The following is a 72089-nucleotide window of genomic DNA, read 5'->3' as shown; positions in this document are numbered from 1 at the left end:
GCAATATTTATGTGACAGAAGGGGAAACTTTTAAAATATGTCTGAAGTAATCAAATTAAATGCAATTCAAGCATATCATTCAAAATGATTCCACTGTCAAGTACTACTGGGGCAGAAGGAGAAGGGGGAAGTACATTCTTATTATATATAAGTTAACCTGGCAATGAAATGTCCTTCTGAATCTAAATGCATGGGATTGAATTCCATGTAAAGTCCAGAGATGGGTATGGATTTTAAATGTTTGCTGTTCAGTTTTTTTAGTTAATGCTAGCAGGGATGATCAACTTTCTATTTCATGTTCATAATCTAGCTTGTCTTTTCCAAAATATTAAGTGTTGCCATTGCCTAATCATATCAAATTAATGAAGTCACCAAGATTCATTTAGAAAGTAATTGAGAATGTCTAATTTTAATTAAGAGTTTTGATTGCTGATGCTAATGGAATAATAAAAAATGTTTTCAGAGATATATTTTTTACTATCATAAAAATGTACTATCTAGATTTAGTTCACTTTATGCATGGCAAACAAAATAAAGACAAACATTGTAACTCTTCGATATTCAGGTATCCATTTTGCTTTTTGGTGTGCAATATGTTTTCACTTAATAAAAATGTAAATATTTAAGGTTAACATTTGACAAGAATAAATCCTATCCAGTTCCAAAGTAGTAACATGCAGAGGATTCATCACTAATGATTGATTTCTTATGTTGATCTCATAAATTTTCTTTTCATCCCATAATTTATATTTTCTTGGAATACGTGGTAACTAAATTCTACTCTGGTCACTAATGGGAAGTGCCAAGCAAAAAATATAATGAACAAATTAGATTTAGAAGAATAAAAACTTTTAAAGTTGGGGCAGTGTTATTGTTACTATTTATTAATTTCCTGTTGCTATCCAAACGCAACATTGATCTTGCTGTTCGTCACCGAAGACAAATTCCTTGTATATATTTTATATTTGGTCATTAAAGTATTTTGTATTGTATTTGTATTGTAAACTCTCACTTAGTTCACTATTTACTTATTTGCATTTCACAAACCAATCATTAATTTAACATTGTTTTCCTCTTTTTTACTTTAAAGCCCCCATGGAAGTAAGCTTCATATTACAAGAGAAGCATTGCCCTTCTTCCTTTAATAACTTAATTCCTACTTATCTTTAACAGATAGGAATTAGGGCAGCATCTAAATTTATCTGTGCTGTGCCCACATGACAAACAGCAACCTCTGAAATGCTCGCTTCTCCATCATTATTAAACATACTGCCCACTAGCTGTTGGTACATGCCACTCACTGTTCCTGCATACCAGAATGGAAGATGTCAAACTCCACCCACTACCAGCCCATTGCAAATACACCCTATATTTGTGGTTCTTCGTTTTGACCTAAGCCATCTTAAGCCATTCAGAGCAGATACCAGATGGCCTGCTGGGCTTCTTTCTGTTCTAGTGGCAGCCCCAAGCTCTGGCTGCAGTGCCTGGCATATCTCCTTTCCTCCAGTGGCTGGTCTCTGCCCTGCTTAAGCAAGCTCCCCCTGCTTTCTCACTCCCTGCCCAAAGTATTGCAAAACTTCCATTCCTTTCCTTTACATTTTAAAAACATCTTCAAGCTGCAGTGTAGTAACATTGTCCTTTTCTTTCTATGAAGCTGAACTATCTGTTCTTCCTTAGTACAAAGTTTCCATGGACCTACAGAGGAACAAAGAGTGAAAGAACAACCTGTTCCCTATTGCTTTGATTACTGTAAAGTCAAAGCCATGATGATACTATCAAGGGAAAAAAAAAAGAATGGAAAAAAGAATCAGTGTTAGCCTGGCAGGAGGCTGGGAGGGAGAGGCATCCATGTGTGCAAACATCTGAAAAAGCCAAGGAAAGGTACAGGGAATAGTGAGGAGGAACAATCCCTAAAAGGGAAAGGCCGACACAATAGAGGGTTGCCTTCTCTGTTTGATGGAAAGGACATGAAGGTGGAAAACAACCAGTTGGGTCTTGCAGTGGTCACACAGGTAGTCCTCACTGAACAACCACTTGTTCAGTGATCATTGATGGTGCTGAAAGAGGGGGACATACAACAGGTCTTTGTAATTGCTGCGGACACAGTGTCCCCATAGTTACATGATTTTCATTTGTGACCTTCACTACCAGCTTCCAACAAGCAAAGTCAGTGGGGAAGCTGGCAGGAGATTGCAAAAGGCGATGATCACATGATCACAGGACATTGTGTCCATGCGGGATTCACCTACCGAAGGTAACTGGGACTGCCACAATTGCCGTCATAAGTTGACATAGTCATGTTACGTCACTCTTTATGACCATGTTACTTAGAGATGGAGTTGCTGGTCCCAAATACCATCATTAAGCAAGGACCAGCTGTAGTCTGGACTGAGCACCAGCCTGGCTGTGTTGCCAACTCAGTGCCATCTGGACTGGAATTTCTGAAGGTGACTTAACAAACAAAGAGGGGTAGCATAGGAGACAAGCAACTGTGGAATCGCTCAGTTTTCATTTTTTTTCCTGCCCAATCCCTATTTCATGTTTTACAACTGTTCCTTTTATGTCTCTGATAGCCCTGAAGAAGGAAGGAAGGAAGGAAGGAAGGAAGGAAGGAAGGAAGGAAGGAAGGAAGGAAGGAAGGAAGGAAGGAAGGAAGGAAGATTGGCAGTTCTATGTTTTAAACTTACTGAGTTTACAGCTGTTTGATGTCTACAGGCACAATGTGAACTTTGCATCTGCTCCCTTGGTGCTAAATATATGCTTATGAATAACCCCATTTTGTTGTACAGAGTATGGAAGAAATAAGGCACTTTAAAAGTAATAACTGTAGTCAATGTATATGCTTTGTTGTCTTCCTACCTTCAGATGATGACATGTTTTTAAAAGTAACAAAAAACATTGAACCATATGTTTCTCTCCCCATTGCCTCTTGGTGTTATTTGGGGGCTCTGGACCTTGTCCCAGAAATCTAACCTTAATGGACCATGCCTTGGTTATTGGAATTTTAAGAGTTCTTTTGTCTTCTCACATAGATTTCTCCTGCTACTTGCTATAGTCAGCAAGCTGGAAAGCTCAGGGAAAGAAAGTGTGCAGACTGCTATCATCCATCATGGCCAGTGACGTAAGCCTCTGATTCTCTCTTCTCCTGTGAGACTTACTAAGTAGCTCTGTTCCATTTACCCTCCTGGCTCCATATACTGAACAACAAAAACATTATCTTACAAAACCTTTCTTAAAGTCAGTATCCAGTTTCTCATCTAGCATCTTGGAAAGATGGCTAATAATTATTCCCACTTCCTGCATTAATTTAAGGTTTTATGACTGCAAATTCTTCAACCATTGAAGCTCATTTTATTCTCTCATCCAAGGTTGAATTGAAATGTTATGCCCTTTTTGCTCACTCTTACGTTAATATATTCAAACAAATTTGGGTCCCTCCTTGTCTGTTCTGAATGACCTCTACTAAATTCTGCCTCACGTTCTTTGGGATTTGGAGTGAAAGATCAAGACAGACATTGTAGCCGGTGGCTAGCAGAATGGCTGCTTTTGCATCCCATATTAAGACAATTCTTCCGGGAAGAGGCTGATTTATGGTCACATGTATATGGCTAGTACCTGTGGGGAAAGAGAAGTCCTATTCCTACTTTTTAAAATCTCTTCAAAACCCTGGTAGAAAACAGAGTGAACAGGCATGTAAGCAAAACTGCTTTATGCCAGATTAGTGTTTTCAAATTTATGGCAATTGTGGAGCACTAAATAAACATTTGGAATGCAAGAATTACCCACTCCCAACATTTTCATCTTAAGAGCATGGGAGTTCGTGTTTTTGCGTGTGTGTAAATAAGGATAATTATTAAAGTTGCATATATGTATGTCTTCCTATCCCCTCCATTTTTGAAAGCCTTTTAAAGGTACATGTTGTACTAAAAAATAATCCAAAACTATTATTTATTTACCACTTGAGTTATTCCATGCACATCATGTCATATAACAGCAACACTTAGCAGAAACTTGTTGATCAAGAATGTTCTTCAACAGAAATTTCTGAGCACTAAGTTGCTAGGAGGGAGTGGATGTTCAGTCCAATGAAATCCCATTTTTAGACATACATTGCTTATTTTAGATTAACAGTTGGAGGAGGGGTTACCTGTGCAAAATCACAGTTCCATGTGATTATCCTGGCACATGTGAACTTACAGTCAGTGACAACATCCAAGACCTGTTCACTATTGTAAGTTTTCAGAATTGTGGTTACTCACATTACTATTTGTATTATCAATTGTGTGATTCAATAAACCAAGTTTCAGCCAGGGATTCATTTTCATAAACACTTAATGGCAACCCCTGGCTTTGGTCTGGCAGCTGACTGACAGTGCACATAAGGAAGTAGTGATGAGGCAGTGAGCAGCTTGGGTTTAGCCAGTTGATCAGCATGAATGTGAGGAGGCATGGACATGAGGTGGTGAGCAGGGTCTGGCTGGAAATGTGGGGGGACTATGATGAACTACCTGGTGGATCTCCACAGACCATTGGTGGCTTGCAGACCACAGATTGAGAATTCCTATGCTAGACAAAACTAAATCAACTCCAGTTTCTAACCAAGTATATGCATTCATAAAGTTCAGAAGGGTCAGATGTTTGCATATTGAGGGATATAATAACTAAGGTTTATCCATTAGAAACCTAAACCTAAGAATAACCCATCAAAGCAGATTGCAGGTAGGAGGACTCCACAGCATGGAAGCATTTAGCTCTAACGTTTTGCCAACCACTCAAAGAGAAAAGAAGATTTTGAAAAGAGAAAGTTATTTGGGGGACAGAACTCTCAGGAAGGGAACTAAGAATGGAAATTGATCAATAAATAATCTGGAGTGAATGATATTGATTATGCACCATTTGGCTGATTTTGAGATAATGCAACATGCTTCAACAGTTCTTCTGTTCAGAAAGGAGCTCCAGAAGAAAAAGAGAAAAGTTGATGGAAAGGTGTTGGGCATCACACCTAACTTTGCTGTGAAACACCTCATCTTCCCTTTTCTTCTGCAGATGGTTGGATGAGCAAGCCCACATAGGCACCACCAGCCATAGTGGTTCCTGGCAAACAGCAGGGGTTTGTTGTTCTTTTGTGGCCTCACAATAGGAGAGGATGGAGCAGTCTGTCATTTGGAAGTTTCATCTGCTGAAGAAAAAGACCCTGACATCTGAAAGGAGAAAGAAACACCAAGGTAAGTGTTTGGGAGAAGCTTGGAATGGGAACAATTTAGATGCAGGAGATACAGGCAAGAAATTGGCTAGGAGAATAAGCTAAGGAAGAGAAACTGAACATGCACCCATGTCAAGAGCAAAGAAAGGATTTCCAGGAGCTGAAGCTGGTAAAGACTCCAAGAGTGGGCAACCTACGAGACCAGGAACACAAAAGTTCTTCAACTCCTGTTTGGAAGAGCTCTCCTTCTCTGACCTGAAGCTCTCTATGCTTTGACTGATGAAAACTGACCACAGAATTTCCCTCAGTTTTGAAATAAGAAGAACTGTAGTTGTGGCATGGAAGGACAACAGGGAATCCCATCTCTCAGCCCCTCTAATTGTGCCAGGAGCAAGTTGATAGGCAGAAAAATGCTGAAATCCAAGGCACTGCAGTATTGATGGATAAGCTGCAATTGTCATCCAAACAGAGGGACAGGAGTGAGCAATGGGGACAGAATGGCTTGAGAGGGATGTCAGCCTTCACAAAATAGAGAGCCTTTTTGTTGATGAGGTGGGGAAGCCAACTCACCAGAAGAGCACCAGAAGACCATTCTGACTGAGCAAGAAAGAAGAAAGAAGCTTTATTTCAAAGCAGCAATTGGGGTTGTGGCTGAATTCATGTGGAAAGGCTGCTAACATAGACACTTCCCAGGCACACCCAAGTAGGATGTCAACGATTCTGGAACTGCTATTTAAGGACGTCTTCACTGGACCGAATATGAGGCCTTCTCCTCCTTATTTGGCTTTATTTCATCTAGTGACAGACTTGCATTGAATATGACTGCTGGAGTTTTCAGTCATTTACTTTATTTACCCCCATTGCCAGATTTCATTAAAGCACAGGAAGTAGAAATTTTTATTTTCCCTCCTCCAGGAAATGCCAGGGCTGACAAAGCATTTGGTCTCTTTGTGGGACAATGTAAAGGACTGTGAAAATAACCTTGATGAAGGAACGCAGGAGCTGTTACGGGAAGAGAAATGATCATCTAGTGTCAGCCCTCCCAGGTAAACCAGCCAGGAAACATGACTAGATGAGCTAATTCTAGTTTATCGTAAGGCTACATTAACAGAATCTTGCAAGTCTGAAAGTACAAATCTCCCACCCTCTCTATTTACCCCCAGCAGTTAGGGCGAGTCCTTCCTAAGTTTCTTTCTCTGGCCGTTCCTCTGTTGCGGACTCCTTTCTCTTTTATCTGAGCGTTCCCTAGGCGGCATCTCTTCCCCCCATCTTCCAAGGTCACCCTCACATTCCATCACATCTAGTCCTGGGAAAGGGGAAAGTGTGAGAAAGAGACTCAGAATAACCCTGTCACGATTCTCTTAGGTATAAGAGGGGGATAGAGGGAAACTCTGTCTGACTTTCAAGATGCTGTTATTATACCCTACAACAATAAAATAGAATCCCTGTAATCCTTGCAGTGCAGTTTCCTGACCTGGCCTAGTTCAAAGGACTGATAGACAAGGTTTTCCAGATCCTGGTACAAATAATTCCTGACTCCATTCTTGCAGCATCCCTGGTAATAAATAGTGTAAGCCTTAAAGCAGGTATATCACAGTTAAAAGAAAAAGAAAATTTCTGAATCTCATCCGCACCCACATGCGATATTATGATCCATCTTTTAGTTGCCTTCAGCCCCCTTAAGGGCAGCTCTTGGCCACCAAAAGCTGCTCGCTCTTGTGCTACACAAATCCAAGCATTGGTTCAAGACCCAGATAGAAAAAGGCTTTAAAATGACACTGATCAGCTTTCCTATGCAGGAAACAGGCCAGTCAAATTAATTGCAATCCTGAATAAATCCTGTTTTAACTTTACTCCCTGGTGAAGCTTTTTTTTTTTTTTAAGAACAAGCATAGATGTAAATGGCTTAGAAATACTCCTACAAGTAGAAAATGTCACCCAGGGTAATGCATGCATGAGGCAAATTAGGGGAAAGAATGAAGAAAAGACTGATTGTTAAGTAGTCAGGAATTCCATATTACTGAGGTTAAGAGACTGTCCCAGAAAAAGGAAGCCAGTTGGGACAATCACTTATATGCTGGACTAAAGGCTCGTAAGCCTTTTACTTCATCAGGTCTTCAATTTTTGACCACTTGGTTCCCAAAAAGCTGACTTGAATATGTCAGACAAAATTATTTGCATTTCCATGGTTTTGCACCATCTTTTATTACATTATTGCGTGTTCATTTCAAACAGAGCTCTTCCCTATAATATCGAGTCATAAACGATTTCTCTTTGTGTAAGATGTACATTAGCAAGCATATACTGCCCTTTGAAGTAGGTTAAGCAGATGAGTAATAACGAAGTTAACACCCATTTTGTTCAATGGATCGATTACAAATATGAGTAACTTTGCCTTTAATTCATTATGCGTATTGGACTTAACGTTCCACTACTGACAAAGTTATCCTCAGTGACCATTCAGAACTAAGGCACTGCTGTAAACAGGAATCTTTTTAGAAGAAGCTGTATAATGAGACTTTTCTAAATTAGCTGGAGGATACTAATTGTTTACCTTATAGCAAAATACTTCCAACTTAGTGCAACCAAATGTACTGGATAGGATGGGAACTGGCACAAACTTAACTGAAAGGTGCTGGGACGGAGAAGGCAGACATTTTTCTCTGCATTTTACTATCTGCCTACAAGAACTGCTTGGGGGTGTGGTAATGGCTTTCCCCAGTATTCTTCCTAGGCCATATCAGTGCTTTCTGCTTGCCCCATCACCAGTATGGGCCACCATTTCTTGAGTGCAGGAAAAGATGACATCATCCTCACATGCCCAGCACTTAGTCTACTGCAGTGTTTTTCAAACTTAGCCACTTTAAGATGTGTGGACTTCAACTTGCAGAATTCTGGGAGTTGAAGTCCACACATCTTAAAGTGGCTAAGTTTGAAAAACCCTGGCCTATTGCATTTCATCCCAGCCTAGCAACGTCCCCAGCTCTGATTGGCTACCGCTTCTGGCATATTCCCTTCCCTCTAGGGGCTGGTTGCTCTCCTATATGGTCCTATTATCCTGCGTCGTTGGGCTGCTATGTTCTCAGCTGTTCAGTGGCTTCCTTTCTTTTCTTTCCATTGATTCAACAATGGCCAAGAAGACCATGACATCCAGTAAAGTCTTCTGGCCACCATGTTGTCTCCACCCCTTTTGCTAAGACACTTCCCTTTAATCTTACATCTCCTTTGGTTTTTGCCTAGGCTGGGTGAAGTATGTTCTCCCTTCTTTCCCACCTTGTGGCCACTGTATTATAATGGTTCCCTTTTCTCTTTTTAAAAAATCATTAAGTGACGATGGAATCACATTGGAATGAAGCAACAGAGTTTCAATGAATGCTATTTTTCACTCTGTGAACCTGAGCAAAACATCAGTTCTCGGTTGCCCCAATTTTTTTCTGGAACTACACTGGGACAAAGGAATAACCTGTTCCCTTTCCTTTAATCATTGTAGCACTGAACAACAATGGCAAAATAAGGATCAGGGGAGAAAGGTTACATGTTGGTGTCTAAGGAGAGAATGGGGGAAGGGGGTGGGAAAGCATTCCTGTGTGCAAACATCTGGAAAGCAAAAGAAAAGAATGGGGACTGGCAAGAGGGGACAACCTCTAAAAATAGAAGGTAGGCGCTGGTAGACTGAAGCCAGCCAGTGAGGCTTACCTTGCCTACAGGAATGGGAAGAGCAAGAAACAAGGAATTGGTCTTATTGGCTTGCAATGGGCATACTCTGGATTGAGTACCACCTGACCCTGTTGCTAAAGCACTGCAATCCACACTGGAATTGTTAAAAGTCAGCTTCAGGAACAGCTGGGAGCAGCATAGCTTAGACTGCCATACAGAATTGACCCAACATCTTTTAAAGCTGAGATAAAGACTGTAATTTATATTTGTCCATAGCAGATGGCAGCCCCTAACTGACCTTGGCTGATTCCCCTCCCCCTCCAAAAAACGCTAAATAGGGTCAGATGTGGTTGGTACTTAGATGAGACCACAAGGCAATGGTCAGAGGATAAGAAAAAACAGTATCAAGTCTTTAGGTACTTTAAAGATACAGAGTTGGTAGTGATGCACAGGAAAGATTTGAAGACTGTTTTCCACCCAAATAAAAAATAAATATGAAATTGAATAGTCCTGGAAGCGTTAAAAGCAGTGGAAGAATTGTTTTTCATAAGAAGAAGAGGGAAGAAGGAGAGGTAAGGAGTTAGTGAAAACAGAATACAAATGGAATACATTTAAGAAAATCAAAATACTTTGGGAGAAGATTATTGCAAACTATGAAGAAGTTTAGATACACAAGAAGAAAAATGCTGAAGGGAGGGTTGGAGGGAAGAGAGAAAAGTCAGATAAGATTCAGATAACTAAATTGGCAGGAGTGAGAAGGGGGGAAAAAAAGACTATAATTCCATCTCCTTGAAAGTAAGGATGGTAAGAGGCCTACAATGAGGATGAAATGATGACTGAATGCTTAAATTAGTGTTATGTTGCTGCTGCTGCTGCTGCTGCTGCTGCTGCTGCTGCTGCTGCTGCTTACCCAGGAAAGGTATCTTAAGAGCACATTGGATAGTTTGATGGGCATATCAGCTCAGGATAGGGAAAATGGCCAGACTTGAAAAAGGCAAACTCCATGATAGGGTTGATTAGGAAAGTGATTTAAACTACAAGTGCAGTATCATAATGTCTTTATAGAATCAGTGGCATGGCAAACCCAGAATGCTGTGTATGTCTGAAATAAGCTTATGTCCAAGGTTGGAAGCTTGGAAAAGGTGCAGAAAAGGGCAACCACAGTTATCAAGAACTTCTTCCTTTTAAAGGAAAGCTAAAGTGTCTCCTTTATTTAAATCAGGAGAGTCCAAGAGAAGATTTGATAGGAGTTTGTGACAGTATGCAGTATAGAGGAAGCAGGGGAAGAATAATTTCTGTTCCTCTTTCAAGAGTGAAAACTAGAATTAATTGAGAGCCAGATTAGCTTCACAAATACTCCATCAACCTGTGGCCACCATAGAAAAACATGATTTGTTGAGGCTTTCTATGTATCTTGGATATCAGTCTGCAGGTTTAAGAATTATTTTATGATTTTCTGCTGACAATGTGTTGATACTTATTGTATAAACTCTGTTGAGTGCTTTTTGAGAATGAGACATACAAGCCCATCTGAGTTAGATGGACAAATGGATGGATGGAGGCGTATGTATGTATATATGTTTTTACTTTTAAGATTTGTAAGGCTGCCCAACTCAATCAGTGTAACTCTGGGCAGCATACAGCATAAAAACAAACAATAAATCAACAAAGGAAAAAAATAATAAACTATACAATACATAAATACAAAATATAGAATGGTGACCAAGCACATAACAATGTTGTGATGCTGTGACTACCCTCTCACAGTGCCTGGAGGCTGTAGGGGCTTGGATGGGGGCCAACAGGCTTCAATTGAACTCTGGTAAGACGGAGTGGCTGTGGGTATGGGGAGTCTCAAGATCCAGGAGTTTATCATCTTTGGTTCTTGATGGGATCGCACTACCCCAGACAGACCCAGTGCGTAATCTGGGGGTCCTCCTGAACTCATGACTCCTGTTCAAAGAGCAGATGGCAGTCGTGGCTAGCAGGGCCTTTGCGCAACTTCATGTTGTGCGGCAGTTATGCCCCTTCCTCGATCAGGAGGCCCTCCGCATGGTCACTCATGCTCTGGTCACCTCCCGGTTGGATTACTGTAATGTGCTGTACATGGTCACTCATGCTCTGGTCACCTCCCGGTTGGATTACTGTAATGTGCTCTACACCCTTGAAGAGTATCCGGAAGCTACAACTGGTGCAGAATGCGATGGCACAGAGAGTTTTGAATGCCCCTAGGAGGGCACATATAATACTGCTGTTATGTGAGCTGCATTGGTTGCCAGTCTGCTTCCAGGTCCAATTCAAGGTGTTGGTCATCACCTTTAAAGCCCTTCATGGCACAGGACCAGGTTGTCTGAGGAGCTGTCTCGCCCCGGTTACTCCAGCCCGCCCCACTCGGTCCAGCAGAAGGGGCATGTTGCAGACACCACTGGTCAAGGAATTTTGACTGGTGGGGTCTAGGCAGAGGGCCTTTTCTGCTGTGGCCCCCACCCTATGGAACAATCTACCTCCTGAGGTCCAGTGTGCCCCCACTCTCATGGCCTTCAGGAAAAGGGTGAAATCCTGGCTGTGCCAGAAGGCCTGGGGGCCAGATGGGGGCTCGCACCAGTGGAGGTGGCTTGTGGGGTGATTGACCTTGCCACCCCCATCATCTTGAATGTTTTTAGTATTTATGTACAGGGTTTGTTGTCTATATTTGATTTTTAATGGATTAATTTATTTTAACTATTTAAGGACCATTTTTAATTGTTGATAGGGTTTCTGATTTTAACTGTGAGCTGCCCAGAGTCACCCACTGGGGGGGAGATGGGCGGCATACAAATTTAATAATAAATATAAATAAATAAATAAATAACAAAACAACCACAAGAAGAGGGAGGGAGGGAGGGAGGGAGGGAGGGAGGGATAGATAGATAGATAGATAGATAGATAGATAGATAGATAGATAGATAGATAGATAGATAGATGATAGACAGCAGTGGGTTCACTACTATCAAAGCATAGCCACTCAAAGATAATACGTCTTTGCATAATTTACTTCACGAAATTGCTGCTATGAGATGATGGTAAAGGATTTCTATCACCAGAAAAAAAAAAAAAAAAGAAGATGGTGTGTAGTCTAATTAATATGTGAAGATGTAATTTTTAAATTAGGATTTAAATGGCAATGCAGTGAAACTCATCAAGTCTTTGACCTGGTGAGCTACATGTCCGCGGAGACTGCTGCCTGTAAGCTAAACATTACTGGGAACATGGTGTACTTTGTTTCGCTCTTAAATACATCCCAAACAGCCTTCATCAAGCCCTTCCCCATTCAGTCCTAATCAACAAGAAACCCCTCTAATAACTATCAGGAGTCACAACCTATGTTCATTTTTACTACAATTAAGCAACAATAATCTTAATAACATTATCATACAGTTCTGGCCCCCAAAAATTACCATTAATCTATCAGAAACCACAGCCTATGTTTTAACCATAATCAAATAGATTTACTTTATACCCTTTCTGTTTACTTTTAAGAGGTTCATCCTTTAATCCTAACAGACAGTACTTCATATATTGAGTCTTTATTTTATTTTTTATTTTCTCCTTATCTTCTTCTTTCAGGAGCAACTTCAGTACATTCTCTTTATCTTTTAGTAGTTTAAGACCTTCTTTTTGTAGATCCAAAATAGTGTTACCATTAAACTGATCCAAGTTCTGTTTACTTTTAGAGAGTTCATTCTTTAAACCTAGCAAACAGTGCCCTGCAAGTTGAATCTTTATTATTTTATCCTAGTCTTCCTCTTTCAGGAACTATTTCAATAAGTTCTGTTTGTCTCTCAGTGATTTCAAACATTCTTTTTGTAAATCCAGAACAATATCATCATTAGGCTGATCCAAAGTAACTGTAAGTCCAAAATAAGATTCTTTTTCTTTAAGATCCAGTAAGATATCCATCTCTCTTTCTTCTTCCATATCTTTATTATCCATATTATTCTCCAAAATGTCCAACTTGTGTTCAACTTGTGTCACATCAGTAACAGGCTCATTTAATTTAGCATCAAGTTTCTTGTTCAAATTATCAGATTTATTCTCCAGTGACTGAATTATTTTTTCTGCAAAGTTTTGAAACATAATCTTGAAACACTCATCCCTGCCGTTTGGTCTCTCTCTTAATGGCCCTGGTCAATAGCACTCTCTAGTTTCAAAATTACAAATTACATACTATCCAAAGTAAATAGTGAAAGGGAGAAAGTCTCTTTATCTTGTTTAAAATTCCTCTCCAATCAGGGCCAATTAAGTAAGAAAACAAAGCAGAGTTCACACAGTTCCCATATCAACATTCCAATATCAAAAACCCAAGCTCAGATTTGGCAAACAACAACAACAACAACAATAATCCTTTTCTCTTGTTTCTTAAACATTAATAAAAAGTCCAAGCCTTTGCCTTTTTTGCTGAATATACAAAACTATTTGAGCCCAGCTTTCGCGCAGCAGAGTGAGCTCCTGTTTCCTCGCCAGCTCCTGTCAACCCAATAGATCGAAAACTTATGTGAGTAGATAAATGGGTACTCTCACTCCGGTGGGAGGAAAAATGCTGGCGGCGCCTTGGAAAGGAGTCCGGAGCAGTTGCTGGTAGCGTGGAACCCACACATGCCCGAAAAAGGCGCGAAGCAACGGAAACCCCGCCTCCTGCACTTGCCAGCTGGGCTCTGCTCTAGGAAGGAAGCACTGGCAAACCACTTCCGAAAAAACACCTTGTCTTGAAAACTGCAAGGACTTGTCCAAGCAGTCACCGTAGAGTCGGTAACGACTGAGTACGGATTAAAAAAAAAAATTATCCTAATAAAAAAAAAAGATTGTAAATCTTTCCATGAAGCACCTATAGTGGCCAAAAGGAAAAAATACACTGTAACTAAAGAAAGCTTCTCTTTAACCCTATAGAAGTAAAAAAGAAAAGAAAAGAAAGAAAAACAAGAAAAGGTGATTTTGGAAATGAGAAAGCACAAGTGACCATTTTTTTTCCAGCTTCTTTGCAGCTTGAAACTTGCTAGCAACCCCGCCTCCCAGCTGATCACTCACCAGTTGATCCCAAAAGTCTCCATTTCGAGGTCTTCTGGCTGTGAAAGGCTGTCCGGAGGTCGTACGGGACAATTTCTAGGATTCTCCTTGGATCCAGAGAATTCTTCAGGCTCCAGGAGCCTGCCTGAGCCTAAAAAAGTCTATGAAGATGACTCTCTGCTTGAAAAAGAGAGCCTAGCGTGCAGCTATTACTCACCGGAAGTCATTTTTCTGACTTTGTCTTGAGGTTCCATCATAATCCAAGATGCCTAGGGTCAAATTATAATCCTGTTAGTTTTGACAGAGATATGGTTTGTGCCTCTGCAAAGGCAAACTTTTCCAGAGCTTTTCCAGAGCTTTGGCCTTGAATTATCCTGTCCCTGTCCCTAATTATTTTGTGCTACAAATATGAAAGGGGGACGCGGTGGCGCAGCGGCTTAATGATGCTGAAAGTTGCCGGCCAGAAATGGTCGATGCTTCAGCGGTTCGAGTCCAGCCTTCGTGTTAAACAGGGTGAGCTCCTGTTTCCTCCCCAGTTCCTGTCAACCCAACAGGTCAAAAATTCACGTGAGTAGATAAATGGGTACTCTCACTCAGGTGGGAGGAAGAATGCTGGCGGCGCCTTGCAAAAAGGAGTTGGGAGCACTTGCCGGTAAGCGCGAAAAACCGCGCGCACCCAAAAAGGGCGCGAAGCAACGGAAACCCCGCTTCCTGCGCTCGCCAGCTGGGCTCTGCCCTAGGAAGGAGGCTCTGGCAAACCACTTCCGAAAAACAATTGCCTTGAAAACTGCAAGGACTCGTCCAAGCAGTCACTGCAGGGTCAGCAATGACTGAGCGCAGACAAAAAAACCCAAAAAAACCAAATATGAAGCAACTAGTGGCTTGTATGTCTACGGTAGTGGGGAATGGGGAAGAAGGAGTGGGAACACTGGGAACAGAGAAAGTTGGAAAAGTAAAAGAAGAAACAGTCAATTGGAGGATCTTCATTTCAGTTAGGAGAGGAAGAGAGAGATTTCTTTCTTTCTTTAACCCACAACTTTATATATATACTAAATATATTCCCATCATTGAAAACATTTGCTCTTTCTCATCATTATTTTTTGTGTACTGAAGTAATCGAAAACAGAGACTAACAGCAAAGTAGAATATTGTTGCCTTTGTCAAGCACACTCTGGAGACATCAACCTGGAAGGAGAATCTAAATGCCCTGGTACCATAAGAGCCTAGAGATAGAAAGCCCCATGTTTTCTATCCTGGGACCAATTGTCTAGAATTGTCTCCTCCTACAAGTTATACGGTTGAGTTGGTGCAGCTGGTGAAGACTGAACTTTTCTGGAGGTCCTTAGGGGAATGATGGCCCACCATTGATCATTTTGTTATTTTTCGTTTCTGATTAATGTTGAACTGTATTTATGTTATCTGGGACTGTGGATTTAGTTTTCATCCTATTGGGGATTCTTTATGATACTTTCTATTGTTGTAAGCTGCTGTGTGGTATACAAATTAAGTAAACAACAACAACAGCAACAACAGGAATATAATAAGCTCATTTTCCCACCTGTATATATATTTAGGGTCATGGTCTAATGACCCAAAGCGCTGTCCAACAAATAAATTGTTAATATGATCACATACAACAATTACAAATATATTGTTTCTTGAATTAGTCATCTTCAGTTCCCTCTAGACAGAAAGGCTGAGTAAAAATCATATAAATATATTAACTGTACTATGAAGGACAATTTACTATAAAATTCAAACTCTTAGGTTTCCTACATTAATAAAAGACATGCTCTCTGTAGCTATAAGCCATCTCAAATACACAGACTGCATTGGACTTAAATTTTTACAGTTCTTCCCAAGCCAGCCTTTGATGTAAAGCAGAACCAGATGGTCTTGACTCATCTCTGCAGCACATAATTGAGAGAACTGGGAGCGTTGGAGAAGAGGCAGGTGCCTGTTCTTCCTTCTTGGTGATTCTGAGAAGCCAGCTGTCCATAGCCATGGGGTCACTTTTGCAAGCAATGCAGATGGACTAGGAAGTAGGTCATGAGTCCGGAGGATATTAGGGCAATCTTGAACAAACTAGGCCCTGATATTCTTCACTGGAATATTGTTCTTAAATGTCTGTAAGTCAACTATGCCTCCAGTTTTCTCTTAATAAGAATGGGTTTAAGAACAATATTCTTAAGTGAAATATATATATGGATAACCTTGGTTTATTGGACAACCACAGTTCACTGGGCTCACACAATACCTTAAGATCAAACCATTATTTATAAACCATAAAGGCTAGGTTCACAGATTGTTCAGTATGATTCTATAGATGGGCAGAATTTAGAGTGGTTGAGTGATGGGTGAGAAACATACTTATGATCACTAGCTCCTTAAAGCTGGATGTGAATAGATTTCAGGAAATGTAATCTCTTCTAGTGTAAACATCTATATTTATATGGCATAATGCAAAGTATTCTTATTTAAGCCCCATAAGATGATAGTTGAATAAGACTTCAGTTATATCTACAGTACATGTAAGTATTGCTTAGCTGTAAGAGTCTTCTGTGTGTAAATGTACTTCCAAATTCAATTTTCTTCTGGAATATTGGTAGCTTCTGCAAGTGATTTGGTTTTTCTGGGTTAGAATTAGGGTTAGATTTAAAGACAAAATATGATTCGGAGCCTGCATCTTTTCTTGTGGTTCTTTATAACCAGGGAGAGTCTAGAAAAAGACACTGTTGCTTTAAGGTGTTCCTGACATGCACCATATATGTGCCTACACAAGCTCTGAATCACACTGTGCCCTTCACATCCAGATCTCTGCACCACCCTGGATGAAAAACCTTTGTAAATTACGATATTCCTTTTTCCACTGAGCTTCTTTTTTCATAGCTCATTCAGAACTTGCAATTTTATCTTCGAATATCTTGTTATCACAGGAAGAAAGACATTAAAGAGTTTGTTATATACATTTTCTCTTTTACTTGAAATCTACAGCCAGCTGTACTACTCAGTACTTCTGAGTTTTCCCATTCTGCCAAACAGCTTATTATGACAATATTCACAGGAACTGTTTTATATTAACTAATGAGATGTCTAACTTTTACCTAAGATAGCCCAAACTAGATCACAATGATAGAGTAGAAAATTGATGTCATGCGATAATTAACATATGAATGACAAGTTCCTAATCAGCAGAGCTGATTCAGAAAGCATATTGGGCTTCTGCCAGAGCCTCAGCATCAGAAGAGATCTGATTCCTTTGACAGTGCTACCACTCTCATTTTGCACACATTACCAAAAGAGGAGCTGTGAGCCTGTGGTCCTCCAGCACTGATGAACTCTGTGGGCCCATCACTGTTCACAAATACAAGTTTTGTGTGACAAATGCAAACAACTTCCTCTCCCCCTTTGGATCCTCTTTGAAGAAGCATTTCTGATCTATTATTGTGCTCTTAAGCCTTGAGAATGTCTATGTTCCTTTTTCTGATCTTCTGGCCTTCTCTCTTTTGCATGCCAGAATGCAAATTTCATGAAGAAATCATTAATAAGATTACAAGTTCTGTTGGAAATCAAGGCATTGGCAGTCATGCTGATTCTTCAGCAGGAAATATTGGTATATTGTCTGCATTTTTCAAGTCTGATTCCTATTAATAATGAGAAAAAGACTAACCACCACTGGCATAAACAGGCGTCTACAAGTTTTTGATAGGGTCCTTTCAATTTCTGGCATATTGGCAGAGGCGATTCTCTAATTTATCTAACCATTATAACTGAGATGAAGGAAGACTGCTATTAAAAGAGCCAACCCTTGCACTGAAGTAAGCCATAATAAATAGTTCTCCAAAGTATCCCATTCTTTCTGTATAGGATCATGACCATGTTTATTTCCATTCATATCCTGCCTTTCTCCCCATGGGGAATTCAAGTAGCAAGAGAAGGATGTTTATCTTTATAAATATTACACTGAAAGATCATTAGGCCAAACTTCAATCTTCAATATGATTATAACGTGATAGCCTGAATAGAGAGATAGAAACTAAGAAGGCCAAGCTATTTATTGGCCTACCTTGACCTTTTGCTGAAGAAACATGTGGGTTGTTTCTCTTTAGCATCTTCAGCTCAGCCTCCACATGGGGTTGGGGTGGGACTAAAAAAACTCAAGATGGCAGCTATGACCATACTAATGATGCTGCACCCATTTTTATGTGCAAGTGTCCCTGCACAGCACTCAGATTTTCTGAAGCAAAATTATCTCCTTATAAAGTTATTTATTTTTTATTTAAATTTATTGTAGTTGCCCAACAGACTCTGGGCAGCTATAGGATTGCTTTGTTTAGTATCCCAAATTGTAACCTTCCATGATAGAAATTCAATCCTGCCTTTAGAATACATTTGGGGAGGGGGGGGGCAGAAGTAGTAGTCAAGGTATGAGGTAGTCCAGGCAAGAAGGTAGTCTTTGAGGTAGTCTTGACAAGAAGCACAACTATGAGTCCTAACTGCATCTTTATCATAAAGTGACATTAACAGAATCTTGCAAGAATGAAAGTATTTCTCCCCTCCTCTCCTTTATTTTCCAGAAAACTAGGGAGGGTCCCTTCAGAAATGCTTCCTGAGCTCCCCCCCCCCTTCCTGTGGACACATCTTTTACATGATAGTTTCCCATCTGTGGCTCTTCCTCCTGTCTCCCAAGGACATTCTTACGTACCATTACAAGTAGGAACTGGACTCCAGATTGTATGTTTGATTAAAGCTTTTGTTCCAAGATACTGATGGTCAGCCTGTTACATAAACCTTATTCCATTTATCTCCTTCACTTACACAAACTGCCCTGTTATCTTTTGAGGACCCCAGTAATGATAGGTAAGGCTTACAATAACCGTAGTCTTGGATTTCCTTGGAAAATGGAATTGTTGGGCCTATGAGGCACATTTTTCAGTTTTAAAAGCTTTGAAAGAAGCTGTACAATCTACTTCAAACACACACCTCATACTTCTGCTTTTCTGGAGAAATAAAAACCCAGGGTTGTTTTCAGTAATTAAGACAAGCTGTAATTTGCAAAACACTAATCTTTTTTGGCAATGATGATTGAGCAAACCAGCAATTAACTTCTTGTGTCATATTGTGTTAAGCGGCTGTAGTGATAACACAGTATGCCTGTCCACTGACTATTTCCCCACCCACTTCAGCAACAACCACAAAAAAACTCTCTTGTCAAAATTTGCCAGTCCCCTTTCTATGTGCTGCATAGAATGATGTTTATCAAATGGTATTACATGGACGGAGTAACAATTTAATCCCTTCCAGTGGAAATGCATTTTAATTGTCTCGGCTGGCAGGTATCTGTGGAGTTGCCACTTTTCCGTTAAGTTGTATTTAAAAATGGTGTGGGAGCAGCATGACTCATTTGGTGCTAATGGAAACCAGTTTGAGCGTCACTCTGTTGAAGATTGCACAGTACAATATATGCTCGGTTTAGATGGAGCATTGAGTGCTAGCTGTTCCAATATAAAGAATATTAAATGTCATAGTAGGATGTTCCAGCTGGGAGCAATTGGTGCCATACAAAATTGTATTATGCTAGGCTTACATTAAAGGCAATTTGCAAGCCCAGATTGGCTTGGATCTGTACCTGATTCACACTGAGATCATTATGCATTCTGGAAATAAGGATGGATGAATCTAGTATTCTTTTTTCCATGTTCAGTTATTCAAATCTTATGTTATTTTCATCATCATCACCACCACCACCACCCCATCTTCATCCCATTTTATTTTATTTTGGTAATGCAAAATTAGTTTTGCATTGATCCCTCTGCATCAACAACCATTTTCAAAAGACCCAGCAACTTTTAGCATGGAGTAAATCTTGACATGTTTGCCTGCCTTATGGCTGTTACAGATAAAGCATCTGCTTTGGGAAAGGCTGGGGAGGCAGAGTCTTCCTCCTCCTCCTCCTCCTCCTCCTCCTCCTCCTCCTCCTCCTCCTCCTCCTCCTCCCCCTCCCTTCCTTCTTTCCTTTATTTATGCATCACATTTATATAGTCGCCCATCTCACAAAGTGACTCTGGACAGTGTACAACAATTAAAATAACAAGTGAATAAAAACAAGTATTATAAAAAGATAAGAAGTTATTATTAGAATAAAAACATTATCACAAAATTTAAAATATGCAAACCCCACAGAGAGAGCAGAATATCAATTACAGTGGAGCCATCTAAAAATATCTCCAGTTCCCAAAGACCCCCAGGCCTGATGACACAACCACGTCTTGAGGGACTTTCTAAATGACAGCAGGGAAGGGGCAAGCCTAACTTCAGGGGGGAGAATGCTCCACAAGGAGGGACCCATGGCAGAGAAAGCTCGCCTCCTGGGACCCACCAAATGCAAGTCCCTGGCCGATGGAATGTGTAGCATACCTTCCCTGCTGGATCTAATGGGGCGGGCTGATGTGATCAGGGAGAGGCAGTCCCTCAGATAACCCAGCCCCATGCCATGAAGGGCTTTAAAGGTCAAAAACAGTGCCTTGAATTGAACTCAGAAGCAAACCAGCAGCCAATGCAACTTGCGAAGCAGAGGTGTAACATGTGCTCTTCTAGGAGCATGCATAACTGCCCACATTGCTGCATTCTGCACCAGTTGAAGCTTCCGGATATTCTTCAAGAGCAGCCCTATGTAGAGCGCATTACAGTAGTCCAATCTGAAGGTGACTAGGGCATGAGTGACTGTGAGCAGAGCCTCCTGAAAGGGCACAATTGGCACACAACATGTTGTGTGAAGGCCTTCCTAGCCATGACTGCCACCTACTCTTTGAGCAGGAGTCGTGAATCTAGGAGGATCCCCAAATTGCACATTGGGTCTGTCTGAGGCAGTGCTACCCCATCCAGGACCAAAGATGGTATAGTCCCAGAACTGGCAGGACCCCGAACCCAAAGCCACTCAGTCTTGCCAGTTGAAGCCTGTTGTTCCCCATCCAGACCCTCACAGCCTTCAGACATCTGGATAAGGTGTCCATATCATCACTTACTTCGCCAGGGGCAGAGATGTATAGTTGGTATCATCAGCATACTAATGATACCTCACCCCATGGTGACAGATGAGCTCACCCAGCAGCCTCATGTAGATATTAAATAGGAGGGGGGGAGAGTACTGAGCCTTGCAGCACCCCACAATACAGAGGCCAAGGGTGGGACCTCTCCTCCCCAACCACCACCAACTGGAATTGGCCCCGGAGGAAGGTGGTGAACCAGCACAACACAGTGCCGCCCACCCCCAATCCTCTTAGTCGATCCAGAAGGATATCATGGTGAGTGGTATTGAAAGCCACCAACCGGTCAAGTAGGGCAAGGATGGATGCACACCCTCCATCCTGCCCACGCCAGGGAACACCCAGGAGTGCAACCAATGCTGTTTACATCCCATACTCAGGTCTGAATCCAAACTGAAAAGGATCCAGTTAATCTGCATCATCCAAGGCCCTCTGAAGCTATTGCACAACCACCTTCTCAACCACCTTACCCAAAAAAGGGAGGTTAGATACTGGACAAACGTTTTCCAGTATGGTGGGAACTAGCGATGGCTTCTTGAGGAGGGGGCACACCAGAGCCTCTTTGAGAGACAACAGAACAACCCCCTCCCTCAAAAAAGAATTAACCACCGCTAGAGCCCACTCACACAACATCCCCTGGGCCATTTTCACAAGCCAGGAGGGGCATGGATCTAGGGAACAGGTGTCTGAGCTCACAGATCGAATGACCCTGTCCATTTCCTCAGGTCCAACAGGTTCAAACCATTCCCAGATAACCGGGCAAGACTCTACCCCAGGCATGTCCTCTGGACCCACAGAAAAACCAGCATCCAATTGCAAATGAATCCGAGTGATTTTATCTGGCAGGGGCTGAGCAAAGTCCTCTCAGAGCACCCTTTACCCAAGAGAGCCTGTGTCACTGAAAGAGGGCTGCAGGGCATCAATCTGCAGATGCAATAAGGGCGGAGAAGTATTGTCACTTTGCTGCCCTTGCCCAAGAGAGCCTGTGTCACTGAAAGAGGGGTACAGGGCATCAATCTGCAGATGCAATAAGGGCGGAGAAGTATTGTCACTTTGCTGCCCTTACCACCACCAGGTAGGCCTTAATAGCAGCTGTAATCCATGCCCAGTCAAGCTCGTCCTTAGTTGATGTCTCTAGACATCTATTCTCTAGTTTCATCTCTCTCAGCTCCTCCATAAACCATGGTGAGTTATGGAATCCATGGGAGGGGAGAGGTACCATGGGTGCAATCTGATCCAAGCCTCAGCCGCCCTCTTATTCCAAGCAGCAATCAAAGCTTCAGATGGACCGTGCAGCAGACCAGCAGAAGGAACCCCCAGCTCCCTCTGAAGCCCATCCAGGTCCATCAGTCGCCGGGGAGGACCAATCTAATGGGTCCTGCCTCCCTGCAGTAGGTAGCGGCTCTAGAGAATCCCATGGAAATCAGGGTGTGATCTGACCATGACAAAAGAGACACCAAAAGCTCCCCCAATTTCAGATCACATAGCCACTGCTCCAACAGGAACACCAAATCCAGAGTGTGATTACTATCCCTAGTCGGGCTCTGGATAACCTGGGACAGGCCATGGCTGTCATGGTAGCCATGAACTCCCGAGCCACCTCGGACCCCACATCAAGAGAAAGCAGACTGAAGTTCCCCAGAACCATAAGTCTGGGGAATTCCACTGCTAACCCCGAGATGGAGTCAAGATGCTCAGGCAGGGAGGTTGCTATGCAGCAGCGAGGCTGGTACAACAGGAACAATCCCAACTGATCCCTAGAACTTAACCTAAGGAATGGAGTCTCACATCCAGGGACCTGTGAGGCAGCGCTCCTGAAAGCTGTAAGGGATTTCTGGGTGACAATCGCCACACCCCCTACCCCTGCCCTGGAGTCTTGACTGATGCCACACCTGAAAACTCACTGGGCATAGCTCAGAGAGGGCTACTCCCCCTTCTGGACCCAGCCAGGTTTCGGTAATGCATGCCAGGCTGGCCCTCTCATCAATGATTAAATCATGAATGAGGGAAGCCTTATTGCAGGCTGACCTGATGTTCAGTAGCAGCAGCTGGAGGCCAGGGCCACTGAAAGTCTGCTGACAGGGTGCCGGGGTTGAGATCAAGGAGCTGGAACATGGAACCGGTATGAGACATCGGTCCCGAGTTCCCTTGGAATGGCCTGCTCCTTGTCTCTCACCATATCTCCCCATGCCTGTCACTGCCCTTATATGGCTTACCTCCAGCCCCACAATGACAGACCCCTCCCCATACCTGTGCCCCCCAAGACCCAAGACCGGGAACCTCTTAGCATCCTCCACAAGCAACCCTGGGTGGGGAAGCCAGGCACCCCGAGGCACTTTAGCTACACAGGTTCTCAGTGTCAACAGGGTACCCAGCCACCATCTCCCCACTCACCACAACACTTGCACACAATGCATTCATACAACCTAACAGGCCTAACAATCACAAGAGCCGTCCCTGCTGCTCTCACCAGCCAGTAAGGGCTCCCTTCCAAGCACTCCCTACCAATTCTCCCTCTGGCTCTCACCCAGAAGGAGGAATAACATCCAGACTCAGCCAGGAGATGGAGCCGGTTGCTTCCTCCTCCTCCTCCCTCCTCCCTCTTTCCTTCTTGTTCTGAAGGAATCTCTCAGTTGAGCCTTCCTTTTATTTATTTATTGAAACTCAGATTCTTCCCTCCCAAAACACAAAGAGAACAAAATTCTCACTCATCTATAATGTGGAGCCTGAAAATTGCTATTTCATGAGACTTGCATTTCATAGTGGCAGCTCTTTCACTGAGCCTATCTGCTGTCCAAATCCATCCCTTGCTTAGAATTACCTGAAACATCTCTCACAGTACACCTGACTGAATTAAATGGAGAATTGGACGCCAGCATTCCATATCTAGGATGACAGAGAAGTGTGCATATTAAAACAACACAACAACACATATGCAGATGTGTTTCTTTTTCAGTCATCTTTGTGTGCAAAAGAAGAGAGGGATTTGTAGAATTTGGTGAGTTCCTCCCAGATTTAAAACAATTATAAAATATTGAATAACTTGAATCACATGCCAGAATCAGATATTGAGACTCTGGAAATAGAAGTTAGTTACAATGGTAATGGGTGCACCACTGGAAGACCTGAAAGACCAGGTTAGGGACAGATTACTATTGAGAAAATCTATCTGTGTGGTCACTAAGAGTCGGCACTGACTTGATGGCACATAATTACTCACTCACTCAATCAATTTGACAGGTTGTGTGTGTGTGTGAGAGAGAGAGACTGAGTGTTAACGTTACTTACACAGAAGTGCTATGTTGTACTTCTTAAGTAGGTGCATGAGATCACAATGTGATAGGTTCTTTGGTGGAAGTTCTATCAATACTTTTAAAGGGAGAATGTCAGCTTGTGACCCCCAGCAATACACAGGTCTTGCAGGGATCTGCTGCCTTCTTAGCAATCAGTTGATTGGCTGACTGCTGGCAAGCTCTGTATTGTGCCCAGCACTTAGAAACTCTCAAGCATGACAGAGCATGATCCCTGCAGTGTTCCAGTCAGTTGATTATGGATTTCTACTGCAGCAAGTTTGAAGCGGGAGGATTGGAAACTTTCGGGTCTTTCCCTTCTTCCCAGCAATCCCACTGAAGATGCAGGATTCTGGTGGACGTGTGTCTGTTTGGGAGGAATGCTTTGGTTTTGTGTAATGGAGATCTGCTTATACATGTATGTACTGTGCACAGATATATTCAAGCCACACATTGGATAAGCACTGTGATAACCAAGGAAGTGTGGCTCATGAGTGACACAATATTTGTGACTGTAAAAATAGGGGCTTTCTCAACAACTGGAAAACTTAAAAAGTCCAAGAAACCTGAATCAACAATTCTAGACTAGATATACTGAACACTCCTCTACTAGTGAAAGTATGACATACCAGAAAACAAATTGACAGTCTTGCTACCTCTGCTTAAGATATATACACTTACCTGGATGGAGTGAGATAGATAGCAATTCTGCACTGCAGCCGAAGCTGTGCCTCTCCCAGGCTGCTCCCAGCTGTTTCTTAAGCCAACTTCAGGAATACCAGTCTGTCCTGCAGTAGGTGGGCAACACTGGTGGACTGGGTTCAGTCCAGATTATGGGTCCTGCAAGACCTGGTTGTGTGTTGCCTTGATGCTTGCCCTTCCCATCATGGCAGGGAAAGGAAGCCTCGCTGGCTGGCACCTGTATGGACATTATCAGTGCCTACCTTTTACTTTTAGGGATTTTTCTTTCCTCACTAACCTCTGTGCCTTTCCATTGTTTTTCCAAATGTTTGCACACACGAATGCCTTCACATGCACAAACCTTTCCCCACAGTATCTCCTTTGACACTAAATCAGACCCTTTCTATTTTTTAATTTTTCTCTTATGGTTCCATTGTTACTCTAATGCTGCAGTAATCAAAGCAATAGGTTGTTCTTTCCCTGTAGGTCCATGGAAATTTTGTAGCAAGGAAGAACCAATCGTTTACCTTCATAAAAATGAAGTAGCAACATTCCTGCCTTGCAACTTAAAGATTAAAAAAAAAAAAATTAAGGAAAGGGAATGGGAGCTTTGAGCAGGGGGCAGGAAAACAAGGAGAGTGTCAGAATCCTCACAATCAATTAACAACCTTACTTGCCACCTTGCTTGCTTGCTTCGGTTCTGCATTAGGAGATATGGGGGGGGGAGCGCTGGAAGAATGGGTGAACGAAATGCTAACGACCGTTAGAGGCAGATGGGCTGTTATCAAAGACTGAGGAATGCTCAAGGTCGTACCAATGAGCGAGTGTGAGAAGACTGGAGGGTTAGTGGGGTGCAAGGAGGAAAGAGGAAAAAAGGTAAAAGCAACTTTTGGCGCACACGGGCTCAGTCTTAGCAATGCTTTGGAACTGTACACTTGTTCTCAGTAAATGAACTTTCTTTTGAACCATTACTGGTTGTAAGGAGAGTTACTGAAGTTGGGAGTTGTGAGTGGCAGATCATTACAGAGAGTGTGCTTCACCCAACATGGCCAGAAGTGGAAAGGGTGCCCACAAGGAGATGCAAGGGTTAAATGGACTATGAGCTTCTAGGGCTGAGGCTAGTTCATTAACTTAATGGATCTTAATTCCATCAGTTGCAAGGTTTTATTTAAAAAAATGCAGCTATCAACCAGCAGAGAGCATAGCAGCCCAGAAGCCCAGGATGAAATGCCTTCTCCCCTCCTAGCTGCCAAGGTGAGAGGACATGCTGGATGCTAGAGCCGAACAGAGCTAAGGCTGTTACTAGAACAGAAGGAAACACGGCAGATGGCTTAAGATTGGAAAACAGTGGTTTTGAATCAAAGCTGGAAATAAGGATGTGGGGTGCATTTGCAGTAGGCTAGGTGTAAGAAGAGCATGATGTTCCTGCACTCAGGATGTGATGAAGACCTGTACTGGTGATGTACCATGCAGAAAGTGAGGCTCATCCCTAAACTGATGATGATTGCCTTCTGACAATTTCTTCACCAGTTTTGCACTTGATGAGTATGTACATTTCCAAGCTATAATTCCTGAAGGATACATCTGGCATTTTAAACTTCATCAAACCTTCCTTTTATATTGGGTTAAGGAAACTGTGGCCTTTTAGATACAGGTAGACCTTGCTTAACAACTGCCTTGTTTGGCGACCATTCGAAATTACAATGGCGCTGAAAAAGTAACTTTACAACCAGTCCTTGCATTTACGACTGTCGCAGCATCCCCACAGTCATGTGGTAGACATTCAGGCACTTCACAACCAGCAGCCATATATGACTGTCACAGCATCCTGCAGTCACGTGATCACCATTTACACACTTCACAACCGGCTTCTGACAAGCAGAGTCAATGGAGAAGCCAGCAGTAAAATAACAAGTCATGGTCAAATGATGTCTTGCTTAATGACCCACAGTGACTTCCTTAACAACTGCAGCGGAAGTGAGGTAGTAAGCCCATCATGGTCACATGACATTTCACTTAGCGACTGCATCGCTTAGCGACAGAGTTGCTGGTCCCAATTGTGGTCACTAAGTGAGGACTACCTGTATTGCTGAATGGCAACCAGCACCTCTGACCATTGGTCAGGCTTCCTGGGGCTGCTGGGAATTGTACTCCCAGCACATCTAGATGCTGTCTGATTGTGTCAACCTGTCTGGAGACTGACTCAGCAGAGATAACAGAACTTGGCCTTAAGCACTAGGTTTACCAGGCCAAAAATATTATCTCCTGCAGTTGAATTTGGTGGTTCATGCAAATATTTTGACTGAGAGGGAGGCCTGTGCAGTCCTCCTCCCTTTTTGCTAAGTGCCCACAGTACATAAACAAATTGCTCGTGCTGCTAATGAAGATGGATGCACCAGATGCTTTATGTATGGTGGAAACACCTTCCCTTCTCTCGCCCACAGGAACAGTCTCTGTTGGGTCCAATGCAGCGAACGCAGGGGAGAAATCCCAAAGCACCTGGCAAGAGTGAAACCCTCACTTAAAAAAGGAAGAGGACCAACACGATTCAACCATCTGGCTGAGACAGCTTTAATTGTTAGATAATCAGGGAAGTAGAAAATTAGGTCTCAGCTTGCTAAGAGACCCACCGGATGCCAAGAAAGGCACAGTGGGATTTTATCCTCGAACCCGGAGCCCAGGAATGCAGTGAAATTCAGTGGATGCTTCTTGGTTATCAGAGGGCTAAGCTGGCACGCTGTTATTTTATATGGGTGGATACAGAGCCGAGCCTTATCTGACATAAAAGATTTGTGACAGGATATTTAAATAGGTGGCATTTTGGCATAGCTTTAAGACAGCAACACGGAACTCTGAATTTCTGTTCATGTTTCTGTGCCATTCTGCTGTGATTTGTTTTGATATCTTTATTGTTGTCTATTTTAAACCTTTATGAGCCAAAGAAGAGATGTGTATAAATAATAGAATGGAATAAATAATACATATCCTGCTAATAGTAACCTGTAGTGATTTATAAGACATAGAAATAATTGATAATCTTACCACATGATGGTGCTTTCAGTAGACTTGACAAAAAATTAAGGGCATGGTAAACACATGTTCTACTTTAAAAAAAAGGTAACAGAAGTGGACTTTTAAAAACCCAGGGCTTTTAAAGCAGTGTTGGCAATCTTTGTTGGTTGATGAATCAACAACATTTTGAAGGGGCTGATAGCCACATTTGATGAGGCAACAAAATGGGCAGGATCTCATCATATGTGTGGGCACAGCCATCTATATTTTTTCTGTTGTCATTTGGTGGGGTGGTTGTGGTTGGGAGATATTAGGAAACTGCATCGTCACTTTTCAGCAATTGTGCTGCTGAATTTCAGTGTCATCATTAACGACTAGGGTTGTGCAGCACTTGGGGTTTGATTTGAGCACTTGGAGTTGTGGATGTAGGACCTAATTGCAACTCTTTAAAGCAGCTGCATCTTTTCCTGGGATTGCCCTCCTCAGTTTTCACATGATCCTGGGAAAAGATACAGTTGCTTTAAGGAGTTTCAATAGGGTGCTTATTCCACACACCCCATGTACTCTGAAGCACCTTTTTGGAATCCAATTGAAGGCTTTTAACAGCTTGTTTAAAAAGGCTCAGGAGATGGCATAAAGGGTCAGGAGGCTACAAACTGCTCTGTTCAGTTCTAGTGGATTCCATGGCATGGTAGATCTCAAAATCCTGAATTCTTAGCATTTTAGCTATTTATAATTTCTCCATGATCCCAATATTAATTTTAAGATCCTATTTAGGCCTTCAACAGGGCAAAGATCAGATTGTTTATATAAAACTGTGGCAAATAGCACAGCGGAAAAGGATTACACTCTTCAGACAGCGGGGTCTAGGTGCTGGACAATAAGTGGGGAAATCTGAATTCTACCCCTACCTTACATGGAACAGGCAACTAAGTTATGGACACAGTTCCCAACCACAGAAGTTTCATCTAACACCCAGAGTTAACAACAACAATAAGATGGAATTGTAACAAGAAAAACAGCAAGTTTAGGCACTAAATCTTCATTTTGGATTGGCCAATTCCTGTTTAAGTATTCATCTGAATGTGTGAGAATTTGAAAGTAGCTGGAGGAGAGGGTAGGCAGCTTGACACTTCCCTGCAATGTCTTGAACATGAGTGTATATATAAATATTACTTATACAATACAATTACAACAAAGGAAAAGAAGAAAACAAAAGATATAATTGTGAGAAAAAAACAAGAGAAGAGAAATACATATATAACAAGAAACTAAATGAAGTACAGTGATAATTATGAGTATCCAATAGAAGAGAATGTATGTAGCTCAGGGTTGAACTCCTTAGTGCTCTAGGAGATAAACCATATTTACACACCATTCAAAGGAGACAATTAAAAAAAGTTAAGAAGGAAACAAAAATATCAGAACATATTCTCTCTAGCAGCTAACACCCAGATAAGCAGGGATTAACACCAGACATACAATCAAGCAGAAAACAATATTCTAATCAAGGAGCTACCAAGGAGAAAACCACACCCCCACCAATCCTGGCAGGGTAAGCTATTATATATAAACAGGGAGCAAAACCCACACTCACTTGCTCTGATGATGTTACCTAGTTGGGTAACGAAATGTCTGCAAGCAAACAACCAAGCTCAGGGAGCACCAAGGATTCCACATTTATGAGTATATAAAAACAATACAGTATAGTTTTTAAACAACAAATTAAATCTTGACCACACAAAATCATATTGTCCAGTTCTCCAGTGCATTGAGCCATTTCAAAGGCTGAAAGTATACACATTTCATCAAGAAAAGCTTTGATGTTAGGTACATAAGAGTCCTTCCAAGAACACAAACAAATCTTTTTAGCATCACTTCAAGCATGATAAATTCAAAGTTCTTCATAAATAGTGATGTTCCAAAGTTTTGAAATACAATTTGGCATGTTAACCTATTAAAATCTTAACTCCCTTCCTAGAACTTGATTCACCAAATTAAGAATATCCAACCAATGTAGAACAACCAAGGGCCATGACCAAATCATTACTGTATCTTCAAGTTAATTGTATCTCTGTAATGGGCTGTAGGAATAACCGTGAAGAGCAGGAGGAACAGCCACAACCAAAACAAAGGTCAGATAAAAGAAATTTGAGTCTGAGGCAGAAATGTAATTTGGAAAAGCATCTCAGGCTTGACTATATATAAAAAAGTTTTGGAGTGCTGATTTCTGATTGGTTCTTTGTTTGTGCTGGGTACTGGTTGGTTAGTTTGAGCAGGTGAGTCCTGATTGGGTCCTTGTCCAGGCAAGTTTCTGATTTGCTCATTTTTGGGAGCTGATTCCTGGTTAGTCCTGCTTTTGGGCAGGACTTTGTTGTCGTGCAGGGCAGGTAACCAGAAGTTTCAAGACATTACTTGGCATTTGAACCCACAACACACATTTTAAAAGGGACAGGGCTTCAATTGCATGGTCATAGTTGCCATCCTGACATTTTTGAAGCTCCCTGGGTGGATGTCCCTAGGTATAAAATGAAGAAACCTGGAAGTAATGTAGACCTGGAAGCTTTCTCCACTAATGTCAAGTAGTTAGATGCAAATTGTGTGCAACCTTAATAGCAAAGTTAGCCCTTGAAACTTGACATGGAACTTGTGCAATGAGTAGGATCCTTACCAACCTTCAAAATTACAGTTTCATAATATGAAGCTGGTAGGACTTTCCTTTCACAAGACATCTGATATATCTCCAGTAGTACAGGGGCTATTTTCTTCTTACCTTTTTTATACCATTCTATTGTTACACATTTTAGTCCAGGGAGCTTTCTGAATTTTATCACATCAAGAACACCGTAGATGTTCTGTAAAGTTAAAGGTGCAGCCAGCTCTCCTGAATGTATACTTGAAATTGCTAGAGTACAGTGGTACCTCGAATTACGAACGCCCCTCCTTACGAATTTTTCGAGATATGACCAGCTCCGGCCCCAAAAATTTACCTCGACTTGCAAACTCCGCCTCGAGTTACGAACTGGATCTGTGGCCATTTTCCCTGCTGCCACGCGGTCGGGGCTTCCTGTGGGCGAGATCGCGGTAGCAAGGAGACGTTCGGTGAGGCTTGTGGTGTGTTTTGTGGCGTTTGGAAGGTGTTTGGTGGGAGTTTGGAAGGTGTTTGGTGTGCTTGTCAGCATGGCTCCAAAGAAAATGCAGAGCAGGCTTGGCAAGAATAAGGCTTTGAAGAAAAAAGTGACGATCGAACTTAAGAAGGACATTATAGAAAAGCACGATCGTGGTATTCGTGTGACTGATCTGGCCTTGGAGTACAAGATGGTGAAGTCGACCATCTCGACTATTTTCATGTTTTTGTGGTTTAAAAATAAAATGCATATGTTTCAGAACTGTTTAACCGTATGTATTTACATTGAACCTTATGGGGGAAATTTGCCTTGTGGTGCGACCAAATTCAGAGGGTGGATTAGCCGTATTTACATTGAAGCTTATGTGGAAATTTGCCTCGTGGTGCGACCAAATTCGGAGGGTGGAATGGATTAACTGTATTTACATTGAACCTTATGGGAAAATTTACCTCGAGTTGCGACCAACTTGAGTTGCAACCAGAGTCACGGAACGGATTAAGTTTGTAACTAGAGGTACCACTGTATTTATTAAATTTTAAAAAGGTGTCTAAATGCTTGCCTGCAATATCTACATTTGTAGAATATAATTTTTCATGAAATAAAAATTTTTTTTCATTATAATTGGTGTGCATTGTTCCCAAGGAATCCCTTATTAGATGTACAGTATTACTTTAACCTATCACACATGTTTCAGTTGAGAAGACAACAGTTTCCCAAGTTTTTCTCATTTGTTTAATTTGTTTTAAGAAATATTCTGTATCTGTGATGGAATGGAATTATGAAGGCCAGGCGCAGTGAGATAAACATTTTCTTAGCTCGCCAGAACAGCGTGGGAGGAACAAGAGGATGAGACTGGAACCTCCCTGAGGAATTCACACTGTTGTGGCTGGATGACTTTGGGAGCTGGGGTTTTAGTCTGGGAAGATTGATGTCAGGCCTAGCCCAAGGAACTCCAAGAGACAATACCAATTCAGTCCAGCTATGTTTATTAGCTAGAGTCTCTAGCAAGAATCTTCCCAGACTAAAACCCCAGCTCCCAAAGTCATCCAGCCACAACAGTGTGAATTCCTCAGGGAGGTGCCAGTCTCATCCTCTTGTTCCTCTCACGCTGTTCTGGCGAGCTAAGAAAATGTTTATCTCCCTGAGCCTGGCCTTCATAATTCCATTCCATCACAGTATCCAAGGCCTATCACTGGTTTAACTCCATTTTAATAGACCTAAAGACACAATATGCTTCCTAAGTCCACTTTGTGGTACTGTATATTCTTTCAATGCTTGTTTTACTTGTGATTGAAATATGTTGTGATTCATGCATCTTTTTCTACCATTAAGCATAGGCTATTATCTTACCACAGATAAATGCTTTAAATGTATCTCAAACTACCCCCAAGTTAGTTGAAGCTCTGTTTGTTTGAAAAGACAAATCTTTATCTTTCTTTTATTGTTCTACACATTCCAGATCTTCTAATGAGTATTAAAATACCATTTCCTAGCAGCTGGATTTTTTCTCCCAAATTCAGTAACATCACTACACGTGCATGGTCAGAAATGAAAAGTGGACACATACTGTACTACATTTCTTCACTAAGCTGACCAACAAGCGTGATATTAGAAAATAGTCTAGTCTTGAAGAAATACCAGGATAGATAAAAAGGTATATTCTTTTCTTTTGTCATTAAACAGTTACCATATATCTACTAAATTAAAACCTTGAATGTACATATAAAGAGCAGTGCAACTCTGGGGATTCATTTTCTTTTTAGAAATCTTATTCCTATCCAGTAATGGATCTAAAACTAAATTTAACACTCCGGCAACTATTATCTAACCCAAAGCAAACTTATAGCAAAACAATTATTTGGAAATATTTGGTTTATCTTTAGTTAAACTATAAAAATGTATCCACATCATTGGAAGATTTCCATATTTAACTACTAAAATTATAAAGTGACTTTCAATCTCTTTTCAGCATATAAAATTAGAAGATGCTCTCACTGAAATTGCCACTCCTCTTGCAGATTTTGAATTTCTACTTATGGAAATATTTTCAAACCATTTTCTTGCCAACCCATTTTTCTTATTTGGAAGAATATGTGTTTCTTGTTTAAAAAAAGACTTTAGATTTCATTGATTTCGATTTAAATAGAGTTTGCCTTATTTTAGCTGTCCCTCTCAGTGCTTCAACATTCCATGACACAAAATTATCATTTTAAAAATCTGAGGTAATTTTTATTGGAGTGGAAACCAGACTAGATCCTGGGTTTAAATTACAAATACCCATACATTCAAGAAAAAGAACCTTCTTCAACCTTATAACAAGTTATTGCTAAAGAAAATCTTAGCAATAAGTAACCTCTAGAAAACAAACAATGACAGTCTATTCTATGTCCCGTTCTACCTTGAGCTTTTGATCAGACAGTGCACAGCCCTAGAAATATGTCTGTATTATCCATTAGGCAAATGCCTAGGGCCTATGAAGTTTGGGGGGGCGTATGAAAATGTTTTAAGTTTAAAAAACAGTCTGAAAAATAACAGTAAACCCATAACTTACATATTCTGCATTAAATATATTTTACTACTTTATTATGCTTATATTTACTGCAACTTATTCCCTGTGACTTATTGAAGAATGTAGATCCAGGGAATACCTTTAATAACCCTACACATCCAGATTATTCTTGCAACAAGGGCCCACAAGGATAAATATTCTTAGGGTTTATATAGGTCTTAACACCACAATACCTAGAAGAAATACAGAAAGGCTATTATGAAAGTATCTTCTCTATTTCATGTTTTCTTTGGCTCTTGATCTCCCTGCCAGCTTCCACTTCGCTGTCAGCCGGTCTTCTATCTAGTCCCAGAATAATTGAAAAAGTGTGTTGTGCCCCTGTGAATCCTTGCAAGCTTGACAGGCCAACTGTGTTCTTATCATGCAGTTTTATTAGCATCCTCTCTCAAGTAGTGAGGATCAGAATTATTTTTCTACTACAGGTGAGCCTTTGAAATAAGAAAAACTGCTTATTTCTTAGAATTATGCAGAGAGCTTGTCAGGTAGCAAAAGGCATGTGGGTTAAGGGAAAGAGGATTTTAGGTTGGTGCTAAAAGTGAAGTTGGAAGTTCTGGTACAGAAATCTTCACAAACCTGTTTTAGAGCTGTTGCTTGACCCACAGTATCATTTAAATGGTTTTCTACCAAACAGTTTTGTGGGTGCTGGCTTTTGGACTTGTAGGTATATGAAAGCACATTCACAAGCAACGACAAATCAACATTACCAGGTAATAAAATAAAACAGTATCAGGCCTTCCTAACAGAATATGTTTAACTGGACCAGTGGTGGGGAAATCTATCTATAATTCAGGGGCAATGAGAGCCAAAGGATGATAACCAAAGCTCTTAGACTCACGCATTGGCTGCTGATTAGGTTTTCACTCACATGAGTATAAAAATGGTAAAGTGGACCTTATGCCGTTTCTGAAGAGTAAATCACAACAGAAGTTTCTGAAGGAGTCCTTGCATTTTCCCTTACCTTAGCTGTTCATATCAAGAATCAGGCAGTCAGCTTTTCACTCACCTAAGGAGCATAATAATGGAAGGAAGGAAGGAAGGAAGGAAGGAAGGAAGGAAGGAAGGAAGGAAGGAAGGAAGGAAGGAAGGAAGGAAGGAAGGAAGGAAGGAAGGAAGGAAGGAAGGAAGGAAGGGAAATCTTTTGCTCATTCTATTCATTGGGAATTGGCTAGATTTTTTTTTTTATTTTTTTTTTTGCCTAAGTCTTGGTTTGCACAAGTCAATGGACAGAGCTAATGTTGTTGGACCTGCAGTTCCTGTTCATTTTAAAGTAGGCCTTTACTGAAAATATGCTGCTCATCAAAATTAGGTACATGTAAGAATGACCATTTAGGGAATGGAATGTTCTGGAATACCCCAGAACACACTGATCTGGCCATTCTGGGGTGATTTAGCAGTTTTCTCTAGAAATCAGTTCTTCAGATCAAAAATAATTCATGATGTTCTCTAATATTTTAGACCACCGAGCACATTTGAAATTTTCATTGCATTTGTAGATGCTATAACTCCCATAGGGGAGAGATTTGGCCAGTCACAAAATGGCTGCTACAGCCAGTCTCAAACTACTGTATATCAGTTGGGACAAAGAGCCTAAGAGCACCAGGCAAGATGTCCACAGGGATACTGGCAGCCACTGGAGAGTCTAGTTCTCCTGCTTTGTAAATATATTTAATTAATGAGGAGCAAAAAGAAGAGAAAGGCTCGGTATAGCTGAAAATGATTTTTTTAACAGTTTGGTATAGCTTTATTGAGTATGAACAATGAGATAGATACCAGTGTATATACTTCTCCTAAGATACACAGTAATCTATGTTCAGATATTTGTTAGTTTAAAATGAAGCACTGAGCAGTGCATTATTTTGTATTATTGTCACTATATTTAATCTATTAGAAATTCTATTATATAATAACAAAATTAGCTAATTTTACTATGTAATTAAATGTAAAATAATGACATTTTAAAAACCAACAAAAATTAATAACAATATTATCAGTCAACCTGTTTAAGATGTATCATAGCATCAAGGAAGCCTATCTGCTGATTTAATAAATATTTCTTCCTTTTTTTTTCCTTATTCATGTCAATATTTTATGTACAGCTAAATGCAATAAATATTACAATTATTTGCTCTAAAACTAGCCATTATATTGAACACTGTTTTTTATAAGGACTTTATAAGAGCAAGGAAACATTATAGGTACTGAATAAATGGTCTTTTATAGCACTGGAGTGCTCACTGCATAAGGTTCTTTACATTCTTGCAACATATTTTGGTCTGACCTTCTCTAACAATACTGATTATTTTTTCCCTAAATTTAGTTCTAGAAGATCAGTCAAGTATGTAATTTCTAATTATGCCAACTGCTGGGAAAATGGAATTTTATATGGGGAAAGATACTTAAACTGCTCTGGCCCTCTCAATTCTATCATGCTGAAATTCTCAAGAGGTACATTGAATCTAATTTTTATTCTGGTCAGTCATTGACATTCTATCACAGTTATTAGCAGAAAATGATTCCAGAGTACCAAAAGGTGGGAGAAGACATGGTCTGATGTAGAATGCCTTACACAGGGTGAGCATATTATATTTCAGAGACTGCCTTTTTTCCTCAGTCACCTTGTGCCCTCCAACATAATTCAAGAAAACCTTCCCAGCTATTTCATCAGTGCTTGGAATCAGTTGTACAAGGTCATGGAAAGAAAACTGTGGCTCTTGCTTAAAGGCCAAGCTGTAAAAGACATCCAGTCCAGTGTGCTGAGACACTCAAAGCTCTGCAGGCAACAGGGCAGAACTGAGAAAAAGAAGGATTCTCTTTGCTCTTCCTGCTTTCATTCCCTTAAAAAAGCAACTTCCATTGGGAGTAATGGAAGGAACACACATTAAAATGAGCTCTAAAGCTCATACAAATATTTAGGTGCATAATAAAGTGCTGGGTTTTTTAGCATCTTTAGCTTCCCTCAGCACGCCCTCCTGCTCAAGTCCTGTCATGACCTTGATTAGAATTCTTCCATATTGGCAAAACTCAGCTATGGAGATTAATGGTGAGGCAAAAGGGGAATCAGATATTGGGCTTTCTCTTCTGAAGTTGGACCAAACTACAGGAATCCATCCCTATTCTTTTCTTTACATTAATTACATTTGAAAACAGTTAATTGACTGTGAAGGTAATTTTTTTTTATTCTAGTTATTCTCAAGAGGAAATACTTGCCTTCAGAGAGGAATTTTCTTCAGTAGTTATTGTTAATAATGGCAGTGGGGACAGCAATCCTACCTGCCATAGAATTTTAAAACCAAAATTAAGGGTTTGTTTGCCTGATCAGATTCACCTGGCTATATTCAATAATTCTATATTCAATAATTCTATATTGCATGGATTGTTGTCTTGTGTGATATGGTCTCCACACTGGTCTTCAGCTGATCTGCTCCTTCTAACCAGAATGGAGGAGAAAGACAGTGGCCAAAGCTAGTATTTAGGAATTTGCAACTATGGAATTAATCATTCCTTTTCTACTGCTGAATTAAGCATATGTTCTACAGAACTGGCTATTTTCCTTCTATGGCTAGCTTCTGATTAAGAAACTTCCAAAAATACCAATTTGGGTTGGATTTTTTGTGTGTGAGAGTCTCAACTTGTATCTGGTAGAGTTTCCATAACAACTGTTAGGAACTTCCCTTTTGAACAGCACATGAATTTAAGGGAATGTTGCCTTTTGATAATTCTCAGAAGGATGGTGGCAGAATATAGGGAGATTTGATATGGATTTAGTGCACTGATATAGATTCAATTCAGGGCATTGGGTTAGGACAAGCAAACTGTGGCTCAGGTCCCACTAACTAAAATGTTCAAAGGGCATCTCACAGTCATAGGCAACTTGAGGAGGGTCAACAGCATCAAAATGGCAAGTGCCACCGGGACAATCAAAGCTCAACCATTTTTTAAAGAGCTAGCAATGTACAAATCACACATTAAAAATGGGCAGAGCTTTGTTCACCTGGCTGCACTTGACGTTTTGACATCACTGACCCTTTCTGGATGCCCTGCTCACAATATTTTTAACAGCCTAAAATGCAATTCTGAATCCCTTGAAGAAAGAGTAAGAGCAATTAGCAATTCTATGCAAAGTCCATTCACTGAAGCATGAAATCATATTTAAGCAATCTATTTACATTCACTATTTACAGTGAGAAGCAAAAAAATTAGGTATAATAAGTTTGAATAAAAGAAGACAAGACAATAACAAGATAAAATATACCCAATAATTGATAAAATACATAGCAGTACATAAACAGGGATTAAATGTAGCTTTTCAATACCAAAATTAAACCCCAAATTTGAACATACTACCAAAATTAAACCCCACATTTGGCGACTTCCTGATTATTCAATAACAAACAAACAACAACAACAAAACCAAAAAAAAAAATTTCCAGGCAATTAACTAACAAGTATATTATTAAGTTGAGCAGCAGGCTTGGTACATTGTAGAATATTGGGTTATTATCACTATTGGTTGATTCTTAAACTTAATGTTACTAGGGAAAATAAAAGGAGAGCATGCATGATTTTCTAGGTTTGAAAATGCTCCTGAAACTACAAAAACACTTTTTGGCTTTTTATCTCTTCTGCAAATTTAGCTAATGTCCATGAGAATCACCAAATAAAGCTGTGAATTGCACTAGTAAACTTTCCAGAATGTTACTAGTAGTCTCCTTCCACTCCAGTGTAGATATATTTATTATTCAACTTGACATTGGTTATCCAACCACCTGCATATCCATGCAGATATATTACTACAGCTGTCTTAGGAGCTGTCAGATAGGACTGCATCTTTTAAAAAGATATCACTGCTGTATCTCTTCAAAAATGTGCATATCTCCATACTGAAAGAATCAGATAAGAGCTGTCAAAGTTACAGAATGAAAGGAAAAAGAAAAGTTGGACAAGAACAATGATTTCTTAGGCACTCACACAGAGAGCAGTTAATGAAATTCAGGAAAGAGGTCTGCATTCTGATAGAGTTTCCCTTTTCCAGCTGAAATATTAAAAGAGGGACATATGAAAAGCAGAACATTGAATCTACAGATAGCAAGCTATTGTTTGACAGACTCCCAGGATGTACACCATGTTTAACCAGAATCTTTTTTAAAAAAATGTCTTAGAAGTTGAATATCCTGACTATATCTCAAGCAATTACAAAATAAATGTTGACTTATTACTGTGCAGTGATAAAGCTTGATTATTTTGTTGGTGTAACAGAACTGTGCATATAATAAATGCTTAACTTTTGGTGCCCCAAATGAAATGTCACATCATATTGTAATGTATATAATTATTCTTCACAGATCATTGATTTATGTATTGGTTTAATTGTATGATTTAATTCTTTGCATATAATTGTATTGAACAGTGCTTAACAAACTTTTCTTACTGGACAGGTTAATGAATGAACTTTCCAGGAGCAGTTATATCGTCCCATCATTTGTTGAACAGAAAGGAAGAGGGCAGCCACTGAAAAACTGTGAACATGGGAGATAGAAGGAGAAAGTCTCAATTGCCAGTAAGACAAATCTCTGTTGTGTAAAAGCCTAAATCATTTTAGAAAACTCCTTTTTAAAGGTCACTGTGCTGATTAAAGGACCCTAGCCCTACACACACGAACACACAATTCCAGAATGCATTGGGCTTTTATTTTTCTTACCAACATTAGAAATATTCTCCTCCTTCCTTCCTTCCTTCCTTCCTTCCTTCCTTCCTTCCTTCCTTCCTTCCTTCCTTCCTTCCTTCCTTCCTTCCTCTAACAGCTGTTGACAATATTCAAGAGAGGTTTGAAGTCAGTACTCTGCTTCCCATGTAATGTTTAACCTACAAGTTTACCCAATTAATATCTACCAAATGCATAGACACATTGCAGCAAACAGACCAACTATCATTATGAACTGCTGTGAAAGCTGCCTCAAGCCATAGAGAAGAGCTAAAATTATTGCATAGATATGAGGGAGAGAAATGTCTGGAAATATATATCATTATTCCCTACTACTCATCAACCTTGTTAGGTTTTACTTTGCTTTTTTCCTAGATCTCCATGATCTTTGGGAGAGTTTGGGGGTTTTCTAGGTTTTGGGATTCCTGACCTCAGAAACAAGCCAGCCTGGAAAGTCTGCAGAGTGACATAAGCAGGAATCTAAAGTCAGATATTCTTTTCAAGGTCACCCTCCGAACCTGTTGGTTACAGTTAGTGGGCAGATGATTATTAATTCCTCTGTGATCAGAGTTGCCAGAGTAAGCAGAAGATTGTGAATTCCCCAGGGAGGTGTGTGAGTGGACACAAAAGAAAGTGAATAAATATACCCTGAGCCTAAACTGGGCAAAAGAAGAGGGGCAGATCCAACCTTTGCTGAGCTCTTGAGATATTGTTAGAAATGTTTTTTCTGCTTAAGTTAGAAATATATTTCCTGTTACTGTTGAACAGATTTAAGGCAGAAATCCTGGGTTTGTTTACCGGAATCAAAAACAAATTTTATTCATTTGTTCATTTGTTCATCACATGAAGTTCCTGCCACAATCAATTCAACTCTCAGACAACTCCTGTCTTAATTAAGCTTTATACCATGAGTGTGAATTCTTCCCCTGTGTGAAGATCATTTGTCTTGTATCTTAAATACTTGAACATTATTTTCATTGGTTTGAACATTCTTTGTAGGTAGCTGCCCACAAATGTTAGCTGAGTAATGGGTGGTGGCTGTTAAATGTCACTGTATGGATGGTTGGGGGAGTTGGAGTACATCTAGAAGCCTGGTGGGAATCCTACAAATAGCATTCCATTAAGATTCCATCCTCTGTGAATCTACAATGAACACAGCAATTTTAGATATCATAGTTGTGCAGACAGAAGAGTTTTATGATATTTGCTGGCAATGTTTGGAAATGTGGATGTATGAAAAATATCCATCCATGATAATATGTAACTATGCTATCATGAATCCTTCTGTGAATGATGAAAAATGCATGCCAGCTGAAAGATGTAGTACAGGGTTGCAGATACTTCTTCCTAGCTGTAACAGACCTACAGTCACCAGCCTGTAAATGTCTCCTCATTCTTGTTCATAGAGGCATAGCTTTTCTCCATTGTTAATTTGTATAAGATTAGAGCTATTTCAAGCACAGTTGCACCTTTATTAAAGATGCAGCCTTTGAGATAGACTTCAGAGTGGCAAATAATGTGTTGCCCCTCCTTTGTCTCTCACTCAATAGTGTCAAGCTACCCAACTACATACACTTTTAAATTATTTAGTTACCATCTTTATATATGTTTTCTCGACTGTTTTCAGTATTCTGATCACTTGCTTGTTCATATGCGTGAAGATGCACATTCTGAGTGTATTCTTCTGGTGATTTCTAAGAGATTGATTTGTTTACTGTTTACAAAATTACATGTCCTTTTTCAAAACATATCTTTCCCTAAAGCAACTTCCAAACTTTTAAAAATGCTGTGTCTGAAAAGTTTAAACTAAAAACATCATTGTAACATACGTGATATGACCACTTTCAGAGATTGGGAATTCCACAGGAGGATAAAGTCTGCTCTTCTTAGAAGCCATTGTAGTCTCTGATGTTGCTGTGTGATATTTGAATTCTTCCTGTCTCCAACACAAAAATGAGTCCAATAGCATTACCCTTACTTAACACTGTCTTCAGGCAAAATATTTGCTTCCTCTCCTTACTCTGAGCAATCTGAATGGTATTGTCAGGGCAATGAAGGAAGATGGATGTGTTTTGTAACACTTTTTTGCTTCGCATTTCCAAATCTCATCTTTCTGCCTGACTCACTTATGGAACCATTCTATGCATGTCTGCTTAGAAGATACGTTCAACATGGTTTAGCTTCAGATTATGTGTTTTACTTAGATTGCAGGCTGTAAGCCTGAAAATAATTCTCTTTGTGAGTCATTGTGAAAATCTGTTCATCTCAAGAAGCAGAATAAAAATTCAACAGCCAGGGTGATGTTAAATCAGTAAATACATAAATAAATCATACATAATAGTGCTGAAGATTCAATCTAAAAAATTGAAGGAAAAAAGGGTAAGGAGGAGAAAACAGGACCACCATTTTTTAAAGTGGCAGTTGTTATCATGACTACCTAGGTAAACATGGATTGAAACTAATCATGGATTACCTAGGATGAAAACAATTCAGATAATTTGCTGAGGGAGGACCAAAGACAGAGATGATGAAGTAGCCCTTTTCTTTCTCTCTACTCTGAGGTCAGCTGGAATAGCCTAGTCAGATAGTAAATGTAAATGTATGATTTTTTTACCATCTGCAGTGCAGAATTAAGGCTTCCATGTTGGCAAGAGGCACAAGTTACTGATTATACTCCTGAATGATTATAACAAAGAATTTTTGTGGCACTACTATTATGACATAAGCTTTTATAAACTCTAGTCTGCTTCAACACATGCATAAAGAAGTATTTTAAGAAATACCCTGTCTCAGGGTAACATGACATACATTTGATGAAATGGGAACTGAAGCCAACAGAAGTTTATGTCATTTAAAATGTTAGCTTTTAAGACATTACTAACTGTTATTATTGTTGATGTTGCTATTTTTGTTGTTCCAAACATGTCTACCTTTGTAAAAACCGAATTATTGTAAATACTGGCTACAGTGTTTATAGTATTCTAAAATGCAACTTATTTCTTACATCATTTCTACATTTCTAATAGAAAGAGCAACCTGTTTAAATGCCTTTAAATGAACTATTTTAAATTTGACCCCAGATACAGCCCACAACCTTGAACAGCCCACCCCTGAAGAGAGCCCCTATAAGATTTTTCCATTTTCTGATTCACAAAGTCTGCAGGACTTCTGATCAGAAGTGTGCATTTGCAAAAGTCAATAAACACTTCATTTTTTACCCGTGTCTTGAAGGCAAATCCAGCATCAGCTAGAGATCTGTTTTCGATATTTCACATCATGACAGGTGGCATGATCTGCATTGAACTGAATCTTGCTCTAGTTGCTGATTTGTGTTCTTGTTTTTGAAAGCGTGCCTCTGCTCTAGGAATGTGAACTTTTCTAGCCATAAATCTAAGGAAGAAATATTTCCATTTTTCCTTCCCATTTAGGCATATTTAATAATTAAATCCTCTTTTCATTCCTACTATATTTGCAAGTGAGATCAACCATCAGGCAAAAAGCAATCCCACAGGGGCTGATTAAAGCAGAAAGCACATTTCAGCCCAGGGAATACTTTCTTGAGAATGCAATTTCAGGCATGTGTTCTTTGAGGACCTAAACCTTGTCAGGTTGGCCCAATTTCCCGTGGCAGAAGAAACAGCCCCTGGTGGGCAGAGGGAAGACATTTCAAGAGATGCTGGATGCTTAACTCCTCAGGAGATTATTTGCAATAGCTCTGGGCCATCACTCTTCCTAAACTGGTGTCCCAGATATTTTGGGATTGCAACTCCTCCAACTTTTAGCTCCAGAGTTAAAATAAGTACAGTCCCCTAGTGCCCATGGTAATCTGTTAATTGCTTTTAATAGTTAGGATCCTTAATCTCACAACCAGAAGACTCCATGATTTTTAGAGGCCTTTAGGTATAGTTCCCAGGAGAACCACTTACAAACTTGCGATTTCCTCATGTTTGGGTAATTTAAACATTCTCCCTGTTCTCCTGGTCTTTCCACGGATTTTTCTCCTGGTATCAGCATACATACTCTCCTAGTGTAGTGATGATTCCAAGAGAGTAGCTCAGAGGCATCTGCAGGATCTAGGGCTTTTGTCAAAGTGACTAAAACAGAATCACCCAACACTGATGAAGCTCTTCCCTTTTTGTAAGTTCATTTAACAGCAGGACACATGGACGAAAGGATGGAGCTTATGTCATGTTAATGAGAGGCTGCTTTTGTCATTTGCCTCCCCTTAAGCCCCCTGTGAATACCTCTGGAATAGCCCCACATGGTCAGGTCATCATGGCTGGGCAAGAGCTGCTCACAAATAAGTGATTCGGACATGCCTAAGATAATGTCCCAAAAAGAGCATTTTCTTGCCAGTTTCCACGTTTCTAAAAATTGCATTAAGGCAGCCTTCCACCAATTATATGAGGTGCAATCTTTCTGAATATATGAGCATACAGTATAACTCACCATTATTTTTCTAAAAAATAAGGATTTTGTTTTGACCGTATATTTAGGTACCATCTCAGATTTATTTGGGTAAAATTTCTGCCTATGTGACAGAGTGAGTTCCTTTATTTTGGTCAGTGGCCAGCATAAAACAATAACAAGACAAAAACAAAAACAGTAAGGCAATAGGACAAACAATGAAAGAACTAAGACGAAATGGAGAATACCAGATCCACGTGAGCTTATATTTGGATATAGTATAAGATAGATATAGTATAATAAAACAGATTATTCTTTAGGCTAAAATTCAGAGCTAAAACTAATATTTTGAGTCTGTCAAAAGAGGGACAATTATTTGGCTAAAATCAAGTGTAATACCTAGTCTTGTCAATTCAATTTTTGCATATAATATCCTTTGTATGGGAAAAATTACATTCTAGGGAGTGACTCACACTAAGCTATTCTACATGCATGTTACATTAATGATGTGTAATTTTTAATATAAATTAGTGATACTATCTTCTATCCTTTTTACACTTTTTTACATTGTTACTCTTTTTCCCTATTCCCACAAATAGGGAGCCAAGCTCTCCACTTTTTATTGATGTTAATCATTGTGTAATGTTTATCATCTTTTTCCAATAAAAGAGGTATAGCTAAGTTTCAAAACAAAATATAGGCCAAAGAACAGAATGCAGGAAATCCAGTACAAAGGATTCCCAATCATATGACTCTGCTTAAAGACCTCCTTTAATGAAGAGCTCATCACTGTTTTCATCAGCCTTCCAGGTGTATTCACTTACAACTCCATAATTCTGGAAGATATAGGCCAACACATTTGGAAGGCACTAGGCTTTATATTTGATCCCACAATATAAACATATTTTTCCTAATTATCAGCTGAAATCTACCTTTCTGTAATATGGATCTAAGTTAACCCTCTGCAGCAGCGAAGCCAAGGGCTTCATGATCATTTATGTGATAGCTGAAATTCTACCCAACTTTCTTAATGCAAAGATTCAATTTCAAAATACTATAATGCATTTTAGATGTATTCTAAGATTCTACCCTCCTTCCCCCCAAAATGTGACACAAGTAAGAGGCAACTGTTCAAAGATGTGGTTGACTCCTTTTTACTGGATATCTTTAAACAGAGCCAGATAGTCACCTATCAGTGAAGCTTTAATTTGGATTCCTAACTGAGCAGCAAGTTGGATTCAGTGACCTAAGTGTCTCCTTGCAACTCTTGGATTCTACGATAGCAGATATTGTTAAAAATCATGAGAAAATCTATACCCACACTTAATGGTCTGCTAGAAGCTTTGGTCATGATTGCCTGAGTCTTGACAAAACTTGCACTACATAACCTGGGAGCCATTGCTCTCTTAATTTAGCCACTAATTATGTGAAGTCATGGGATATCACAGATAGTATTTCAGGTGACTATCAGGCAATTGAACAAAAGGTACTTTAATGTTTCCCTCCCCAACCAAAGGGTAGACTAAATAGATAAAGAGTAGACTAAATAGATAAAAAGATGCTGCTGTTCAGACATTTCTTAGGCCTCCTCAAGAAACCATCACTGAATCTCACCATACTGGACAATTTTCATTCAGTCTCCCACTTCCCCTTTTTAGGGAAGGTGGTTGAGAAGGTGGTAGTGTTGCAGTTCTAGAGGACCCTGGAGAAACAGATTATCTGGACTCTTTTCAGTCAGGTTTCAGGCCCGGATACGGGATGGAAACAGCATTGGTCGCACTCATGGATGATCTCTGGTGGGAGCGGGATGGGGGTAGTGCATCCATCCTTGCTCTTCTTGACCTCTCAGTGGCTTTCAATACCATCGACCATGGTATCCTTTTGGGTAGACTTGGGGAGTTGGGAGTGGGTGGCAAGGTTTTGCGCTGGTTCTCTTCCTTCCTCCAAGGTCGATCCCAATCAGTCTTGATTGGGGGTGAGAGGTCCACCTCACAGCCCCTCCTTTGTGGGATGCCCCAGGGTTTGGTACTCTCTCCGCTCCTTTTTAACATCTACATGAAACCACTGGGTGAGATCATCTGTCACCATGGGATGAGGTATCATCAATATGCTGATGATACCCAGTTATACAGCTCCATCCCAGGTGAGGTGAGTGATACCGTGACCACCCTTTCGCGGTGCCTGGAGGCTGTGGGGGTCTGGATGGGATATAACAGGCTTCAGCTGAACTCTGGTAAGACGGAGTGGCTATGGATTGGAGGCCTCTCTGTATCCAAGGATTTACCATCTTTCGTTCTGGATGGGGTTGCACTGCCCCAGATGGACCTGGCAGGTAATCTGGGGGTCCTCCTGGACTCATGACTCCTGCTCGAGGAGCAGGTGGCAGTTGTGGCCAGGAGAGCCTTTACCCACCTTTGTGTGGTACACCAGTACGCCCCTCCCTGGATCAGGAGGCTCTCCAGTCAGTCACGCCCTGGTCAACTCTCAGCTAGACTATTGCAATGCACTCTACATGAGGCTACCTTTGAAAAGTAACCGGAAGCTACAGCTGGTCCAAAATGCAGGTGCGCAGATAATTTTGAGTGCCCCAAGAACGGTGCATATAACACCTCTACTACGCAAGCTGCATTGGGTCCCACTCTGCTTCCGGGTCCAATTCAAAGTGTTAGTTATCACCTTTAAAGCTCTACATGGCATGGGTCCAGATTACCTGAGGGACCATCTTACCCCTGTCACATCAGCCCATCCCACCTGGTCAGGCAGAGAGGGCATGTTGCAGATCCTGTCAGTGAGAGAATGTCAACTGGTGGGGCCCAGGAAGAGAGCCTTCTCTGCCGTTGCTCCCGCCCTTTGGAACATTCTCCCCCCAGAGTTGCAGCAGGCCCCTACCCTACTGGCCTTCTGGAAAGAATTAAAGGCCTGGCTCCGCCAGCTTGCGTGGGGTGATAACAACCTTACCCAATCCTGGGGGTGGCTAGTGCCTTGATGACGCTCCCTGAGTGATTGCCAATTATTTTGGATCTTTTTATTTTCTATTTATTATTGTAATTTTGTAATTTTAATTGATTTTAATTGTTTTGTAAACTGCCCAGAGTTGTTCAGTGAGATGGGCGGTGAGAAATTCAATAAAAACAAACAAACAAACAAACAAATATTATATATTTTACTCATTTTCTATATGGAATTGCTTTTTTAAAAAATTATAAAAGCTTGTTGGTGAACTATTTAAAAGGAAAAAAATGAATAAAATGGACTCTTTGTCTATATTACAGGTTTATATATTTATTTAAATATCATTTTACCTGCCTAGCTAATGAAATTGTTTGTGTTTAGAATGAACCTATAGCAACAGACATCATCGGGGGCAGGATCAGCAGGATATATAATACCAGGAATGGTGCTAGGACAAAGTTTCCTTTCTCTTCCACACAGTGAATGTGCAGTTGGAGGGAAATTCTGGAACGCGCTTGTAGTAAAACCATCATCCTAATGTTTCTGTTACACAGGCCAAGACAATAGGATTGCTAACTAAAAGGCTAGCTATTGTTTATCAACATTTCCTGTCCTCTGCCAGTAGCCCGAAATGCAAGGGGGATAAGATTGAATTTATTCCCTCTCAGTTGTTTCTTGGCAGTACTTCTTAGGAAGGTGGAGAACTTTTGCACTTAGTTCTTTTATTGGATCCATCAAATATGTACAGGTGTCACCCCAAGACCCACTAAAAGCCTCTGAATGCCACTCACAATTCAACACCTAAATTCACTACAGTCTACCTCCAGTTCCAATCCTGATTCTATTCTAGGCTCTATCTCTAGACCTTGCCAAGATATCGAATAGTTGACAATCGTACACATTGACCTAATGTATCATTCCCATATGCACTGATAATAACTACATGTCATTCCCAATGGAATTGGTCTTCCATTGGTAATGACAATTCAGCACCAGGCTTTGAGGTATTTTGGTGAGTGTGAGGTGCTTCCATTAAAGGATTCTGAGCTAGTTTCACAGCAGCTCTGGACTGTTCCACTATGTCAGCAGTGAGGGAGAACTGATCTTTCTGGCTCAGCTGTGAGCTAGACAAAAATTATGCAGAGTTAGGATTTTGGAGTTTTTTTCTCCAAAGCTATAGTTCCATCACTGCTCCTGGCTTTGAGCTTCAGGTCTTCTACGTAAACTGCCAGCCTGATGGCTTTGCAACTCCTCCTCAGTGATCCTGGGAAAACAAACATGGCAAAATATATAGCTTACAACTAAAATGTTTGCAGTGGAATGTCTGAGTTTTTTATTCAGAATACATAGGCTATATGGTATATTTCTATGCTCTGGCTTCAAAAGCAAACATTCTAAATCTGTTGTTCTTTCTCAAGTCTTTCTGCCAGCAAGAACACAAGAAGAATCAAAGTTAAGTATGTTTTACAAATCCAAATAATATTTGCAAAAGGAATACTAAACGCTTTGGCATTACTTCCTAATGTGAGATGTAACTCTTTGAATGACTACGTGGGTCTAAACATTAAAAATGTGGTATTAAATTATTGTTATCTATTAATACTTAGAGGTCAGGTAAAACGTCTATTGGTTCAGTAAGAGACAGAAGCTGAATAATTCCAGAAACGATATCTATGGTATTTTCCTTATTTTGTTATTGGACAATTGTTAGTTAATGTGGATGATGATTCTTTAAAAATATTAACTCAATTGGTATAGCTATAAAGTTAAGGAAGAAGGATATCCCCAATTTCTGTAGTATTTCCTTTACCATAAGGTAGATGTAATTTTTGAAATTCCATGGCAGTTTTAGAGCTATTTAATGCTTAATTTAAATGCCATCATTATTCCCTCCAACAACAAATTCAGGTGACTGACTGCTTAGCAGTTTGGATTAAAATGGGGGCCACTCAAGAAAAAGATTTAATCCTTCTATATACTTGTAAGACACCATAGCTGCATAGAAAACAAGAGATATATGACTTTGGAGCTGGGACTAGTATGGTTGGCCTGCTCCTCATTTAATTACAAAAAGATCCTTCAAACATTCTTTGTGATATCGCCTTTTATTTCAGTAACCTTAGTGATAATAATTAGGAATGTAGGAGCTAGCCAAGAACCCAGGCAAGGCAACAGTTATGGAAAGGAAAAATTCTGATGAGAGGGTTCTGCCTCCAGTGGCTTTTCATGGTCACTCTCAGTCTAGAAGTCTGTAGGAATCCTGCTCCCTCTACTTTTTCTCTAAGGAGAAGAAGAAATGAGCAGGGCTGAACCCTTACAATCCCCTACAGCCTACAGTTCAGCCATTTAATGCTCTCTTAAATGTAGGGTTCCTGTCCCAGATGGCCCTGAACACTAATCAGGAACATCCCTCATGGGGATGAGAATACACTGCTTCTTCTGTTGCAGATGCCACTTGGAGTTTCTTACCACACACAAAAAAACTATCTCTGTTGTAGTTTGGGGTATTGTAAATTCCTTTGTTGGGTTACCTTTCCCAACATGGTGCTGTTGAACTAGGAACTCTAGAACTGCAGAATGGAGAAGGCAGCTTGATATTGTAGAGACTGTAGATAGTGGAGAAACAGTGTAGTACAGTGATTAAGGTGTTTGACTAGGATTGAGGAACCCCAGGTTCAAGTCCAGCCTCAGTAAACTCCAGTGACTTCAGTGACTTCAAGCCAATCATTTCTCAGGTGAACCTACCTCAAAGGGTTCTTGTTGTGGAGAAAAATTGGAAGGTGGAATGCTACATATACTGCTTTGGGTTCCCGGATAAAAGGCAGAATGTGAATCTAACAAACAAATAAATATCACAGGTTAGCTATTTAATAAACTTTTTGTGCAAATATAGTTATAATAAGTTAGTTAACTAAGAGATTTTCAAGGGCAAAGCACGAAAACGGAGACGTTAGAAGTGATGGGCAAATGGATGTAAAAGTAAAAAGAGAGAGAAAGTCAGAGAAGAAAGATGATGTTACCTAAATGAATAGTTAATTAAAATGATTATGCCTTTTTTCCCTATTCAGTGCATTTGCTCTTTCTCCGCTTAGTGTGGCCTTATGAGAGATTATCTTAAAAGGGACACATTCCTTTTCTTGAAAGCAAATTTTGTAAATCGTCATGTTTTAATGCATGTTACTGCAATTAGCATTTCACTAATGAACTCCTCAAATTTAATTAGCATAATTGGTGCCAATTTTGACAAGATAAATTAATCCAGCTGTGAAGAAAGCTCTAGAAAATGTACACGTATCCTAATATTCACCCATTGGCTCTTGCCAATATAGACTTAACATCAGTCACTACGTGAGGTGCCTTGCATTCAACACAGAATTCTTCCAGTTTGGAGACATACATTCTGCACAGACGGCCTTAGCTGATGAGCTACTGTGGATCAGGAGCTCAAGATGGCATGTGTAGTACTCAGTCTCCCATATGTCTCCACAAAAACATGATGAAGTAGGTTGGGCCGAAAGAAAATGTTTGGCTCAGAGTGTGGCTGGGTATGGCCTAGAAGCTGGGTTTTACTGATTGATTGATTTACTCAATTTATATAGCTGCCCATCTCAGTTTTATGTGACTCTAGGAGGATTACAATAAAACAAATAAACACACAAAATACATAATAGAAAACAGAAATAAAAACACATAGCAGCATGGCGTGATCTAACCTATCATCCATACAACCAGGAGACCAGGTCTAACCCATGCCCAGGATTTTCCTGGTGCTCCTCCAACATATTCACCACTACACCACCATATTACATTATTATCGCATTACTCATTTATTCAGGCTTAGCATGAGAGATTGTCCGTGCATATGGTCGGTCAGACCTTTTAGTTCAGCCATTTAGTGCAAGTCATCGTCAGGTTTATAACCAATAGTAAGACATTAGTTGATGCAAAACCAATCCAGAGTGATTGTGTAAACAGTGTGCACAATATTAGCAACCTCAATTGCTAATTGCTGGATTTCAATGTATACGTCCCTATGATCATAACTGACTACTGTATGTTTAATGATTTGAGTTTTAAAAGAATGTTTGTGTGTGTGTACACAAACACTCACACACCCAAGGTGTACCAAAAGTCAGGCCCCATGGACTATTTATTATATAAATTACATTAAACGTTTGAATGGGTTGCCCTTTTCTTCTTAACATTTCCTTACTCGTTTGACACATGACTTTTGAACATTCCTATGTACAGTAACATTTTCTCTGGAAAAAATAATTAATCATATTGCACCTGGCCTATGGGCCCTGATTTTTGGTACACCCTGTATGTATGTGTATGTATGTATGTATGTGTGTATATATATATATATATATATATGTGTGTGTGTGTGTGTGATGCCACCTAGGGGTCATCCAGATTTTGCAGCCCCAAATGTAGTAGCCCAGTTTAATAGAATCTGATGTTTTACTATAGGCATCAACTTTTCTTGAAAATGAAATGGATAATGTTTTGTTGATTTTATGATTTGTAAAAGCTTTTATAATCTCTGCTGGAGATTTACAGCCTACTGGGACCTTGTCACCAATCTGGGGAAGGAATTCAGTAAAACTTAGCTTTTAGAGCAGTGTTTTTCAAACTTGGCAACTTTCAGGTGTGTGGACTTCAACTCCCAGAATTCCCCAGCCAGCACTGGCTGGGGAATTCTGGGAGTTGAAGTCCACACATCTGAAAGTTGTCAAGTTTGAAAAATACTGTTTTTAGAGTCTAGTATTTAGGATGGTAGCAAGTTCTTCAGCTAGGGAATAGTTTCAGCCAGACTTCCAGTATCAGTGGTAACAAGTAATATCAAGGGAACTACAACTTTACTCTTGCTGTCTTGGCTGGCAATCCACATGTATTGAAACCAAGGTGTGAAGAGCTAGGTACAAGTTTTTGTTTTTCCTGGATCAAGATTGGACTGTATTACACTCTCATATTAAACCCATTCCTCTGGAAATTATCAGACATAAATCTGAAATGTTCTAAGCAAAAGCTACAGTGCTCAATATGCCTGTAAGCAACGCATTAATCTTAGGAAAGAGGGTTCAGTATTCAGAGCTTTATATGGATTGCTGGAACATTGCAAATTGCTGCATTTTCTTGTTGCTAATATGTAATTAAGTGCTCTGTGAAGCACTGTGGGAGACAGCTTTATGAAAAGCTAGCAGTAGCAAAAAAATCTGATTGGCTTTTAGAAATCTCCACCAGCAAGTATTTAAAGCCAAGTATTTAAGGAATAGGTGAAGATGCTCACAGTAGTCCCCATATATTTTTGGCTATGTGTGGTTAATAACTTTCCATGTCATTTTGTATTAAAGCTTCAAATCTCCATTTGCAGCAATATCCCATGTTTCAAATTAACTAACACTCCAGCACAGCTCTCATTTTTATATTGGTTTCATATCAAAACTGCTTTGTTCGAGGTTAAACAAAAACTTGGCTCGTCTCCAACCTACATTGATTAAGGGACTTCTTTCTAGACTAAATAACAGTATGGGGAGGATTTTTTATCAGGGCTGCAAGTGCAGAGGGAAAGGTTAAATCTTCCATTTGAACTGGCTGCAGTCCAGATAAAACTGGTCCACCCTTTTTTTTTTTTAATGCTTTCTATTTATTTCTGTTTATTAATTTGGGACAAAAGTCTTTCTTTTGAAGAAACCGGTACTGATGTATTGCATTATCCAGCTCCAACCAAGGATTTGCCAGATATATTGTACTATAATACACTATAATACCAGAATTTCCAGTCAAGAAGGCCAGAGTTGGAGGCCAACTTCTCTGAAAGGCATCGATTTCTGCAATAGATTTAGTTCTTGATATGGCATGGATTGTTATCTATCCAGAACATTACACTTTTTTCTTACCGTTCTCAAAATAAACATTAGTCAAATAGTTTTCCCCATTTGCATTCGGGTTCCCCTTGGGTATCATCCTTCTACTTTTTTTTATCAAAGAGGCAGAAGCAGGAGAGGGCCTCCTTCAGATAAGCCTAATCATCATCATCATCATCATCATCATCATCATCATCCTCGATAGGTGGATAAAAAATGCCAAACCCAGCCTAAACAACTGGCCAGTTGTATGAATAATAATAATAATAATAATAATAATAATAATAATAATAATAATAATAGCAGCAATACCTAAAGACTTCCTCGATATTTGGAAATTTTGAATACATCGGACCTGAACGCCCTAATTTTACAAAAAAAAAATACCCTGCTTGGAACTGCCTATATCCTCAGATGCTACCTTAATCATTCTTAGGTCATTGGTTAGGACTTGAATTATTAAGTTTTCACCAGTCTTTGACTGTGAATCTAATTGTAGATTACTACTACTACTACTAATATATTGCTGGCAAGATATTCAGTTATTTGGAGAATGAAGCAAAAGGCTATGTACTTGTTTCTGCTTTTTGAACAAGCGGAGGGGAAATTGGCCCCAGTGCATTCGTCATACTCGTAGCTGCAGCAGCAGTTTAATAAAACTGGCCTCCAGCAGCCAAAGTTTTCCATCTGCAAATACTCTCCATTCCTAGATTGGATACGGATTGTGATATGGAAGTCTTTCCACCCATATGGATCAGCAATACAGATTTCTCTGCATGAGAACAGAATCATGTGCTTCTCATGAGTTGCCAGATGTTCTTTTGCTGATCCTCAGAAGTCAAACTCAAGTCCTGTAAATGGTTCTGCTGAAATGCCAGCAACAATGCAAACAAAATGAGGGCTGTCCAGACACTGAAGTCCCCCCCCCCTTCATCTCTCATGATGTGAGTCAGACTCCATGCTGCTGCTATCTGAGCCAAGCCAACCTGTGCCTGAGGTGCTGCTAGGATGATTCCTGCTCAGAGGCCACACCTGCAGAATTGCCAGAATTTGCTGCCTGAACTGGATAAGATGCTGCTTCCCCATTATATGCGCAAAGCCTAACCCCACGGGCAGCTGCATCTTAAGTCAACACTGGCAAATGGATAACATCCTGCCTTGCACCCAAGGGCAGGGACCTAGCTTAAAGGCCACAAGGTGGATGACCTTCTCACTACCCAGCAGCTGCACCTGAAGTGGCTCCCTCATCATTTTTAATATGTTGGCTTTGTAATTGTTCCGGGTACAGTATCTCTGTGAGGATGTTTAATCAGGTTTCTCCAGATTGATTTCCAGCTTGTTTGAATGATGCAGCCTTTTGGAAATGTCTATTTAACAGTATATGTCTTTTCCACAATGGAAGTGGGCATGAATAGCCATATGCAGATTGCCCCATCAAAGTACAGTTTCTCCATAGCTTTGTGATCTCCTCTGTCTTTCTTGTACTGATACCTTTTAGATGCTGCATAAATGATGGAGGAAGATATGAATGAAGATTATACGGATAGCCATAGAGATGACCTTGGAGACACTATGTGCCGACAATTACCAAAACATGTTTTAAGCCTGGGAAATGAAGAAAACATTGGAAAGAAATTCAAACTGACTCCACCTTAACTACCTGGGGTATAAGAGGGAGGAAAGGGAAAACAGTCTCACTTTCAAGATTCGGTAAGGGTTGTCCTTGTTTAGCGACCACAACTGGGACCAGCAACTGAGTCATTAAGCAAAGTGGTCGCTAAGTGAAACTGCAACTGTGCTTATGAGCTTACTTCGGCTTTTCTATACTTTACAGGCCTGCAAAGGTCATAAATGTGAGGATTGGTCGAAAAGTTACTTCTTCATCACTGTCATAACTGCAAATGGTCACTAAACAAGGCAGTCGCTAAACGAGGACTACATGTACTATGACCTATTTCAATAAAATAGATTTCCAGCATTCTCATGGAGTCTGGTTTTTTTATTTGGTTTACCCGGAGGGCTGACAGATTATGTTCAAACTGGAGCAAGGCCCAGCAGTGCAATCATAGTTGCTACAATAAATACATACATGATTCCTGAGGACACCAGTTAGGTCTGCCTAAATTATTATTGATCATTACTCCCCACTTCCTTGCTTTAAAATTAATTGCTTAAGTATGAATGGAAAGGATATGTGCATATTCAGTACCCTAACTATACCATTTGTTTCAGGCCAACTTGTTTATCTTCAGAATTTGGTATCTTTTTTTTCAGGCTAATTTTTAACCTGGTATATATTTTGGCAGATGTTAAAATAGTTCTTCAGATGCAACTCCTCCCAGAATAGTGGTGGTAAGCTAGATGGCTATTCAACATACAGTTAGAGGAGAAAGAAGCAGAAAGCAAGATTATCACTTCAGATTATTTTAAGATCTTTTTACTCCAGAAGTAAAAGAATAATACATGCTGCTGGAGAATTAGGTGATCTGGAATAAACTGATCTGGAATATTGCAAATACTTAGAGAATATGCTAAGCTAATAACTTCAAAGAAGATTGGAATGTTTTAATTTCTCTGGTAATGCCCAGCAAAATATTATGATTGGTAATCTGTATCTCCTATGATTGTTCTTCCATTTTGCAGGAGCATTGCTCTTCTTGGATTCTCTTTTAACTATTTCAATGTATGTTACTGTTAATAAATTAACACAACATTCATTTTGCTTTTAGCAGAATGCCTTGGGAGAGTGCCAGTTAGATCAGAACAATCAGCTTAACTGGTTCTATCTCCATGATTATATTCATATATCTAAAATTTAAGTGATATGAAACTGGACTATTGGAAGTATCTTTCACACTAATATAGATGTATTATGTGTATGTGAAGGGAGAGAGTGGGAGAAAGAAATAAGAAATATTGTTGTCCCTTGTCCATTTGGCTGATCCTTCAACTACTTAGATGTTCCAAAATGACTTGAATCTATATTCTGACTCAGAAATTTACTACCATGTGTGTGTGTGTGAGAAGATTATTCAAAAAGAAATGTAAAATGGTAAAATATTTTGCTTTGCCTTTATGACCTTTGTTAAAAGATTGCTACTTTTATGTTGTTCTCTACTACTTGTTGTTCTGATGTTAGGAGATGTGCCATCCTCAAAGGAACTTCTAGATGACAAGAAATGGCACCATACCAAAAACAGTACTACAGAATTAGCTCTTTATTCTAACAGAGGGGTTTTCCGAAGATAGGGATTTTGGTCCAGTGGGCACTTTCTGTTCTAGTGGGACCCACCCTTAGCACAAACATGCCTATAGAGAATCCCCTTCTCACTATATAACAATATAGCAAGAAGCTGCTTTCTTCTGTCAACTAATGGAGCCATGCCACTCTCAGTTTGGAGGTAACACTGAATCTTTGGCTGATAGCCTTTGACAGAATTGTCTGCCATGGATTCACCCAATCCTGTTTTAAGGTTTTCCAAGTTATTTATTACTATTATTATTAGCCATCTTGTTATTATTTATTTATTTGCAATATTTGTAGATTACTCAAATCCTGAAAGTCTCTGGGTGGTTCAGAAGAAAGCAAAAACAAAGACAAAGATGTTCAAAGCTGTTTCAAAACAATTATTCACAAACCACAGTAAGATTACAAACATGCCTATGATGATGCCCAAAATTAATTCAGGCCAAAGGCATTCTGAGAAAAGGAGACAACTTTTCTCTGTCCTTTTTCTCCACAACATGCATGATTTTTACATACCCCAATCTTTTCAATTGCTCTTCGGATCTGCCTCCTTGGTTGCAGTCCTTACTGCAGGACAGAACTACAAGTGGTACCTCGGTTCACGAACTTAATTCGTTCCATGATTCTGGTCATGAACCAAATCAAATTTCCCCATAAGGTTCAATGTAAATAAGGTTAATCCGTTCTGACCCCTACGAATGTGGTTGCCAACCGATTTTGATCGCCAACTGAATCAAATTTCCCCATAAGGTTCAATGTAAATAAGGTTAATCCGTTCTGAACCATGTTTTTTTTTTAACCACAAAAATATGAAACAAAGTACAGTACAGTACAATATGAAGAGAGAATACTAACCTTGCTTGAGGTGACTTCTGGCGTGGAGGACAGTAAGTCGGGGGGGGAGGCGGTCATTGTTTGGAGGGAGAGTCCACCTCCAAAAGGACATCGGGGAGATCTCCTTCAGGGGTTTCCTCTCTTCTTTGTCTCTTAGCTGCAGGCTCAGTTTTGGCGAAAAATCTGTCTAATGTCACTTGTTTTTTCCTGCGCTGCATAACCCTCTGGAAATGAGAGATCACGTTATCGTTCATCAGATTCAACACTCTGTTCGTTACAGTTATGTTGGGGTGGTGCTTCTCAAAGAAATCCTGGCACTCATTCCATTTTTCCATAATGGATTTTATCACATCACTGCGAACCTCCTCCCTGTCTTCCTCTTCCTCAGTGGAATGCTCCTCAACAAGCGCCTTGTGCTGCTCACTCTGGAGTTCAACAAGTTCTTCCATGGTCAGCTCCTCCTTATGGTCCTCAACAAACTCCTCTATGCCTTTCTTGTAGGCTTCTGCAGCGGCCTTGTCAGAACTGGAAGCCTCACCATATCTTGTCACACCGTGGATGCCACTTGTCTTGTGGAATTTATCAAACCACCCTCTACTGGCTTTAAATTCTTCACTTGTTGCACTTGTAGAGAGTTTTTTTTGCAGTAAATCACTGTGCAATTTCCTGGCTTTTTCACAGATCATAGCTTCACTAATGCTATCACCTGCCAGCTGTTTCTCATTCAACCACACTAACAAAAGTTTTTCCACCTCTTCCAGCACTTGTGTCCTCTGCTTGGTTAACATCGTTATTCCTTTTGCCCCATCAGCTCCTTTGATGGCATCTTTATTCTTCAAAATAGTCGAGATTGTCATTCGCCATCTTGTACTCCAAGGCCAGATCAGTCACACAAATACCACGCTCATGCTTTTCTAAAATTTCCTTCTTCAATTCAATAGTTATTTTCTTCAAAACCTTCTTCTTACCATTCTTGCTCTGCACTTTCTTGTTACCTTCATTATTGCTCTGTACATTCTTGTCACCTTCATTACCATTCTGCACGTTCTTGTCACCTTCATTACCGCTCTGCATTTTCTTTTTACCACCATGCTTGCTCTGCACTTTCTTTGGAGCCATGCTGGATGTACTGTATGTGCTAAACAGCACACCAAAAAGCTTCACAGCAAGTGTCTGTCTGTGATTGCGATTTTGCTTAGAGGAACCCACAACCATGTGTCAGAGCAGGGAAGATGGCCACGGGTTGTGTTCGTCACCCAATGCGGAATTCGCGAACAGAAGCAAAATTTTGCGAACGCTACTGTTCACGAACCAAATTGTTCATGAACAGAAGCGTTCGTGAACTGAGGTATTACTGTACCTTCAAACAACTCTTCCCTAGTGTTACAGAAACCTTTTGCTTCCAAAGAATTTGAATCATAACATACAGATTTTTCCATATTTTAATTTGTGCTAGACCATGTGAACAAAGCAACCTTATCTTAATTGATCCCTGCAGAGGACTTGTCCAAGTAGTTTTATCATCACATGTATTTTTAATGAATTGTTTATAAGGCTTTTTGGAGAACCAGGACAGGGTGGTTACTGTGCACAACAAATACATAAAAAAAAAGAACTTATTTTCTTCCCAAGGAAGAAAATTGCAATCTGCAAAATAGCATATGGAATATGTTTAGTGAGAAACATCGTCATATCAACAGAGGTATTACAGGTAAAGCTGTCTTATAAGGGAATTCTGAGTATATTTTAGGGAATGACTGGATGAACAGAGAACATTAATAGCGGGGGATAATATTGTTGGGTTCTTGCTATTCATCTGCAAGAAGAAAATGGAGCTCAGAAAAACCAGCAAACCCAACAGAGTACATTAAGTTGTATTGCCTAAACTAAAATCATGAATGAAATTCCAGAAAACTTTTAAGGAACTGGAGAAGATGCAGATCTAGCTTGTCCAGCAGCAAACTGTTAAGTCTTTCTTTTGAATGTGGAGTCAAGAGTTTTCTCCCACTGTTGCTTGCCTGATATTGGCATTTAATGATATACTGGGAAGCTCCATATAGCCTCCAGATTAGTAACCATTTTTGATAGGCATGAATTTGTCTATTTCCACTTAAATCTAATGACCATCATTACGTTTTGCTGCAGGCAGCAGATCCCAATGTAATTAGGGATGAGCGAAATAGGTTGGTGGTTAAAATCATGTGCGAAGCCTGTACCAATCAGTGCTGATTCAATTTGAATTGAAGATTCAAGAAAGGCATGGTTTGAGTCAAGTCTGAGCTTTGAGATACGGAGGCAAATCAGTTCAATTCAAGTTGTTTTGTAACCGAAGAATTGTTTCAGAGAAAAGGGCTTATCCGTAGGCTATTCTGGGGAAGCATCAAAAGACCTGCATCTTCTGCATATTGGCAGAACGGGATGAAAATAGCAGAGGTGAGAGACTTTTTGCAGCAGATTAACCCTGCTAAACTTCAGCAAGATTCCTTCAGATGTTTCACTACAATAAAACGTTGGACTATTCCTTCTGCATCACAGGGATGAGAGAAGGAAAGCACAGCAGTTTCCGAATGGCACAATGAACAGCCTACGTTGTACTAAAGGAACTAATGCAGAAAGTTTCCCGTGCCACTTTCAAATAAAGTTTTCAAAGTGAAAAAAAAAAGTATGTCCTTACTTTTCTACTTACTGTTCTGGAACTCCAGACCTGGCATGACACTGGGAAATGCCCATGGACAGGTCCTTGACAGCTGCTGTTTTTTGCTGCTTCTGATCACTGGGCTTTGTGTGGCGTCAAGAGGACAAACACAGCTGCCTGGCAAATGTGGTTCCTCATGCAAAGGATCCCCGCTGCAGGCTTCTAGGATGTGGGGCACTCTCTGTTGCATCAGAATTATGGCTTGAATTGAAAGCCCCCCGGTGTTAGGCTTACTGGATTTCTTTACAGGATCAAACCTCAAGCTTTTAAAAAGGCACTTATTATCTATTTAATTCTAGCAGTGAAAATAATAATTACCCAACATTGGAAAACTCTAGATAACATAACAATTGAGATGTGGATTAACAAGGCCTCTTCAACTGCCACATTAGAAAACATTCACAAAGCTGCAGCCCATATTTAGAGTGTTGAGAGCTGATCTGGCAGAACTAGCAAGAAAGCGTAATCTTCCATAAACACATGAAAAAGGCAGAAGTTAAGGGTTATGGCTGAATTCATTAGAGATGTTGAAAGCTGAAAAAGTGAATGAAGCTTGAAGCGAAAACTTGCATCGTTCTACAATCCCAAAGGAGCACTGATAAGCAGAGAGTTTAATAAGGTAATAAAATTCATTGGCTGGCTACTCATCACATCACCTTCCTCTCAGAATTGCCCATATTGGAAATGAAATTGTGACATTGTGTGTTGTCGGTAAGAACCCCTGAAGTGCAGGAAAGTCATAGCAGCTACCTGATTTGATTTGTTAGATTGAAGCAAGTTTCCGCTTTAAAACTTGAATCTGCTTCTTTGGGTGATTGGATCAAAGCTTTGTTGAATCAAAGCACCCTTTCAGAGCTTTGCATAGTCTTATGGCATGCAGCAATTACACATGGTTCCCTCCACCCCATCTAAGGTTCACTTGAAATGGACAAGAATGGACTTCTAGAGGTATGGAGTGAGGAGTCATTTCTACGTAATTGACTCCAATTCTGTTTCAAGTTTTTATCAAATGCAGATGACACTGGAAAAGACTTGAATCAATTCCTGGCTGTAATAATGGAGCGCATTTGAAATAATAACAGATTTGAATCAATTTCTGGCTTTAGTAATGGAGTGGATTTGAAATAATAAACTAAAGCTAGATGTCACCCCGTCGTGATAGGCTAGGTCAGGAAACAGACACTGCAAGGATTACAGGAAAGCTACTTTATTGTTGTAGGGTATAATAACAGAATCTTGAAAGCCTGTCAGAATTTCCCTCTGTCCCCTCTTGTATCAGACAGAATAAAGGCCAAGTTATTTTAAGTTTCTTTCCCCTTTCCCAGGAATGAATCGTCATTTTTCTTCTTTTGACGGCTCCTGCGTACTTTCACCAAGGTTATCTCCACATTCCTCTACCCTCAATCCAGACAAGAAGGAAGTAAGCACAATTATCATCATTTTTTGCGTAGGAGAGGCGTTTAACAAGTTCTAGATATAACTGCATTCTTACTACAATAAAAAATTATAACTTGGTTGTAATTCCTTGACCTATCTTTGTTCCCTCAGAGATAAGTGCCTTCTTTCTCATGGAATACTTTTTTCCATCTTAGTTTTTAAACTCTGTGGCCTATTTCAACAGACAGTGTTGCCTCAGTTACCCATATCCTGGATAAAAAAAATCACTATGGGAGACTGCAAAGGCTCAGTTCTTTTCTATTTTTTTAAAACTTAAAACATTCCTATAGGGTGACTTTATCTGTAGCTTCACTATTTTTTTCCTGCCCAAATCCATTAACTAAAAATGACAGATGCGTCAAGTTGTTCTCTATCTCTACACAAATTCCCATCCTTTTTCTGGCCCCGATAGGATGGCACAGTTTGTATAGTAGCATAGTAAGGAATAATGTTAGTTTCCCTTCCTTAACATTTTATTGCTTTACTGCCTATCAGAAAAAAGTTATTTCTAATGGTTCATCTGAACCTTTTCTGTGATATCTTTCTCACCATATTTACCTCAATAACAACTAGCATTTTTTATTGCCGCTATGCTTACCTTCCATGTTGTTGGATCTAGATGTAAGCACGCCTATTGCTTAAAAAAGACTGACTTATTTCAGTGAGTCTCCTCCAAGTCAGACTAGATCTGGATCCAATCTATTCTACTTTAATAATGACATAAAATGACACAATGAATTCAAATTAAATTGCTAGTCAAGTTTTATCTCATCTTCTTTAGTGGTAGTGTTATATTTTGCAATATTTTTAATCTCAATTTAATGAAAATTTGCAATTGCATATTCACTGATCTGGCAGTAAATCTCATTGAATTCAATGGGACTTACTGCTGTTTAGACTTTGGATTGCAGAGATTTAAGTCTTAATATTTCTAACTTCCACTGTGCCTAACATCCCTTATTCCTGATTTACTGATTAGCTTTTGTGCTTCCAGATACCCTTCCAAACTCTTCAAATACATGCATTACCTTTTTGATAGATAACAGAGTACATAAATTAATATAAACCATTTGAATCCCATATATGAAAACATAATCATGCAAATGTAAAAAGAGCAAAGCAAGCAAAGTGTTTTCTGTGCAAATTAAGCATGTTCAACTTTTTCTGGCTTGTAACCAATGATTCCTGATCAGCAATACTCTGTTGTGTGCTACAGGCATATTCTTTGAACGGAGCAACTGTTCTGTACTTTCAAGCCCTTTCAATCTATGGCACACAGAGAAGCAGAGAAAAGCTGCTACCCTCCCTTCTGAATATGGAAATCTGCCTCCAAATCCTGCTGTGCATGCATAATGAAGGCATTGCATGCAGATTGGCAAACTAGATTTGTGGGTAATGCATGCTGAAAAAGTGCAGTGGGTAACGGGGGAGGGGGAGTGTTGCTATCGTGCTTCTGCATTTCAATGCAGCAACAACTGTTCGACTGCCTCTTGATAGCTTCTTCATTCCTCATAATGCAGATTCAAGCAGGCGTCTGTATCAGACTGCCTGCTTGCAATTGCCAGGCAGTCTAGTTCATCAGCCACAAAGTGGCATTTCTGAATATGCCTCACAAAGCTAATCAGCATACATTTGCCACAGCCACCACCTCCACACTCAATAGATGCATCTGCTATGAATGATCTGTCCATTCCTCTCCATAGCAGAAGAGGGCGAGTCCCCCTGTCCCTCACTCCCTTGCTTTCTGGCCCTGGGAGCCTCCTGTTACTACTGAAGCTTTATGGTGGCAGTCGGGCTTCTGGTGCTTTGAGGCAGAAAACATGCAAACACTGTAGCATAAGCCATCAAATATATTCACCATTATTTTCAGTATAAAGATATCCCCTCCCAACTGCCTCCCCAAATTATGAAAAAACAAAAACTTCCCCTATCCCACACCGGGTATGTAACTCAATCTCACACCCTTTTCATTATTATACCACCCACTGTGGCCCTCAGCTACTTTCCTCCCTACCCCCTTCTAGATATTAATTGTGGCCTTCAGCCACCAAAAGCTGTCCATTTCTAATCTATATCCACATGTGGCAAAATTCAAGTAGAATTACCTTAGGCCATCAGGTGTGGCACAGAATCATTTGGGATTAATCCTGCATTTGCTAGAATGGCATTCATCCATGCAAAATAATACTGGCCATTTTCTCACTTCCCTCCTAAATTAACAACATTCAGAAACCATGGGTTTATGTAATTAATCCCTTGATGTGCTGCACGCACCTTGTGGAAATACAGATGAACACAAATGAGCCAATGCTAGAAGTAAAAGGAAGATTCAAAAGAGACCTCATGGGGAGAAACATGTGGATGAAATATTTACCAGTAAATCCCTTTCTTTATTTCGGCATTGGTGAGTGCAGAAATTCAGTGTTAAGAACCTGGATTTTAACCTTACGTTCTTTTTCTGCATCTTCCTGTGTTTCTGTGGTAACTGTGAGTTTCCATGGTTTCTTTTAATAGTTCAAGTACTATTTGTAATGTAACTAGAAATATTCAGGTACATACAATATGCAGAGAGAGATTTTATACATGGAAACATATCCTCAAAAATTAATGGGATTTGTTATTTAATTTACTGAATATTGTATTATTGGGACTGGGAGCATTCTACAGCAATTATTTGTCCATAGATACGTTTTATCCATCCTTCCTATATTTCTCTCTCTCTGTGAATACACCTACACACATAATATGCCGTCATCGTTAACTGGTTCTTATTTGGGCATGAAGGAAAATCCCAGGCCTGGCAATTATATTTTAAACTTTTAAATGCTCTTGATGGTATTACATTTGTCCAGCTCATTTCTCAATATCTGCAGGGCACTCAGACGAAGCAGCGTTCATACTTAATTGTAGCTGTTGTCTTCACGCTGCAGTATAAAAAGTCATAGCTGGGTATCTTCAGCATCGCCTCCATTTGAAGCATTCTATTCAAGCTTATTTCCTATTTTTTCCCATTTGTTCCATACGTTAGAGGAACTTCTTTAATCCAGAGAGAGGAAAGAGTGTAGTAATTGTTTCACATAAGGTTTCGCATATGAGTAGATTGTGCATCCTCCATCCATAGGTTAGATCCATACCCTGCTTTTGTCCAGGAGCTCAAGGCAGCATACACAGCAATCCTTTCCCCTAATTTTCTGCATAACAGCAATCCTGTGATGTACATTAGGCTGAGAAACGTTGATAGAGCCAGTGAGCTTCCATGGTGGACTTGAACCTTGATTTTTTTCCAGTCCTATTCCAACATCTTATCCACTACACTACGCTGTACTTTTATCACTTCACAGAAGTATCAGAAAATGTAAGTAGTTGAAATATTCTCCAGGAGACCAAAGGAGACAGAGCCTATACTCAAGAATCTAGATGTTATCTAGTGATCAATTCAGAGTGGGTGAACTGTTCCATATCACATTCCTGAGCAATATAGTTTCCTTAAACAGCTCTGTGATTTTGACCTTCCTGATCCTTCTTGATTAGAAGACAGCAGGGGTGGCTCATTTCTAATATTTGTCATCACAAGAGGTAAAATTAATTCATCTAATTTATATCATAATTTGGTTTGGCATCCCAGTTTCTCACAGATGAAGTACTTGATCCCATTCCATAAAAGGATGTGGCCCTATAACAAACTTTGACCTGATTATGGAGTAACAAGGGAATAATTTCTCATTAAATTTACCGTAAGTATTCAAAACCAGATGTATGTAAAGAATACCAAGAGGAAGAACTCTATCTACCTTAAAGCCAGCTGTGACCACCATGACTTTAAATATGTAGACTAGCCACATGTACAGATTTTAGAGAATGTGGAAGTCATGTTGAAGGTTGCTCTGATGTTCTTACAACAGAAGGATCCAAAATTAGGCAGGGCCAGGTTAAAAATATTTGATTTTAGGTGAAGTTTACATTTAAATTACATGGAATTACAAGTAGCCCTCATTTACCAACCACTCGTTCAGTGACTGTTTGAAGTTGCGACAGTGATGAATGAGTGTTACTTATGACCAGTCCTCAAAGTTCCAGCTGTTGCACTACCTCCATGGTCATGTGATCATGATCTGGGTGCTTGGCAACTGGCTCACACTTATGATGGTTGCAACACCCTGCAGTCATGTAATCACCATTTGTGACCTTCCCTGCGAGCTTTCCACAAGCAAAGTCAATGGGAAAGCTGGTAGGGAAGGTCACAAGTTGCTCGGGTAAGTCTCCCCCACCCAGTAGCAACCACTTATCTGCCTGCCGGCCTGCTTGCAAGCCACCTGAGATCGCAACTTCCTGCCAGCCTCCTCTCTGACTTTGGTTGTTGGAAGCCAGCAGGAAGTTGCAAGGAGGTCCTTGCTTAATGACCTGTGATTCTCACTTAATGACAGCAACAGAGGCTGCTGGGATTGCAGTTGCTAAGCGATGTAGACACATGACGTCACGCTCTATGACTGCATTGCTTACTGGTGGAAATTTCAGTCCCAGTTACTGTTGTTAAGCGAGGACTACCTGTAATTTGATTCAATTAATTTACTTCCTATGCATTTAATAGTTTTCCCTTTATCACCTTAAAATTACATTTGGGGGAGTCCAGGTGACATACCCCTACAAATAAAATGGTTGGAGGGAGGATTAGCTAAGTAATGAATTATTAAGCAAAATAGCACAACTCAGTAAAATAATAATAGATGGCTTCATTCCAAGTTAATGGGCAAGAAACTGCATTAACAAAGATGTTGCAATCTGTGCTAACTTGTAATTGCCACATTTTTTTCATCCATTATGAGTTCTCTGGTCTGAAATTATGTTTAATTTGTTTTTCAGTGAAGAAAATTATTGAAATATACGGTCAAGACTCCTTGTAAACTTTGGCCAGAGTTTAAAAAATAAACTTGCAGTATGGCAAAGGCATGTTGCTTAAGTTTGGGGCTACTGTGATTTAGGTAAGGTAAAGGTAACACCCTTGCATAGAGTTTGACTGTAGGAAATGGCCCTGTAGTTTTCTTTTATACTGACTGCCAGGAGGCACCATGCGATCAATTTAATCCTATTCACACTCATCAGATGTGGGTAGCCAGATGTTATTCTATAGAGTTCAAATGCTTTACCCAGGAATTGAACTCACAGACCTTTGCACTTTACACTAGTGTATACAGTACATTACCTTTAGGGACTATCCAGGTCATAATACCCACTGGCTGCAGGAAAGGATATATAGAAGCTCTCAGAATGGTATCTATAGTCCACCTTCCCTAAGTCTCTCAGAACAGAGAGATGCAGATGTTACATTAGTGCCAGCACTTCTTTGGGAATTATTTCTGACCTCCCAATGCAGCCTAGAGCTTTGGGATTTCCAGGCAATGCAAGTAGATGTTGCTGCCTGCTGTAGGCTGGGATTTAGTAGCTAGTAAGTCCACTGAAATGAGAGGGGTTTACTTTTGAGTATACAGATTTAGTGTTGCACTGTTATTGTGAAAATTATATTGCATTTACTCTGAAGAAGTCTGAAATAATTTCTCTCTACCTTCAGGGTATGAGATTTAGCTCACTAATAATGCAAAACAGCAGTCTATTAAGCCCTGTTTAGGAGGTGACAGCTGGACTTCTATTAATTACATAGAAAGTCTAATACTTGAAACAAAGACTCAGATTGAAAGTATAGAAGTATTTGTTGATCATAGGGCAGTGAAATGAGAAAGCAAAAGGGATTAGCACAGAATCAGAATAACACCATTGTAGCATCTTACTAGCTTGGTTTTCCTGCCACAAAAAATGGACAAAGTTTATGATGTTTGCTTTTTGGAGATGGCTTCCCCCTCTGAAGTCAAAGCAAGATGTTCAACCTCAAAGGTGGAAGTCCACCACTGGATTCTACCTTCTGCCTCTATACCAGCCCAAGAGGATTTTTTCTTTTCCAAGCTTGGGATATCTTGATTGTAAAAAACTGCCAAGAGGTCCATAATTTAATCACCCCATACATGCCAGAAATCTAGACTATTTGAATTAAATGCCCCACATTTTTTTTTTTTTTTAAGGACAGGAGGATTAAAAGATGGTAGCATCATGTTTTCCCTACTTCTGCCCTACAGTTGCAGCGATAAGGATCAGATTGGAATAATAGGAGTGCTCTAAGATTTAAATGTTTCTATCCAATATTACATTTTTATTTATTGATTTTTGTGTCTTCGAGTCAGTCTTGACTTTTGGTGACTGCCTGGACTAGTCCCCGCAGTTTTCTTGGTAAGGTTTTTTTGGAAGTGGTTTGCCATTGCTTGCTTTCTAGGGCTGAGAGAGAATGACTGGCCCAAGATCCCCCAGCTGGCTTCATGCCCAAGGCAGGACTAGAACTCAAAGTCTCCTGGTTTCTAGCCTGATGTCTTAACTGCTACACCAAACTGCCTCTCTAATATCATATTAGTTCCATTATTAACTTTAAACATTTCTATCCTGATAATAGTGTTAGAAAAGGCAGGTGCAAAAGCATATTTAGACATTCTGACTTATGCCTAAATGACTCTGCAGTGTATGTAGCCTTTGCCATTTTTTTTCTGGAAGATGAAGATATAAAAAGAAAATCCTAGAATGCATGTCTTCAAGCTTCTTAAAATACTGTTGTGTGTTCTAGCTCTTTCTTTATCTATGTACTGTTGCTTTGACCATGATGGAAATAAAAGAACACATCTAAGCTTAATATTCTAGGACTAGTTTCTTATTTTCAAATTCTTGCAAGTAAATGTATAAAATGGCCAACACAACCACAGTGATTGAGTGACTTCCTTCAAATTCCTCAAGTGGTCTCTATTTTTATTGCAGGAGGAGCCATTCTAGAAGTTTGATACTATCATAAATTATTGTCAGGAAATGCTTAGTGCACTGTTCCCAAATTCCATGCTCTCCAGATGTGTTGGAGTTGAACTGTCAAAGGCAGGGTTGGATCATCTACTGGACATAATACCTATAGTTAAGCCTATCATATCTGGGTGACCATTAAATGACAGCAAAGTGATACAGAAAACTCAGTTTTTTAGCTGCCATGTAGTTGTTGTCCAGATATTTGCAGCCCAGATATGATAAGCCTAGTGTTACCTTAACTCTAACTCTACCCATAGAGCACAGGACTTATAAAACTCTCAAGAGCCCACGCAGCTGGCCTAAACCACTGGGGGTATCCAGAGATGCTGGTTGAGAATTCTGGCATTTAAAACTACTGTACATTTCGAGGAGAATAATTTGTCAAAGTCTTAGAAATCCTTGGGACTACACATCTACTAATGTGTCTTAGAGCAAGATGAATGTGTGTTTAAAATATTTCTACTATACTTAGAACGTCTGCCTTTGCCCTTAATTAGACTTGATTCTGTGCAATATAAGCAAAATTCACAGCAATTACAGCTTCTCAATCTGATGCTCACTAATTTCCTTCATTAACTGTTACAGCTTGCTGTGTGATTGTCAATCTTGTTCCAATCTCCAAGTGAAAACATCAGAAGGAAACTCTCACTATATATTTTTCTACCCTTAAATAACTGGCATGCTTTCATTGTTCCATAGAGCATAATGATGAGAACACCTTTTCCCCAGTCCCTCATAATCAGGAGTACTCTGGACATAGTATAGTCAGCTGGCATTTGACAGAATACCACAGGACAACTCATTAATTAGATATATGTGAACTGACTGGATACTAAAAGGTATTAATTAATGAAACAGCCACTTTATAAGGAGATAACAAGTAGTGTCCAATTCCACAAGGACATATTTTGCAGCCAGTACTTTTTAAATGTCCTTCCAATTTCCCCTACAAGAAGAATGGGCAACATATGGGCTTCCAGATGTTGCAGAAATACAACTCTATGCAGCCCCAGTCAGCATGGCCAATAATGAGGAATGCTGTGAATTGTAGTTCAACAACATTTAGATCAATGTTTCTCAACCTCAGCAACTTTAAGATGTGTGGACTTCAAGTCCCAGAATTCTCCAGCCAGCAAGCTGGGAGTTGAAGTCCAGACATCTTAAAGTTGCTGAGGTTGAGAAACACTGATTTGCTTCCCCACCTTTACAAGATCAATTATTCTTCATGAATTTATCTGATGGATGCACAGAGCTCTAGAGAAAAAGTTGACTTCTTGTCTGTGGCTCATGGCAGTCTTCTGAAGACGAATGACAGTTTTGGAATGTTGACAGACACCAACAGTTCTGAAGCAGAGATACTGATTTCACTTATAGCATATTGGCTGGGCTCACATGTTGTGCTAAAGTGCTGTTGAATCAACCACAGTTGGTTAGTTGGTTGCAAGCCTATAAACAATGGTTTATAAGCCACAGTGGTCAGATTTACACTTTACCCTCAGAACAATAATATAACTTGTTAGTGTGTTGTGTGAACCCAGCCACTTGACATGTTGCCTTAGCATGTTGTGTGAGCTCAATCTGCAATACAAGGTTGATCATGGTTGATCAGACAGGGTAATAAGGGATTGTCCGGAAATGCTGATATATTGATCTAGATGCTTGCCTTCACATGTACTTGTATAGTATTGCACATGCACAGAAGATCATGACAAAATATCCTCACCCAGACACCTCCTGACAGTAGAGAACTACACTTAACAGCTCTCAGGACTTAACAGTACAGGTAAAGAACCAGTTAGATCAGCCTTCTTAGTATTATCATTTTTCCTACCTTGATTATTTCTATAAATATATTGTTACAGCAGCAGATGGAACATCCTTTGCAAATTTGATTGATTACCAATACTCAAGTCTTCTGTCTGAAATTCTCTCAAATGGTTAATGGTTAGGATACAGGTTCTCTAACTTTATGATACCATGACTCTTGAAATCATAAATAAAGTACTGCTATCCCCATGTATAAAATTAATCATTTCATGAGTGTTGGGATTGGGCAGGAAATATATATACCAAGTAACTTTAATATGCATTTAATTCATATATTAAATAAAGCAATTATAGAACTTCGCCATTTTATAAAATGAAACCACTTCACTGGAAATAAGCCAACCCTCCCCTCTGATAAAATTTAAAACCATATTTTGATGGGGGGGGTGAGCTTGCTTACTTCTGCATAATTCCTGAAATGTGGGTTTCATTTTGAATATAACCCCTCATTCACAAAAGGAAAGGAGTTTCCATGGCTTAAATAAAAAAGCAATTTTAAAATTGCTTTTAAAACCTGCAGTTTGTAAAACACTGGTAGGCTATAAGCTGCTTTTTGGTGTTTCCTCAACCGCCATAGCCCACCCGAGATAACTGTCACAAACCATCTTCTCTTTCTCTTCCAGAATACTGCTTGTAAATCCCTCTCCCCATTCTTGCAATTTTCTCCTTGCTGCAGCCTTGCTGTCAGCCCCTCCTTCCCTCACTTCCATCATACTTCCCTCTGCAGAGTAAAGGCTAGATCAGAGTTCTGCATACAAACGTTGTCTCCCCCAACTACCCTAACTCCTCCTTTGAAAGACAAACAGAGAAAAGGAACTCTCAGACTTCACACAGGACTCTAGAGTTGCTAAGCATTCAGCATACTTTTGCATCAAATAGTAAACTCACGTAGAAAGGATTTGCTTGGAAGGCACTCTCTGGCACCCATTTATCCATTTTCTGCGCTTGAGGGCTGCAAATCAACCCACTTTAAAATGTTGGATTAGGGAATGGTTTTCTAAACTGATCATTGAACTTTCATGCTGGGATTGTCAGGTAGGTAGAAAAACAGGACATAGTAATGATGCCAGAAATTAGTTACTATTTCTTAGATAGAAACTATAAATTGATCCAAGAAGAAAGGAGGAACATGTCTAGTAGAAATCAAAATGGTGGTTGTGCACTCATAGGCAGCTGACAGCCGTGTCTGATCAGCAGCTACAAGGACTGAAAGCTGGCCCAGAAGTCTGGCTATTGAGTAACCATCTGAGCTGACTGAAAAGATTCATGAGGCAGATGAACAGCTGACAGGGCACAGGATATTACAATCAGGTGCTGAAAAACATGTCAGGTTTCATTTATCCAGGGATAAATTAAGCCAGTACTGCTATGAAGATTTACAAACTGTAACCTCACATACTATGCTCCCACTCTCTACCTGGCCCTGTTTTGTTTTGAGAAAAAACAACATATGGAAATTAAATGTTAAAATATTAAGAAAACTTGTGGCTTTATCCTGAGGGATAGAAACAAATGTTCTACCTGATCTGCTGTAGTCTCTTCTAAAACTTCTGATCCCAGAGTTCCCTAAGACAAATAAGAATAGATGACTGAGTCTAATAATCAAAGGTTCAATCAATAAAGTATAATGATATTTGTGGACCAAACCTGCTTGTACTGCCAGGTAGGTTTACAGGTTTCAGAATGCACCAGGTGAGTCAAAAGGCTTGTGGTTTTCAGAAAGCTTGAGAACCAACACGAAGTTTCAGTGAGCACTGTTAAAGTTAACATTTGTCAGTCACTCAATAATAAATGTTCTAAGATGGCACATCTGAGCATAAATGCACCTCAGAAGAAATGTAAGTTTAAAAAGGAACCAAGAGAAAACCAAGGACAGCTTTTCTCAATCTGGATCTGTTGTGATGTGTTGGATTTCTTGATCTATAATTTCCAGACATTATGGGATATGAAGCCAAAACATCTACAGAAAAGAAGATTGGGCAAAGCTTGTTGGACATTTAGTATAGCCTCAATTGATTCAATTCTGAGAAAGGACAGACAATAAGTTCCATGTTTGAAACCCAAAGATATTATGTTGGGTTCTAAATACAGTAAATCAAGCTGAACATGCCAATAAGGAGAGAACGAGCTGGGGCTTATGATTGACTAAACCTGTTGTAGACCTCACTGCTTTGTGGGGAAATAAATGAACCTAACTCATAACCCTAATAGTTTAGGGTTCTGCTATACTTTTTGAGATTGCAGTAAATTACACATGGATTAGTCCTTGCTTATATTGTTTTGCTAGAGAGGAAACAACACATTCTCTTCTATTGTAAATGCAAAAAGAAAAGGATAGACAGTGGATGTGTACTACTGTATGTAAAACACACACACATATCCATACACGTGAGAGAGGCACATGCTTCTGTTGCTCAAGGAATTCAGAAATCCCATAAAGGAACATTTAATGAGTATTAATGACAACCTGAAGAAGATGCTTGAGTGTTAGTGGTGTGGAGAATGCTTAGATCATGCTAATGGTAAAGCCTGATTCCTGGAAGCCTTTCATGTTGATCTGAGATTCTAGTTTCCATGGTAACCTTTGGCGTTAAGAGGGGTG

The 72089-nt window shown here is 39.9% G+C and overlaps 1 pseudogene; it reads right to left on the bottom strand.

Annotated features, from left to right (window-relative positions):
- Positions 1-12655: 12655 nt before the first annotated feature.
- Positions 12656-61377, bottom strand: LOC148214173 (uncharacterized; annotated as a pseudogene).
- Positions 61378-72089: the final 10712 nt, after the last annotated feature.

This window comes from Python bivittatus, unplaced genomic scaffold (assembly GCF_059951505.1).
Source record: "Python bivittatus isolate LINGU-HERP-01145 unplaced genomic scaffold, Pbiv_v1 ctg000700_np1212, whole genome shotgun sequence".
Classification (NCBI taxonomy): Eukaryota; Metazoa; Chordata; class Lepidosauria; order Squamata; family Pythonidae; genus Python; species Python bivittatus.
This window is presented reverse-complemented; position numbering and strand designations above follow the sequence as displayed.